A 72089-nucleotide genomic window follows, 5' to 3' on the forward strand; every position below is an offset into this window, starting at 1 on the left:
CCAGTTCCCTCCGACACGGCCGCCGCCGCCGCCGCCGCCACCCCCGAAAAAGATTTCACGGAGAATAATGTATATTTTACTGGGGGAAAAAAAGAAAGAAAAAAGTGTACAGCGATCGATCCACTACATATACCAATTAGTAAATACCACACGAGCTCTCGATATTATGTTCTTTATCCTTTCCCTCCCGTTCCTCCCCCACAGTGCGTTAGTCGGGTCACAGAGAGAAAACGTCGTTACATACTATTAGCCACCTATTATTATTATTATGTTTAATAAAAAAAAAAACCAGCTTTGAAGATTCTATGACGACGCGTTTAACGTTGTGTTGTACTACCTAATGTTGTTTTTTTGCTATATACTTCGCTTTTTCTTTTTTTTACCAATTCGTGTCGTCGGTGTGTAAAAAAACAGCGGGCGGCGCTGGACCACACGCCGGTCGTGTCCGAAGATGAAAATATAATATTTATGTACTTAATATAGAAATCTCATGCGCGCCGTTTCCGTACACTGTTATGCGACAATAAAAAACAAAAAGTTTGTAAAATGGGTATACGAAGACGCCACATTGTCTACTACAGTTAAGTGTATGCAATTTGTCGAAAAGAACAATAACTTTTAATACAAATTATTCTATCTTTATTATAACTAGTTAATTTTTACACTCAATACATTTGTAGTGGTAATTAAAAATGTTCAGAAATCTATTATTTACAATTGCATAGTTCAAAAACGTGTCGCCGGATTTCCAATAGTACCCTGTAGCCTGTACACCTTTTATTCCATAGAGAAAAATAAAAAGCGAACTTAAACATGATAATATGTATTTATATTGTGTTATTGTCGATATCAATAACAATTCTTCTCTCGAGTCTGGATTATGTGTACTTCATAATTTAACTTTTTTCAAATTAATTTTGTAGAGGATTTGAGTTCATTATTTTTTTTTTTTAGATATATATGTATTATATTATAATATTTTTTGGTAGCACTTAATACCTGACTTATTATTATTTAACATTCTTGTGATAGTTTTCAACATAAAACGCATAGTTTACAATTTACTTCAGATTAAATTTACATTTAGAGTTTACAACATCTTATCACGAATTCATTAGAATGTATTTTTGAAAAATGTATGTACGGTACCATATTGTCTTATTTCGCCTCCCAAGGCACTACATAGATATATTGGTTGATTAAAAATTGAGCGAGCCGAAATGTAGCGAGGGCAATGCCTTAGGGCATTGTAACGCTTTAGCGTTCAATAGATAGTGTTGTAGTTAATGCAGATGGGTCGAGGTTCCTAGTTCATCAAGTATGAGTGTGTAAGAGAAGAGTTGCCGATTTTAACTCTTGTAATAATGACTGTTATTCTTCCCGAGGAGTTCGACGGGGGTTCTATTTGGTAACGTATTTTTTCATTGTTCTAAGTTTATTAGTTGATGTTGTTCTGTCCCAAACAGTTTATACTCTGTAAAAAAGAGGACACAATTTTAAAAAATATGTTTGTTAAAATTATACTAACATTTCAACATATTATTTTGCATAGAATGTTTTTTTGAATACTTTCTCTTTAAGTTGTTTTGATTTTAATAGTGTAATAAAATATTATGTTTGTCCATCAGAATACATCTCGTAATAATAACATGTACATTTTTATTAATTTGTTTGTTTTGTATTTATTGAATTAATATTAAAAATAGTTTAGCTAGCAATAGAATATATGCAAATCACCCAAGTACATAGAGGAATATGGAAAGAGAAAGAGTATTAGGGTGGATGGTCCAAAATTTGAGATTAGGGATCAGATGGGACGGGAAAAGCCAAGAATAAAGGTTGCCATCTACATAGCATGGTCGTACACTGTGAATTTTGGGGGTAGTAATACAAATGAAGTGATCAAATCACTGTCCAACACTTTTGTGGGTAGTACAACCAGGTTCGAGTATAGTCATTACAAATGGGAGAAGGTAATTTTACTGAAGCTAGTAAGAAATGGGTTTGTTAGTAGATCTGATACCTGTAACAAGAGAAAAAAGCCCCTTAGCCGCCTCTTCTGGATCCTCGCCAGAAAATCTAATAAATTACAACGACAGGTGCAAGTACAGTGAAAAATCTCCATTTTAAAGTATACCTATTATAAAAACTGAGATCTATATAGATTTCTATCAAAGCGTTTTTAAGTGTATTGAATTATTTATTCGTTAGATTTACTACAGGGTTAATAGCTCACTTGGTTTTTTCATTGATTTACAGTTTGTCCAAGAAACTGTAGTAGAAAATGTTAAAAACGCATAACACACATTTATCAATTCTAATAAATGTGTGTTATGCGTTTTTACACAATTCAGCTGTAAACAATTGTGTTTACAGCTGAATTTTTTTCTTTCCTTTTTTTCTTTATCTATTTACAAGCCCCCTATCTTCATAGGGTTTGCGCCAAAGGACAGTGTCGGAGGTCCACGACGCTGCCGTCGCCTATCAAAAATAAATGTAGGTAATACGCGATGCATGTCCTGCGACGCAACAGGCGACGTTGTTGGCTTTTTTCGAAGTCGTGCGTACAATTATTGTACGCTTTTGCCGATCCTCATTCTACAAGCCGAAGCTTATGTTATGTGTGCGCATTACTATCAGAGACCTATCACCAGTCGGTCACGACCCATATGCTGCCCGTTGAAAAGTGTCGCGGCACTCTTATCAATCGGTCGATTGGCTTTGGCCGAAACGGAGAAAATGCTGCCGGCAGTTTAATTAGCGTATTCTCGCCAAACACCCGTGTACTCAATACTTATACACAAGCGACACACGCGATGGTTATCGGACCGACCGTTACACGTTTGTCGTAATCAACGGCAACAACAGCGCGAGGACCGGCAGCTGGTAAGGTAGCCCAAGCGCAGTGAGAGGAGGACGCGTCGTGACCGCGCGCGTTTGTCTGTTCGCCGTCCTCGTATACTTAGGGATCTAAACACACGCGGTCGTTACGAAGCGCTTAAAACGAATAATAAATATGCCAATGTGATAGTATATATATAGCTCGGTGCGACGGTGGTGTCGCTTTTGAAACAGTCTAGTCTCATCAACGCACACGACGATAGCAATATAATTATTATAATAATGCAAACCGCGAGGGTCCTAAAAAACCTTTGACCGTCCAATGATTTTAGCACGTCGTAATAGCTGGTTATACTGTCACCGGAATCCTATAGTCGTGTTTCCCATATTAACAATCGGTCATTAATTATAACGTACAATAGCCAAATAACTTGAATGCGCACAACTATAGCGTCCACAAAATGCACAAAATATTAAAATATGAACTTGAGATCTGAGAAGAAAGATAAAAACTGAGACGAAGAGCGTGGAAATAATCGGAAAACAATTTAGCAGTTAATCTCATAAAAACAATGTTTTCAAAACATTGATATTTGTACATTTCTGTGTGAGACAACATAACTACTAGCGATTAGAGCTTAGTTTTAACCGAGCACGACTTCAAAAATACTTCCAAAGAAATACTTGTGTTTCCTCTTTTAAAGTGATCGAAACCAAAAGGGTATCAGGGTGTTGATCATACAGTGTTTAACAATGAGACCTTTTTCTATCTGTGTTTGTCTTATCACTTATCATACATTTTTAAAAGATATGCTAAAGATAACTAATGAACACCACCCATATGAATATATTGAAAATAATATGTTCATATGGATCTCTTGTAAAATGTTATAAAAACAACATATCATTTTGATTCTCATCAATTGTATTTGCAAATGAAAACCGTATCTTAGCTCGCCAATTCACTTGATCTGGTAAATAGGATTAAGATTAATCATTAAATGTGAAAATCACAAGTTGGCGATTTATCAAAAAACTCTTTATTGGAGTTTTATACACACCTTTGTTTCATTTTTCATCATTTTGTTTTTAGAAACAAAGCGAAGTGATAATATATACATCAAAACAATCACGCTGTATATGCCCATATGCATGTACTATATTATTATTATTATTCATTACATATTATAAAAGATATATGTATGTACCGCTATGCTGCATATATTATGTTAGATGCAAATACGTTATATTGTTTAATTAAACGCTTCAATCGGTATTCAATAGTGAATTAAAATAGAGTTATGTAACATGATGAATACTTATAAAATACGTAGGTATATTTTAGGAGTCAATGTCGTTAACTATAAAGCTGTTTTTAACAATGAAATGCAAATATCATCAGCTAAAGCCTACCCCTCTTCAACATATTGTAAATTTTTAACTGAAAATGAAAAAAGAACGTGAAATACTGAACAGTTTTATACAGCTTTCCTGTATTTACTATATAATATAAGACATTAATTATTATAATTAAGTTGAATTATTAAGTTAAGCTGAGTCTACTTTTTTCTTTTTATCGCTCTTCCGCCGCATTTGGAAAAGTTCAGTTTTTACCGTTGTTCGTTGGTAATATTGTACAACCAATTTGTTTCAATTTGAAAAACTCCCAAAGGCCGGGGAGAAACGAGGTATTCTAAAGATTCTAGTGAATAATATTCAAGACGTTTATTTTTTATGGAGTTGACATCCTCTTCGCCGTTCTGAGAAAACAATAATATATTATTTTATTGTTATATTTAACAGTACTGACGTTATTATGTTATTATAATTTCATTTTTCGATTGTCAATTTAGTTTGCCGTTCATGGCCATGCATAGTGGACCGGCAATGAAAAAAAAAAAACAGTAGATACACGTTGGTACATAGTACACAAATACATACATATGTACACTAGCCGTGGCCTGTAATTTGTTTTAATGTGTCGGAATGAAAAACTCAATGCGTTCACGTACGATCTCCTCCCACAACCGGTGTTAAGTGTTTTCAGGCTCCAGGGGCTTGTCAAAAAAAAAAACACGAGCTCTCTTTTTTTTTTTCTTATACATACACGACGCTTCTTATATTAGGCTTGCTTGGTTACGGCGGGTAATTGCGATCCAACCGAGAAATAAAAACCACAGCCCGGTAGCTTTTTATGGTCCTCGTTTTCTCTCCGTCCATCCTCCTGGCCTAACTGTGTATATGGTGCATGTACAGGCATATATTATTATGTGGGAGTAATTAGGCCGTCGCTCGAAATTATACGTTTTCGGCCTTGTTTGTAATGCTTAGTTTGAACGAAAATGAAATAAATTTCTCGACCGGACGGTGCACCGAGTGGACAGCGGCGGCGGTTTCTATAAAATGTTATAAGATATAAACATAGACTAAAATGGCAGAATCGTAAATAATAAAAATAATACAAAAAAAAAAAAAACGGAAAAATCCTCAATCAACTCGTCGAGTGTCCGAGGCGTGGCCAAAACGACATGGTAACGGGACACGAATATATACTTGGGGGGGGGGGGGCATTGGCGACTATTGAGTACAAGCACGGTAAAATGCAATAGATGAAAATCAAATAAGTATATACATTATGTAGGTAGTGTTTTTTTAAAATTTAAATGTAATATTTATATTATGCTGAAAAATGGACCAGACCCGCTAGACTAACGACTAACCTTCAGCTTCGATGTACATTATTATTTAGCTTATTGATCCGAAAATCAGCAAGTACAGCGGACGGCACCATATTACAACAAATACTCCGCAAATGTCGGTTTAGTAGGAATTAAAAAAATTTAAGAAATTAATGTATATTACTTCGATCCGTAGCCGAGAAACAATTGGCGTTTAACGCAACAGAAAAAAATCAAATGATAACTTAATAATTATAATAAATAATAACGCTATATTATTATAATGACAGTTTTGCAGCCATTTGCCCGTGCGTTCTGACTCGTCGTCCCGTCCCCAGTCCTTGTGTTTATGAGATTACGTCTTACCTTACCGTTAACGGATATGGAAATTCAAAAGTTTTACAAATACCTGTTTAGATCAAGAGCCATCGTGTAATGGCGTACCTACACTCTGTCGTGGCGTTTAGAGATCTCTGGCGAACCTCTCTATACTATGTTATATATATATATATGTACTAATTTTATGTAAATACTTTTGTAGGGCTCGCCTCGGCATCGGCCTTGATTACTGCGCTATACATTACTTACATACGGCGGGTGTAGCGGCGAAAGTCCAAAGGTAAGGCAGGTAGAGGTGTACGACTTTGCCGGCGAGTTGTTTATGTCCGACACACACACACACACACATAATATACACTTGGGCCATGTGTTATAATAATAATAATAATAATTCGCAAGAGCCCGAAAGGCGCATACATCATACCCGAGAGCAGTAGATATTATAATGTCGGCGACGGCGAAAATAATAAACAAGTAGGTAGTTATAAAACTCGAAAATGAATATACTTACGTGCAAACGCGTGTCCGGCGACGTTAGACATTGTAAGTTTTACAAGTATTTATTGCTATAAGGTCCTACCGAGACTGTCCATTGCGGTCCTAAGGGCTACTGTATGGAAATCGACGCCTTACGGTCGCAATACAAATTACACGCATTCACCGTATGATAATGATAATAATACCGACTAGGAATAATGCACGATTGTGTGTGTATAACACATAACATGTTGTTGGCCAAGAGCTTTTTATTGCTGTTAATATTATACACTGTGTGTTATATAAATATATGAAGTAGCCAGTAGGTATGTTTCATCGAGTTGGCGTTGTCTCATTGACCGTTCGCGTCTTATTCTATTTAACGCAATTATTGGTGTATTATAATTAGTAAATCACCGTGTGTGCCTATTAATTTCAATTATTGAACTTAATACACCGGCTTGGTAAATTGTTTTATTAACCTACAAACCCGCCGATTGTTGTGTGTAAACAGAGACTGCGGTAAACTTCTGGTTGGGTCCGCATACGGTTCTTTAGTTTAGATAAGTAGTTATCGTCCTTCAATAAACATGTCGGGGTGGCCGAGCGGTCTATAGGCGGCTATCAATTATTGTTAGTGCACAATCCAAATGAAGATCAAGGATCTGGTGAAAGAGTCGGTTTTGATTTAGGCAGGCAGGGGTGTGCAATCCCATCAAACCATATTCATTCATATGAAGTATGAACAATAAAATAAATAAAAACTTTAATGCACCATCATATTTGACTATAATTCCTCACTTAGATCTTTTAAATAACAAGTACAGAAATACATATGATATAAAAAGAGTTCCATCAAAAAAATACATTTTATTCCACAGTTTAGCATCGATGCAAACTTGAGAAGGTATTTTTATTAAATTTTAATTTAACACGTGTAATTTTTATTTTTTCCGCCATTTTCATACATATTGTGATAAGTGATTAATATAATAGATGTACCAGCTGTGAATATATACCAAAAACTTTATCAAATTTGATAATAAAATAAAACACACACATGTGTGATAACAAAAATAAAATTAAAATAAAAAAATGTTTTCCGACTTCTAAGTTCTATAACAATGTTTTAAATTTTAAATTATTTTTATAAGTTTTTGGAATGTTATTTATGCAAAGTTGATAGAACCGTTGGGTTCAATCATGGTTTATATAAGAACCTTATCATATCGTCGTGTAAACGCTGTTCCGGTGGTAAATATTTATTCTTTGTCAAAAGCTTATTTGGATTACCGAAACAGTGTGAAACATAAAAGTTATTCGACCAACGTTAATGTCTTGCCAAAAAGTTGTAAAGTGGCGATATGCGGCGGTGGAATAATGGGTGCATCGGTCGCTTATCATCTAGCTCAACTGGGCTGGGGTCCACAAACGTTATTGGTTGAACAAGGAAAGTAAGTTTTTATCCAATTATTATTTATGTAAAAGTAGATTTGTTTTAAAATGTGTCGATTTTTGCAGGTTAGGAGGTGGGAAGAATTTGTATTCATCAGATCTGGTTGGAGTTTTTAAACCTACCTTGGGTCAAGTAAGATTATGTCAATCTAGCGTCGATCTTTACAAACAATTGGAATCCCAAGGTTTCAACACTGGTTGGAAGCAGTGTGGTAGTTTGTGTGTGGCTCGGACCAGAAATCGGATGAACGTGTTCAGAAGAATGAAATCGCAATCGGTGTAAGGTCTTAAGAAATTATTATGTTCTTTCTTTTTATCGTTTGTAATGTTTGTTTAATTAATTTTAGCTCTTGGGGAATTGATTGTGAATTGGTAGACCCAAGTAGAGCAAAACAGTTATGTCCAATAATTAAAATTGATGATATCAAAGGAGCTTTGTGGATACCTGGTGATGGAGTGGCAGACTCATATAAAACGTGTATTTCACTTCTAGAAGCCGCCAAACAAAAAGGTACCTCATGATTTTCTATACAAGTATAATTTGTGTTACCGTGTTTAATTATATCTATTAATTGTATTAATTAGTTTAGTTCAAATTAATAGGTGTTACAGTAATGGAAAATTGTAAACTATTAGAAGTAGTGTGTGATGGCAGTAAAGTAGTCGCAATCGATACCACAATGGGCTCGGTTGAATGTGATCATTATGTTAACTGTGGTGGATTTTGGGCCCGTAAAATAGGACAGCTTAGCAATCCTGTGGTCAAAGTGCCTCTGCACCCTGTGGAACATTATTATCTTCGTACCAAGCCCATACCAAACTTAGACCCATTAACTCCAGGTATATAATTCAAAACTGGTTTAATAAACAAACAGACTTACGCAAATAAATAAAAATATCTTCAAACTTATTTGTAATTATTTATTTTTTAAATACTGAAGTCGTTCGCGATCAGGATGGTTATATTTATTTTCGAGAAATGAACGGATGCATATTAGCTGGTGGATTCGAACCAGAAGGAAAGCCTACATTTGAAGACAGCGTATGTCCAGGTGACTAACAATGAAAAAAAAGTAGTTAAAGATGATACCATAGAATTATTTATTTAAATTCTGTATTTAATCAAATACAAATAAATCATTTTTTTTTCTCAGAAACTATGGAAGAGAGACAACTACTTGCAGATTGGGATCATTTTCATGTGCTGTTCGAGCAAATGTTGCATAGAGTGCCATCGTTAGCAAATGCTACGCTTGACAACCTGGTCAATGTTGCAGAAACGTTTTCTCCAGATTGCAAATGGATTGCAGGCCGAGCACCTGAAGTATAATCAACTTTTAATAGCTATTTCATTGATTATTTTTTTCAGTTTTGTTATTTTCATGACAGTTATTTTATTATTTAAACAAAATTGTATTACTTGCTGATCTTGTTTAATCATTCGTGTAGTTCACTTGAACGTGTTTAAATGTTTTATTAGTAATATTTTGGACTTTTTTACCTGAACAAATTTTATTTTACCGTGTTAGTTGATAACAACAATAAATAATAAAAGCTTTTCTATTATAATATTAGTTATTACATATTAGAATTGTTTAAAACATGTTTTGTTTTTTAATTTTAGATTCAAAACTATTATGTAGCTGCTGGTATGAAAACAGTTGGCATTTCAGCAGCTGGTGGAGTTGGACAAGGGACCGCTCAGTGTATTGTTAACGGTTATTCAGAATTTGATATGTACGAAATAGATATGAGTCGATTTTTAGGTCTACATAATAACAGACGATTTTTAAGAGACCGTGTTAAAGAAGTACCAGGTATTTTCAGAAAATATAATATTGTCGCCCTAGTGCTGAAACCAAAATGTGCAAAATGATAATTTTTTTTAAATTAGCTGGGCATTTTTTTGTTGGCCTGTTACACATGTCAGACTCTTTTTTTATAAGCTCTAATAAGATGGAAATAAATCATAATATGAACTGTTCACATGTGGTTTTAGTAATTTTGGGCAAAAATATTTAGATTTTTAATATTTTCTAAAAAAAAATTATAATTATGAGTACAAGTTGGAAATTATACATTTTCTTTGTATTATTTAATTTAATTTAAGATTAGTTGTTGTTAATAATAATTATTAACATTTTATTCTAATACTTACAGGTAGGCATTATTCAATTCCCTACCCATACCTGGAATTTGTTACTGGCCGTAACTTAAGGATGTCACCTATTTCTCCAAAATTAAAAGAAGCTGGAGCTGTATTCGAACAAGTGATGGGATATGAAAGGCCGACGTGGTTTGATTCAGAAATAGCTCATGGTTTGACAATTTTACCAGGCTAATATTTCTATTATTTACTCATATTTAATGGACATTGTAATGTTATTGTTTTTAGGTTATTTACTTGGCAATGTCGATCCCAACAAACTATATATGGCAAAGACTAATACTTTTGGTAAGCCTGATTGGTTCGACTTGGTAGAAGCAGAATATGAAGCTTGTAGAGAAAATGTTAGCCTGTTGGACTACTCTTCTTTCACGAAATTGGATATACAAGTGAGTTGTGTCATATTACTATGCGATAGCAACAGGCCAATAATTTTCACAACAAACATCAAAACAGGCTTGTTTTTAAATTAACTTTTCAGTTAATGAAGTTCTTATCTAAGCTATTAGACTATGTGTACGATTTTCGTATGCTACTATATAGCTATCATTAATTGTAGAAAGACAAATCCTAAATATGACGATACTCTTTAAGGTTAAAGTTTACAAGATAGTTCAGCAGTTTAAGATTTCTTAATATTCTCAATGTTTCAGTATAGATATACGGACATGTTGTAAGCCCACCACCAAAGAATAATATTAGGTAGTGTTATCATCTTAGTCAAGCTCATCAAAATTGTTTAAAGATGAAATTAAAGTACAAATGTTTTCTGTTGTATAATGTATTTTAATATATACAAGACAAAAATATAATGAATATAATTTTATATAATAATTATATTGGTTTAAATCTATATTACTTTTTTCTCACGACATCAAAATCAGTATATGTAAAGTCATTTATTACTCTTTCGTTTTTAAATTCCGCTTTCTCGATTCGACTAGCTGGACTGCCAACCGTTTGTAGCCATTTTTTCATTTCATTGACTTTTTCTGGCGGACCTTCAATGGTGCCAACGACAGTACCTTCAGGTGTGTTTTTACACCACCCGCGTAATCCCAATGATATTCCTTGTTCTTGAGTGCATTTACGGAAAAAAACTCTTTGTACGGTTCCAAAAACTTCAAAATCAACACTTAGAAGACGCTTGGTCATGTTTGAGGTGAAATAAAATTTTGACGCTACTAAGTTTATAAATTATAACTATTATGATAGATATATAGTTTGATTGTTGATAATTATTCTTTATAAATAAGTAATAAGATACTTATTGGTAAAATAGGATTAGGTATAATGACTAGTTAAACCAAATTCTTTTTAAATCTTTTTGAAAAACGTAAAAGATGTAACTCTGGTGAATGGTCTCTGATAAGAGATAAGAATCATGTGATAAGCCATTATTTTGATAAAGCTAAAAAAAATTATTAATTAATTTAATAATTAAAAAGAATTAAAAATATTATTACACACAAGACCTGGGCATTTTTATATAACAAATAAATATTTGAAATATATTTATAATTACTGTTTCAAGTTATAAAATATTTATAATTTCAAATAGTCTTTTACTTTAACATACATTTTTATGTGACTGTTTAAAATAACCTATTAGTTTAAATGGTTTGTTAAACACAAATTTATTTTAATTATTTTTGCCATTATTATTTAAATAAAAACTTATTTGGAGTTGAAACTGAATATGTTTAATTAATTTTTATTAAGGTACGTTATTATTTTTAGTAATTATTTGAATTTAAATAATGCCCAGGTTTGTTGCATAATAATCACTATTAACTAACATATTTTTTAATTAAATAATTAACATTTTTTTATTTGTATATTATAAATCTATATTATTTAAAAAAAATGTCTAAAAGGTATACCTAATATTTTAAAGCATGCAAATTAATATATTGCTTTATACTTGAAAACTATTTATTTGTGTTACCTTATTTTTTATTACCTTTAATTTAATTGTATTTAGAAATAATAATTTTGATCTTCCAAATTCCCATTAAAAATAAAAGTATATTATTTCTATGATGTATTTAAACTGTTATATATTAAGTTGTAATAAGTTAAACAAACGATTATTATTCAGTTACTTATAAATATGGAAATAATTACTTTGATATTATATTTTAGTATATAACTATACACAACTGTCAAATTGTTTCAGTCAAAAGACCAGGAAGTTGTACAAGCCTTACAGTATCTTTGCTCAAACGATGTTGATGTTCCTATTGGAAGTATTATTCACACAGGAATGCAGAATGTCCGGGGTGGATATGAAAACGATTGCAGTCTTATAAGATTATCAGATAATCAGTAAGTACCATTTAATTTAAAAATCATATTTTTTTTTACTGTGAAAACAAAAATTATGTAAATCTGTTTTGTTAAAATGGAATCAACATACTTTTTAACCATACGTTTTTAGTTATATGATGATTGCTCCGACTATACAACAGACTCGTTGCAAAATCTGGATTCAGCGTCATTTACCGACAGATAATTCTGTCGTTTTAACAGACGTCACTTCTATGTTCACTGCAATATGTATAATGGGGCCGTTTACACGTCACTTATTATCTGAACTAACCGAGACTGACTTGAGTCCAAAATCATTTCCGTTCTTCACATACAAAGAACTTGACGTTGGCCTAGCAAACGGAATTAGAGCATTGAACATCACCCATACGGGAGAACTTGGTTATGTACTTTACATACCAAATGAGGTGAACAAATTGGCTAAATACAATAAAATTAATTAATCAAACAATAATTTGTCTATTAAATATTGTAATATTTTTATTAGAGTTTAGTCTCTGATAACTACTTGAGCTACTAAATCATTGTTGTGTTGTTATAGTTTGCATTGCATGTCTACAATTCGTTAATACAAGCTGGAAAAAAGTACAATTTAAGGCACGCCGGCTGTTATGCGATGAAAGCGTTGAGAGTGGAAAAGTTCTATGCGTTTTGGGGTCAAGATTTAGATACCTCTACCACTCCGTTGGAATGTGGTCGTTCTTGGAGAGTAAAGTTTGATGTATGTCGTTAACAATAAGCTACAACTATTTATATTCCATTAAAGTTGTACCTAAATAATTTTTCCACTTTTGCAGAAAGGAATCAATTTTATAGGGCGTGATGCGTTGCTCCGTCAACAAGAAGAAGGTATAAAACGAATTTATGTTCAGTTGTTATTGAACGAACACGATCCGGACATCGATCAATGGTCTTGGGGTGGTGAACCGATATACAGAAACAAGAAATATGTTGGTGCTACTACTACGACTAGTTATGGTTTTACATTCAAGAAACAAGTAATAACTTAACAATTTATAAAAAAAAAAGCTTGTGAAATTTTATAAAATGTTTACGTGTTTAGGTTTGTTTAGGATTTGTTCAAAATTTGGACGATCAAGGCCAGGCACAACCAATCACTAATGAGTATGTAATGGCAGGTGACTATGAAGTAGAAATTGCCGGTATAAGATATCCGGCAAAAGTGAATATAAACAGTCCAAATTTACCAACCAAGTATCCAGATAAGGAACGCGAGTCATATTTGGCCACCAGAGACAAAATGGTATCTGAACCACTGCTGCGACACAACTAAAAATCCACCCTAAAAATAATTGTGTTTCCTATTTTGTTCTACGTTTATCGAGTTTATAAGTATTTTTTCCTAAATTTATATTGTCTAATATCCTCTATGCTGTTATAGTTACAGTATTGTTATGAAACATACTTAAAACACTAATTTGTATCTAAACTAAATATTGCTAAGTACAAACTCTAGTCCCTCGGTGATCTTAGGTCTTCCTCTGTATGATAAAATAGTTTTTAATTGTTTTTCATTGGCCTTATTTTTTTTTTATAAAGTTGTTACTGACTGAAATAAATATTTATTTTACTTAAAAAATATGCCTTATTTTTAGCTTTGGTAAAGATGCAGTACAATATAAATTTTACAAAAGTAAATATTATAGTATTTCCTGTCTAGAAAAGAGTAAGTACGTTATTTTTAATTGACCTTGAAGAGATCTTGGGTAAATGGCCTGGAAAAGTTAATTATATTATTAATAGTTATATTTATTAGTTTATTATTTATTAATAAAGACAACAATTTACACTAAAATACAGTTATTACATTATGTATGCACTGTGAATTACTAATTTTTGTATTTTTTTTTTAATTTCAATTACAAACTAAGAATTATGGAATGAAATCTGATCTGCCTATTTTGACAATATTTGTTCATAATTAGCTGATTTTGTAGTTTGAAACATACATTTGTTTATTATTTTAAGTATTCTCCAAATGCAATATCTATACAATTCAAGTTGTATTAAGAATGAAAAACAAAAACACTCACACTTATTTTTAATTTGAATAGCATTTTCAACAAACAATGTAGTATTTATTCTTGTCAGGAATAGCAAAATATTAATGTTTTGACCTCTGTACTCCAATGATGGCTACATATTACTTACAAATTAACTTTCTGTTTTTTTTTAATTTATTTAATTATTATACAGGGTCCGGCAGTGAAACCGGATGATTTGAGGTGGGGCGGTACGTCGTATGTCAATCATCGTTATCACCACGGTCTACGTTGTAACTCTTATACTTTATATTTATATTTATTAAAATTAAAATTTATTCATTCATTAAATAGTAATTAAGTATTGAAATCATCCTGTTTTACTGCCGGACCCTGTACTTAGTTCTAGGTAATAATTTTAAGAAAATTGATTTCTATGAAAACGAAATTGAAAAAAAAATGTTATTTTAAATAAAATTGTTTGAATTATAAAAATAAAGGTACCTCCGAAGTCTGAGCTGCAGTACAACTATTTTACAATCTCGTTTAATAGACTTAAACACATGAACTTATTAAAGACACATCTCGCGGTATATTAATTAATAATACATTATTTATTTAAACTTTAAACTATTCAAATTAAATTGAAAAAGTAAAAAATAATTTTATTACAAGAACAATTTACCAATCAACTGTAGCATATCTTATTTAAAATGTCAATTACTTTGATAATAACCGAAAATTAACTACAATTTTAAATAATGTTAAACATCTTTAATTTTTGACTAAAAAGAAAAGCGTGGGCCCTATTCAACAAAGTCCAAATTCATTGAGTTAAGTGCTATGAAATGAATGTGTCACACATAAATATTAAACTAAATTTAAATTACAAAAGAACTTACAATATAAAACATTATCTGATAAATTTATTAGGGACTTTGTTGAATAGGGCCCACGCTTTTCTTATTAGTCAAAAATTAAAGATGTTTAACATCATTTAAAATTTTAGTTAATTTTCCGTTGTTTTCAAAGTAATTGACATTTTAAATAAGATATGCTACAATTGATTGGTAAATTGTTCTTGTAATAAAATTATTTTTTACTTTTTAGTTCACTTTTTACTATTTTTTTTTTTTTTTTAGAAAAGCATGTTTTTAAAAAAGTTTTTTTTAATTTATTTTTTTACTTTTTAGTCCTATTAAAGGTATTTAATAACTGCTGAATAGATTACTAAATTGATTTTGGAAGATTTGGAAAAAAATGAAATTTTAGTGAAATGACCCCCACATTTGACCCAGTGTAGGGTGACCTGGATGTCCTAGTCCCAATATGATTACAGGATATTGTATTGTCATCTTAGATGAGTCAAGTTTCAGCCCTATACGATATCGGGAAGTGGGTTAAATTAGTTTTAGAAGATTTGAAAAAAACCGTGTTAGCGAGCTAAAGAAAAGCATATAAAAAATGACTCATACTAAAGTGACTAAAATGTACCATGACAAATTTCTATATCAAGAATAGTATTAAGTTTCAACTAAGGACAGTACCTATCTGAAATTCAAAACTCTTCGGCCTTCTTAATTTTATTTTACAAATTCCATCCATTTCTAGTACGCGTTTGTCGAAATGTATAACTTAAATCGGCCAAGTCCTATAGTGTTGTTTTTTTAAAACAAATGCCTGACTATATTTCTCGTCTAACGTGGTCAACATTGTTTTATTTTCTCGTAACATAAAAAGGAAAACATCATTTTTTGTTTTTTGTATAATATTCTGCATTAGACCATTGATATTTGCGTGGGAAAAACATAAATATTTGTACCAGGTCTATATAGAATACCGATCAAGGATTATTATTATAGTATTGATATATTGTTATAATAATTTTCCCGCGTTTATACGTGTGCTATGTATGATATATTTTTATTATTTCTACTTGAAACTAACTATAAAATAAATGCACAAATGAAAGACTTTCATTCTCGTCGTCCGTCCATACGGCCTCCGTTTGTGTCGATTTAAATCTTAAGAAATTAATTCTGCATTAGTCTTAAACCACATCAATATAATTTTATAACATTTGTAAATTGTATTTGTTATAAAATATTTAATTATGTCTTGTCTTCAGACCATTTTGACGTGTTGCGTTGTTTTTAATATAATTGTCTACGCTTCGGTAAGTACCCGAGGAAAAAAACAGAAATTTTTCTTAAAGTATGTATTAGGTAATATACCTATAAAAACACGGTTCTATATACAACATTTCGGATGAGTTTTGTCCGAAAGATGAATCCGATACTATCCGTTAGATGTTTCCAACAAGACCCAAATCTGACTTCAAAATTGCATTAGTTTTTTGGGTTTTCCTTACATTAAATTTTGTTTTCTTCAAATACAACGTGCTAAGATATTTGGAAGGTAGATAATATGGATTCTTCGTGGAAAAATCAATCGGATTCATCTTTTGGACAAAATTCAGCCGACTTTTTGGAGAACCTATGGCAAATAAATTTATAGTGGGCAGAATTTTACAACTCCACTAAAATACCACAGATATAGTCTGTGAAAATACATTTAATTTTTATTTCTTTGTAACATATTTTAGTTGATGTTTTTTTTCTGTGATCGTATTAACTTTTTTAGACTGCTCCGTGTAAGATTAAATGTGGCTGTTGCGGATGTGGATGTTACACTCTTAAAAGTAACGGAGGTGGCGACATTTATTATGGATGTAACCATCTAACGCAAGCACCAATAACTCCATATTTTATTCAGAGTCCATATTATCAACAACGCGGAGGGTATGGATGCCAATGTGAATCACAATATGACCGTGGATATGGTCGTGGATGTGCATGCTGTTATTAATGACAGCTCTGGCGTAAACACATTGAATCGACTATATGCATTTTATACCTATCAATTTCCTGAACTGCATTCTGCGGTGGTCAAAATTCAGACTCACTTTTAATTTACTTTACAATGTTTTAATGCTAATACCTAATAAATATATAATTGTGCGTGTAAGTGCTACATTAAAAGCAAAATCCTGGGCTACAACAGAGTACACCATAAACTAATACTACTACTGTTAAATCAATATCGTGTAGTTCTTTAAAATAATATTTAATATAATACAAATCCGTATAAATACAGTTACGAAAAAACATTTAAACTAAAATGCATTTCTACAGAATTGCTTTACAGACATCGAGTTCAATTAGAATTTAAATAATAATGCAATAATGTTTTATTCATAGGCACGAATTTAAAATAAAACACATAATTTTTAAAACAATATCATCTCAGCTTGCCCCATCATCCCATCGAAGCTAAAAAAATAGTGTACAAGTTATAACAACAGGAAATAGAAATCGAATGGTCTAAATAATTATACGTACAATTAGTTGAAAAAACACGTTATTTTAGAATCAATATATTTTCAGATTCGCATCGGATCGTTGCAAGAACAAAACTATTTAAAAGACTAATTGGTTTTATACTTTTATCCATTGTTGCCTGTTGGACATAAAATACAATACTAATCAAGATATAGTTATATATTACATTATTAGTACTTTTTTCTGATTAACCTACAATACACAATATGTAAGCACAACAATCGCCCCGAATCGTAGTAAGCCCGTAGGCGTTTTGTTTTATGTGAAAACAAAAATAATTTAATTAAAACGCGCGCTCGCGTTTGAAAACACCGGCAGGCGGCATCCGATGAAACGTTACCGACACTGTTGCCGGCCTCGTGTACGGGACGTTGGCGGTTTCGCCGGTTTGTCCATGAAATAACCTAAAATACTTTTTGGGCAAACGTTCGGTGTTGTCGGTGAGCGCAGAGTAGGTGTAAAACGATTTCGTTAAAACCAACGGATAGTACCTGGTAGAAATAATTGTTGTTCAAAAAACAGCGTGGTCAGGCGTCAGCCGAGTGCCGACGTTTGCTCGGCGCACCGACGCGGCGTCGACGTGCCGTTCTACGTTGGCCGACGTACGCCGTAGACACGCGGTACGGTGTGACGCGTTGACCGCCGTTTATTCCATGGCATTGACGTATCACGCAACGATGTCTGGTATCCGCGGTCACCTTGCGTGTTCCACCGCGGTAAACCAACTTTTTTTTCCCCCCGTTGTGAAAGTTCATTAATGAGACGGGCCACCTTCCGTCTCTGTCTTTTTACCTTTCCCCCGCCCTCCGCGGCCGACAGCTGTCCCGCCCTCCGCCCCGCCGGGCCATACCGCGCTCGCTCGCTCATTCTCTTTCTGCGCGAACTCGTGAAGCGTGTGAGGAGTGCGCCGCCGAATCTGCTGATCTGGCCCTTTTCCCCATAACCGTGCCGTTTGGACACATCGTGTACGATACAGTTTACTCGCCGATTTTCGCGTTTTTTCTCTTGTTGGAAAAACGTGTGGACCGCAGTTTTATTTTGTTCTTTATTTTTTTTTTTTCGTTGAAAATTTTAACCTCAACCCGACGCATCATGAACACCGTTAACGTGCACTGTTGTCGGCGCTGCTAATACACCGCACGCATAGCCTAGCAAAATCACGTGACAACCCGTTTCAAAACCTTATCGTAATCCTGGCCGCTGTTTTTTGAACCCCGTACCCAAAATACGCGCGAGTCGTACAGACACAAATTACGATGACAAACCAACCGCCAGGAGCCGTGTCCCCTGCAAAGGAGCCCGTCAAGGTTTTCGAAGGAGTCGTCAAACAGGTACAAAACATTATGTACACACACTTGAGACACATCGGGTTCGGACCTTGGTGGGTTCATCGTTCTTCGATAGGGATAGATTCCTTATGACGGTTCGGTTAGCTCTTGTCAAACTACTTGTTGCAATGTAGGACGGTGAGCCTACAGTTATGTCTGCCTAAAGTGTAAAGGTATAAGGCAACACTCCGGCATATGTTTTTTTTTAAAATAAACTTGATGCATTATGATTGATGAAATATTACATTAAATACCTAGTGTATTTTATATACTACCAGTACCACAGTATTAGAAAAGGAACTTATTTTATAGTTTTTCAATTTGCTTAATATACCTATAATATGCATAGCGTTATGTATTTTTTTTACGTTCTAGTGTAATCACATCAAATCTTGCGTTCAAAGGGTTACTAATTAGTACATTCCCTATTTAGGTATATACCTTCGGTAAACAACACAATGTTAAAACCAGTTTTAAAATAAATTGCTTTCTTTTATTTCATATACATTTTCTTTTATTTCTATACCATTTATATTGTGATGAGTAGTAGAGAAATTATCTATGTTTACTTAAATTACATAAAAATTGGAATGTATCTCACCATATATATTTTAACTTTCAGATGCATCTATACATTTATTTGCGGTATTAGTAATTGCATTAGCTGTTAGGATTTTCTCTGTGGTGTTGTTGAGGATATTTTAACTGTAGACAAAAAACATAACCTACTTACTATTTGTCTTATTATTGTTTGTTTAATCAAAATTTAAAAACAATACTTTCTGGGTACAAATACCGATTTAGTATATTTTTGTTTTTACTCCTAGGTTTATAAAATATTTAAGTTTTAAATTGTTCGGTATAGTTACTATGTTGATTATTTTGTTCAGTATTGTTTGTATGTTAAAATTGAAACACAAACAATATGTTTAATGAAGACTAGTTGTAATTAATGTTTGTAGGCATATCATATATAATACTTTTTTAAAAGAATGATTTCTGAATTACAACCCTGTTGACATGATTATTATAAGAATTTCTGTTAATATTTATCTAATTATTATATGAATTTTGTATGTAAGGTGAACTCTGGTGATTCTATCACTATTCGCGAGGAAGTATACTCCGGATATCCAAGAGAAAAGCAAATAACATTAAATAATATTATTGCTCCAAAATTGGGTCGTCGGCCGTAAGTATTGTTATGATTTTAGATATTTTGTTATATATTTATTTTGTAAATGAATGAGAAATCTATAACACAATATATTTTAGAGCGAATAATGATCCTACATCCAAGGGCACCGATGATGAGCCTTTTGCTTGGGAAGCTCGTGAGTTTCTCAGGAAGAAGCTTGTTGGTAAAAAAGTGTTCTTTAAGATGGCTGGTCAAGTACCTGGAAGCGGAAAACCCCGATACTATGGCGATATTTACTATCCAACTTTGGGTAAGAAAATTGTTGTGCAATATCATAATTATGTTCTAAGACAACATGTAAAATTATAATTTTATTCTAGAAAATAACATTGTTAGTGAGCTTGTTGAAAATGGTTTGGTCACTCTTAAGAATGTAAAATCTAACAACCCAACACCTGATATCCAGACATTGGTTGATCTTCAAAACAAAGCAAAGGCTGCTAAAGCTGGCAAATGGGATACAAGCGTAAAGGTATTGACATTTTCTTTTACAAAACCATGTGTTTAAATTATGATTGAAAGGTTTTTTATGTATGAAATGTTATATAATATAGTTGTAATTTTATTTTTTAGAGTGTATCGAAGAAAAACAACACTATCGATGATGTGGAAGCTTTTTTGAAAAAGAATCAAAAGAAGCGCATTAAGGCCATAGTTGAGTCTGTTATTGATGGATCAACCATTAAATTGATGCTTTTACCCGAAGGATATATGATAACCTTGTATCTCTCTGGAATCAAGGTATATGTAACATCTGTTTTTTTTCAACTGAAGTTTAAATTATTGTTGCCTATTGAAATATTCAATACTTTAGGAATATTTAGTATTAATTTCATTTGAATGGTAGAATTTCATTCTAATTAAAATGATTAACATTTATTTAAATTCTATTTATAATATTTAGTGCCCTCCTGAAAATGATGAATTTGGAAATGAGGCGAAGTTTTTCGTTGAGGTTCGTTTGCTACAAAAAGATATTGAAGTTACCTTGGAGAGTGTTTTATCCAATAATAAGACTCCATCATTTTTCGGTACTATATACCATCCGGTAAGAAAAACCTCATGATATATATTTGTGTAATAATTGTATTTATGCTATGATTACTCCTTGAAAGGCTGGAGAAATCGCTGTAGAGTTAGTGAAGCAAGGATTTGCTACCTGTCAAAATAGAAGTATGAAGTATTTGGAAGGTAGTGCTGACAAATTGAGAGCAGCTGAGAGGCAAGCAAAAGAAAAAAAACTGAGGAAATGGCAGTCATACCAACATACTGGACCAGAGGTAAGAAATTATTATTTTCCTTCTCGATGTAATGGTAGATGTTAAATTACAAAAATGTCGTTAGATTCCCGAAAAAGAAATAGTTGGAACTGTAATTGAAATTATCCGGGAAGAAGCCTTATTAGTGAAAACATCAAACCACGATAAACCAAAAAAGATTTTCTTATCAAATATTAAACCAGCAAGACTTGGAGTTGAAGCACCCAGAGGGTAAAATACTTTTATTTAGTGTTGAAAATTAAAACCACTAATAAGTTTTGAAAATAAATGGGTAAAATATTGATTTCATAATTATTTTTTTAGTGAACTACAGTATGGTGAAGAAGCTCCTCCTCGTGCTCCACGAACACTGGCTAAACATTTCTATGAAATCCCATGGGCATACGAAGCACGTGAGTTCTTACGAACACGTTGTATTGGAAAGAAAGTAAATGTGTCTGTTGATTACATACAGCCTAAGTCTGACAAATTTGAAGAGAAAATATGTGCTACTGTGACCGTAAATGGAATGTAAGATATTTTTAAATTACTAAATTAAAATACCCTTGTGTTGTCAAAACTAATATATTTAAAAATACTTTCAAAATAAAGTTTAAAATATTACAATTTTGCAACTACCATACTGATACTTCACTTAAAAACTATCACTTATTTTTACCAATAAAGACTAACATGTTTGCTTTTTTTTTTACAAAAAAACCAAACTTGTTTTGGCGGGCTTTGTAAGGAAATATAATCATCTTTTTGTAGGGGGTATCAATACAACATTGCCTTATGTGTTGTCAAAACATGGATTGTATTGATTTTCTTCCCTTTAAAATAGAATTAACCAGTTGAGCTTAATACATCTATGTTGTTGTAAGAGAAATAAAAATTTCTCGTGCACCCAATTTTCATTGTATCATATTATTTATAAGTTTAAAACTGTAAGTTAAAATGAATAATATTATTAAAATGTTGATAAAATATAATTGTATGCAAACAGAAATCTTGCCGAGGAATTAGTAAAAGAAGGTCTGGCGACTGTAATGAACAACCCTCGAGATGACCAGATGTCTCAATGTTTTGATGATTTAAAGAAAGCAGAAGAAAACGCCAAACAATCGCATAAAGGCTTGCATTCAAAATCTCCTCCGCCCAAGCAACGGATTACTGATTGTTCTAGTGCAGGGGTAAGTAAAACTTATATTTTTCTTAAAAATATATTAGCTTATAAATTAAAATACTTAACTATGTCTAGGATTCTGCCCGTGCTAAAGCATTGTTGCCTAGCTTGCAACGTTTCCCGAGGTTTGAAGCTCTAGTTGAATATGTTGCCAGTGGCTCAAGAATGCGACTTTATGTCCGAAGAGAATACTCGCTTATTACTTTCCTGTTGGCGGGTTAGTATTAAAAATCATTATTGTTTAAAGCACATTTTAGCACCTATTTTAATCACCATTTCACATATATATATTCATACATTTCACTATATTTTCAAATTAGGTATTACATGTCCAAGTGGTGAACGCCCAAATCAAGGTGAACAACCGTCTGCAGCTGAAGAATACCATCAAGAAGCATTGGCTTTCACAAAAGAAAGAATTATGCATCGTGAAGTAGAAATCACTGTGGAATCTTGCAACAAAGGTGGTAGCATGATTGGTTGGTTATTTGTTGGCAACACCAATCTGTCTTTAGCACTTGTCAAAGAAGGACTTGCAAAAGTACACAGATCGGCTGAACGTTCCGAATACTTCAAACAGCTGCAACAGGCCGAGAAAGAAGCTAAAGACAAGAAGCTCAATGTAATTATTTGTTTATAGTTTGCTATGTTTCATTAAAATAGGATTAATCTGTATTCTATTACTTTACTTCAAAGAATTATTTTTAAATAGCTTCTTATTAATTTTTCTTGCTAACACATTTATATTTATATTTTAAATCTATGGTATTTAATATTTTTATTAGTTGTGGAAGAACTACGTGGAAGTACCAGAAGAAGCAAATAACAACAACAGCAAGCCAGTGACTGAGGATGTCGTCAAAGAGCGCAAAACCAATTACGTCGAAGTTCTTGTATCGGAAATCAGTCCCGAGTTGCATGTCTACGTGCAACCTGTCTCGGAAGGCCCTAAATTGGAAAGTCTTATGGACAACTTGCGAAAACAATTTGATTCGACCCCTCCAGCTGCTGGTTACTCGCCAAAAAGAGGTAATATATTTTACTTGCACTCAATTTGTATTATTTGTAAGACATTAACAGTTTGTATAATTAATAGGAGATATAATTGCTGCCCAGTTCAAAGAAGACCAACAGTGGTATCGTGCTAAAGTGGAAAAAGTAGCTGGACCAAATATACACATTTTGTATATTGATTACGGAAATAGAGATGTGGTTACTGCAAACGAATGTGCTCTATTGCCTCAGTCGTTCAAGAACGACCGGCCTTACGCCAGAGAATATGGATTCGCACTTGCTAAACTGCCGAAATTACCGGAATATCAAGAAGATTCCATATTGGTAGTACGAGAGGAGTTCATCAACAAAACAATCAATATCAACGAAGAATACACTTACGACAACTTAACTCATGTTACTGTTAAAGATGCTGACAAAAAAGAGGATCTTGTTAAGAAGTTGGTCGAAGAAGGGTTTTTGTTGGTTGATAGGCGTCGTGAAAGATATTTGCAGAAATTGGTAAGGAATAAAAAAATAATTAAATTTATTATTTAGAATTTTGAATATTTATTAATTTTCAGTTGACTGAGTACATCGAGGCTCAAGACAAGGCTAAGAAAGACCGGTTACATATGTGGGAGTATGGTGACATCACAGAGGATGATGCTAAAGAATTCGGTTATGCTAAATAATGGTCTTTCTTTACCTGCAACAAGACTAATCATCCACTGTCAGGCCTTTTACAACTGTACAAAAATGTGTTTTACAAACTTTATTAGCCATATATTATTATCTTATTAATAATTTTACATACAGACATCCAACTCTTTGATGGATAATATATAATATGACTATATTTTATATTGAATAATAGTTTTATAATTTCGTTTTGATTGTTACAAAAAAAAAAAAAAATTATAAAAATTTTTTTAAAAAATATCCAATGGTTTCTCCTAATCTACAGTTTTGTAGAAACAGTCTATTATATAGATTTTAGTTCTATAAAATAAATATTTGTAACTAATAGCTAAATATTTTATGATCTGTTTTTATGACTTATATTTTGGGGTATATAATTAAATTAATTTAATATGATAAATGTTGTTATAAAAACAGATGTTAACTTTTTTTTCAACTTATAACATTTGAAAATGTTTTATTTTATTTATATAACTTTTTGGAAGTATTCAAACCGCATACTCTGTATATTGAAACGAAATATCACAATTTCAACTGGTCTATGCGCTCTCTTGTGTGTGGAGCTTCTTTGTATTTAAAAAAAATTGTAAATGTTTATTATTACTTACAAGCTTTGCTGATACTTAATTTAAACACTTAAATATTTTGTAAAACACTATATTATGTCTGATGTGTAGTGTGAAGACTGTTCAGATGGATTATATTATCGATTTACATTAATAATTTGTGTGTTAATATTTTTTTGAGTACACAAGTAGTAATCATATTATAATTTGTTTTTCCTATTTCCAATTGTTTTTGTTCCTACAACTTTTAAATATTAAATATCCTTACTTGATTGAGAATTTAAGTATAAAATTTGATACTGAATGGTAAAAACGGCAAATTAAATTTTTTCTTTGTGTTTCATCATTATTAATAATTAAAGTAACATATTTATTTTAGTTCTTTATTCATTAATAACCTTAGCCATTGGGTTAACAATGGTAGAATAAAGTAACTAATTTTTTTTTTTTGTTAACATTTGAAGCTCACTAATGAGCGAAGGAACTGATTTTTGCATAACCGTTACCCAACGTATTGAATTATAATATACCTATTATACCCTACGTTGAAAATTAGGTGGGTATTAAATCGTTTAAATAATTCATGATTTGAAATTTATAAAATAACAATAGTACTTGAATAAGTTGAAAATATAATTATGAAAGTTAAGTCAATTTCATTTTCATACTAATTTGATTCTACAATTACGTACGCGTATGCAAACATTCAAATAATAAAACATTAGTAGCTGTTGGAATACATGGATTAATGGATAAAGTTCCAGCCTTATCTTTTCCAATATGAAAATTTAACTGGACAAGCGATAATCAGAATGTTATCAACCATAAATAAATATTATTGTTTATATTATAGCCTCTGCCGTAAACCTGTTAACTGCAGTTTGTTTTGTACCAACATGAGTAATATCTGTAACTCAAGTTTTGTTGAGTTTACTGTTATTACGTAAAATTATATAATCTACTTTTAAAGTTTACTTAATGTATCAAAGGTATTATAAGGTTCGCGGTGCGCGAACATTAATATTTATTAACTATAATTTAAAAAAAGCATTTCGTTAAAACATTTACTTGATAGAATAAAAGAGGAACTCGGTTAATTATAAAAATGTAGGTAATATTAGAATCGAGTCGAGTACTGAGTAATTTCTGCCTTTTAATATTTAAAAGTGCCCGGCAAAAATGAAGTGTTTCGCCCTAACCTAAAAAACAAATAATGATTACAAAATTGCTTTTTTGACTTTATACACGATTGTTATTTGTTTAGTATTTATATAATTATGATAAACTGATGTAAAAGTAGAGGGTGTAATTTTTAATGGGCTATTTTTGACGGTAAGTGTGAAAAATTAACAACGAAATAATGCCAACATGGTAAACAGCTGTTTTCTATCGGTGACGTCATGACACCAATGCGTTCGGACGGCCATTTCGTGTACACGACCGTCAAGCTCTTTCTTTCGCTCCGCACCGCTCGTGACACTCCTACGTGTGCTGCGACTTTGATCAGACAAATACTTCATTTCTTTTCCCAAGTACAATTTTACGATCTTTACAAAAATGGCCGAAGCTAAAGCACCAAAGGACCCTTACGGTTTCGCCAAGGACTTCTTGGCCGGCGGTATTTCCGCCGCCGTATCAAAAACTGCCGTCGCACCGATAGAACGTGTCAAGCTCATCCTTCAAGTGCAGGGCGCTTCTACGCAAATCGCCGCCGACAAACAATACAAAGGTACGGCAAAACATTTTATTTTGACAGTTATTTTGCATGTATATGTTTTTTTTTGTATGTTGACCCCCCGATTGACGGCAGCGGCGGCCGGCATCGATCGGTCCGGCAAATTGGGTTACCAAGTGTAGGCGGGGCCATTGCTGTGTAGCCTGCGATTTGCAAAATTCCCAGGCACGACCTATAATTTAGTCGCGATGACCTCAAATCTCAATCGCCGAGCTCGCCTTTTGATGACCTACTATAGAATTGCTATACGGCTATAACATGCATATACCTGAATTTTCCCCACAAAAGGGTTGAGGCCGTGTCGGCTTTGGATATCAGCCACAAACCTAACCTAATCGACGTGCCGTTGTCCGGGGTCTGGTGGGGATACCGGCGAACGATGATTTCATTTTCTTATTAGTACGCCATTTTGCACGGTTTTTTTTTTTTATAATTCGATTAAAATCTTACATGACTGCTATCACGAGACCTGCCGGCCACCCCGGTCGGCTTTTCCGAGTTTTTTTTACTGGTTCTCTACGATTTATTTCTCATGACCGATATCTACTTCCAAACCAAAAAAGTTGGGTTAGAAAATGTATTTATCACTTGCCGTTCAGAAAGATTCGTCTGATTTTTCCAACGACTGTGTTTGAACAACTTTATCATTAAAACGTTACTTGGGTTGTAAAAAACGAGTGCTACGACGTCATACACTGCACACGTGAAACATACATACTAGGTCGTGCTCTACGTAATGTTTTTCCTTCAAGTGTTTCAGGGTCAACATAATTTGTTGCGTTTAATTTTCGTTGTAAAGTTTAAATAGTAATGTTAACTAAGCGAAAAAGCATACAAAACAGTATAGAGAATGGGCAATGTCTTTTTTTTTAACCAATAAAATAATCAGTTATCAAAAACTATACAGTTAGTAAAAAATTATCGACCGTAGTATGTGCAATAATTGTATATAATTAATAAAAATCAATAGTTTTTTTCAAATTCGTTTTTCTAAGCGTTTATTTGGAATTTATTTATTCGATTTATGCTAAATATGCAAATTACACTAACAGTATGATAATTGATAAGACATTTCGTCTTTTTTTCTTTTCTATTAAACAAAAACCATGCGGTTATGGCTTAAAATTTGATTGCCGGTATCACTAATATTGTTTTAATTATAATTTAGAACTATGTGTATAACAAAATTAATATTTATATTATTTTTACTATTATCTTTTATTTTTTGATTGCATTTTATAACGAGGTATGTAACTGAAGGGCAGTAATTTAACCTTTACCACTACTTTCGTTATAAAATAACACATTTTCCGCAACTATTTTTAGACTGGCAACAATTAACTAGAAATTTCGGAATGTGTGTTTCTAAGTCAAAAAGATTTAAAACTCGTTTTCAACGAGTCTATTAATAGTCCAATTTAGTCTGTTCTTCGGCCAATATTGGATTACTGTGAAAACTATTAATAACAACTAGAAACGCGGTAAATGGTAACGCCTTTTTTAAACCTTTCAAGTGCAGCTGCTGTTCTTATAATCATTTTTTTGTATCAATATTTAGCAAATATCATATTTTGCTCTGCTGATGATATAACTATAAACCTCATTATTATTATCAGGATGCTTTTTATCTAAAAATTATTAAGTCCCGATTATGTTCATTTAAAGTTACCTAATAGAAGTGTCACGTGATTGTAGATAACGATTGAATGAAATTAGGTTATAGATACCAATTTGTACATTGCACTACTCACTGATTGATGTATTATACTTAATTTATGGAATATTATGGGTATCACATAATGAGAATATAACTAGTAGCTTCATATTTACAATACAATTTTATCTCCAATTCTTTATCGGTGGATTAACGACTAACGAGTTTGAGTAAAATATATTTATAAATAATATATATATTAATAAGCATTGGAACATATTCATTAAATTGATCATGAACATACATAATTCGATTACATATTGCTTTACAGATTTTTTTAATTACTGTTGCAAATGTCTTAAGATTTTTTTTTTAAATTTTTTGTTCTATTGAAGTTATACAGTATAATATAATTATTTTATCAAGTCGACTAAAAGCACACATGATATTTATTTGTGTTAATTACCTCACGAAAATGTATAATATGAAAATAAACAGCACTCTGTTTACAAATAATATTGTTACTAGATCTATCTACAGTCTAATTTTCCGCTCTTGAGTGAAAACTACCATAAAAGCAAATTTAAGAAAAACTCTTCTTTTCTGGAAGAAATGATTGATAATATTTTCTTGGTTTTTCTCTGTATATCAGTTAAAAAAAATAACTCTCATAAGTTTTCATTTGACTATATTGCAAAAAGTTTTAACGTGTCAATAATAAGTTCTTTTTACAACTTTTTAGTTTTAAATTTGTCTCTTGTTTCAATAAAACATTTTAGTTTTAATTTATAATAAGAGTTTAGGTAATTGCAAAACATTGTTAATGTATAACTGGGTGTCAATAAAAATTCTCAATAACATCCATAAAACCAATAGTTCAGACCAAATAAATTTTTTGTGAATAACTAATGTTTGGGTTCATAGTTTATACTTCTTTAGATTTTCTGTGTATACTTATAAGTTTGATAAATAGATTTATGCAGTATTGTTATTTAGTTATAAAGCATAGCTGGTATTAGGTGTAAAAATTATGATAAATAATTGTACTTATTTAAAATTCTTTTAGTTTAGGATAATTAAGAAATATTAGTTATCTTAATTTAGTTTTAAAATAATTGTATTGTTTAATTTTACTTATTATTTACTTTTTAAACTATTTTTAGGAATAATGGATTGTCTGGTCAGAATCCCAAAAGAACAAGGTTTCGCCAGTTTCTGGAGAGGCAATTTCGCCAATGTCATCAGGTATTTCCCAACCCAAGCGTTGAACTTTGCTTTCAAAGATGTCTATAAGCAATTGTTTATGGAAGGTGTCGACAAGAAAACTCAATTCTGGCGATACTTCGCTGGTAATCTGGCATCGGGTGGTGCTGCTGGTGCCACATCTTTGTGTTTTGTGTACCCACTGGATTATGCCCGTACTAGGTTTGTTAAAAAACTTTAATTTGTTTTTGTTCAATATATATCTTATACTTGTGCTAATGTTTGATACTAAATCCTTCTAGGTTAGGAGCTGATGTCGGTAAAGGCCCTGCTGAGAGGCAGTTCAAAGGTTTGGGAGATTGTTTAGTCAAGACGGTCAAATCTGACGGTCCTATTGGTTTGTACCGTGGATTCTTTGTTTCCGTCCAAGGTATCATCATTTACCGTGCTGCATACTTTGGATTCTTCGACACCGCCAAGGGTATGTTGCCAGATCCCAAGAACACTCCATTCTTAGTTTCATGGGGTATTGCCCAATTCGTCACCACTTTCGCCGGTATTATGTCTTATCCATTTGATACCGTCAGACGTCGTATGATGATGCAGTCTGGTCGTGCTCCTGCAGACAGAATGTACAAAAACACTGTAGATTGTTGGGCCAAACTGTACAAGAACGAGGGTACTTCTGCTTTCTTCAAGGGAGCTTTCTCCAATGTTCTCCGAGGTACTGGTGGAGCCTTAGTGTTGGTGTTCTACGATGAACTTAAACGTCTCATGTAAACATTTCAATTTCAACGAAATTATGTGCAGTATAGATGTAATTTTTATGGACACTGTTGTAGCATAAACATTCCTGTCAGGTGCAACATTTATTTTCATACCAACAGCTTCTCATTCCAACATTCATGTATTATTCTGTACCCCGTATTTGTTTGAACTTTTATCAGTGATGATCCAATTTTTAGGATACCTACCTACTTATGTTAACACTAACTATTTAGGTCCATATTCTGGTTTATTGTTAATATTGTATTATTAATTATGTTTAATAATAATAAACCATAGTTTAAAAAAAACAAATTTATTATTATCTGACCTTTGTTATTCTTTGCCTACAACATTAACACGCAAACATTCAATCTTTCGGTTGACTTATTTTGTTGATTAGTTTTGTTATTTATTATGTAAGTTCGTTATCATGATTTTTATTATATTACAATAATATAATGTGTAATTAGCATTAACATACACATAGTGTGAAGAATTTGCTTTTACACTTAGTAATAAAGATGTAACTCTAGTGGGAATGATTTGATTAAAAACGTTGGTACTTCTTCCTTTATTTTCAACTATTGTATTAATTGTGTAATGTATGAATATTAAACATGAAAAAACGGTATATTGAGGCATTGTTTTGGAATTAAAAAAACAAAAGTTTTAACTGCCCATTAAATGTTTATCTCGAGAAATGAGTATACATCAATATATTCTCCTTAAAAATAAATGTTTATGGTGTAAAATAAGTCGAAATAAGATGATGATGTGGTTGTTGAGAATCTTAACTTACCGTATGTTCTATTATTTTAAATTATATTTTAAAACTGAATTTACTGGAAACACGTTTTTACATAAACAATCAGTAGAAATATGTAATGTCAATATTTATTTTGATGAAAAATGGAGTTGCAGCAAAAATGTGGTAATGTAGAAAAATGAACATACTAATAAACTTCATCGTTAAAAAAGTAGTGCGTTTCTTTATTATAAATAAAATGAAATTAATTATAAATAGTATTTAAATACCATTAATAATTTTTTTTTTTTTGAGTCATTAATACTTGCAGATTAGAATGTTAAAATAAAATCCATGGACTAGAGTAATGTGAATCCCTATTTAACTTAGAGTACTGTATAATTTTAACTACTCTAATTATTTTTTTTAAGTTCAAATAAATGTATTAAATGAAATGGTATATTGAATAAATTTAACAATTAGGAAAATATTTTTGTCATTTTATGTTGATTTTACTAATATTCACGTTACTGTCGAATTTATGTTATTAATTATAATTGAATTAATTATCAATTGAAAACAATTAAAAAAAAAAAAAAATGTTGAAATCAATGAATAATATCATGCAACATTTGATTTTAACTTTGATACGGAGATGAAAAAGTATTTTTTTTTTTTAATTGTTTTTTTCTTAACCAGAACCACGATGTTTACTTACTAATTCTATACATAGATCAGAAATTGTACTAGAAAGATATTTTATTTGGGCGTACATTTTTAAAAGCTTACCCTCTTCTCCTTCAAATTTAAGAAAACACTAAAAAATTGTACAGATTTATGAACATTTTTTTACAATTATTATTGAATTATTATATTAAAAAATAAGGTGTATTTTTTTTAGTTTAACTTTTTATGTTTAGGAAATAATCTAAAATCTTCAATACAATAGGCTTTGATGTTTATTGTTTTTTGCAGATAAAAATGAAACGTGTTTTGATTTTATTCGTCGCTGTAATTGTTTTAGCAGAAGATAAACTAGGTATTTATTATTTATTGTATTTTCACACTTACCCCTTCAAGATGATTAAAAATCTAAAAAACAAATTTTAAAATCCCCTTTTTTACAGTTATATAAGAAGCAGCTTGTCATCACAAGTCAGTAATTTTTTTTATTATACAAATTCAACTTTGTGATTAAATATTTGCATTTACTTATTTCCATTAATTTATTATAGATAGACAAATCGCGGAGGTGAATTCTCCACTATATTTTTTACTTGTGTAATGTAACAGAGCCATGCACATTTATGGGCAGACACGCAACAGTATCACCCAGTATAAATGTTACTTGTGTAGATATAGTTTCTTTAACTTTTCATTAATGCTCACGGTTTTATGGTCATTTTTTTTTTTTAACCATGTGAGCGGTCTCGTTTTCTCCTCCCAATTGACATATACACGTCGAACGAAACGACTTCCTACTTAACGATTTAATAGATAATATTATTATATATATATATTGTATTAGTACACGGGTAATTAATTCTATAGGGCGACTTTAAACCTAATCGTTGAACGCACAATGTTTGTGTTGTCTTGGAGTCGTCATTATGTTTTTTTTACCGGCCAATTCGACGATCGTCGTCAACGCGTTGGATACCTTTTAAAGTAGTATAAGTCGGTCTTTGTGCAAGGCTAATACTTATTACATATTATATTGAATACTCCACGAGGGCGAGGCCTGGACGGGCTATACAATTGCCAGTAATAATAAATAAACTTGGATATATTTTGTGTGAAATCGAGAAATTGAAAGACACTGATTTTCATTTAATATATTAACTAAAATGTTGTAATTTTCCTTTTTGAAACATTTAAGTTTTTTTTTATTTTACAATATATTATAAAATAACTAAACATTTACCTTTTTTAGAATTTTCCAGTGCTATCTATACATTTTTGAAACTTAAACGGCGTGTAGCTAACTTCATAAGTTAAGAATAATTTTCTGAGAATGTTGACTGGTCGATAACAATTTTGGATAATTACTTTTTAATTTTGAAATGTAGGACTGGAGAAAGGATGGAGTGTTGAGTTATTTCTATCTGTGTACATTACTTAACTCATTACATCAACTACACCTGCAGTATTAAATTTTAAACATGAATAACATTAAAACCATTTATTCAAAATTCACTATTGACCAGTTAGCTAAACTTCAGAATTGCAACTATTTTAAGAGAGAATGTATATAAGTCGGTTCTCGCCAGCTGTCTCGAGTCGTTTATTTAATAAAAATTAACACATTTCAGTAGATATTTTAGCAACGGCGCTATGGTGGTAAGTGTATGCCGAGTGAATTATTAAAAATCTAATTATTGGGGTTTTTCTTTCTTAACACCTATAGGCGAATATAGTCGACCAGAGCGGTACACTTAGCGCAACACATGCGGTAAGAACATAAGACCTAGTCGCAAAGATATGGCAGTGTATGGGCGCATGTAAAACGCGCACAGCTAACTTATTATGGTGAAAATAACAGACCTGTGTATATATTTCCAAGTATATAAGTACTTGCACAAGACCGGTGACGGGTTAACGTATACGACGATTTGTTTTTGAAAAATCGATCAGGACATAAAAAAAAACAACGTCGGCGATGATAGCGTAAAATCCTCTAAACAATATTCCCTTATAATAATATTACTATGACGTATCTATCTTAAGACAATCTTAAGATCATGGGCCGTCGCGTACTACCGCACAGCTGAAAGAATATTGTGACACACACTGCAAAAGCAATTACTCTGGGTAAACAGCGATTTGAAAAGTTGTAGTAACAAATCGAGTTTCGTTTGCTTAGAGTTGTTTTCTACTCAAATCTTTAATTTAAACAGGACAAGATATTTTTTAATGTACGGTTTTAATACTAACCTAACCGCTACCACGTGGTATAGGTAGGGTTAAGCGGGGCGGATGTAAAAGCGTTTTTTTCAAATGTCAGTAAAAGTATTGAGTTGAAGTTAAAAGTAATTGTCGACGGTATCTTAAAATAGCCTCACTACATATGTTCTGTTGTATAACGGTATTATTAAAAACGATCCGATAACATGCGATATTACTAAAAAATATATTTGCATAAAAAAACAAACCAGTAAACTTGTGAAATACAAAATCATATTATTTTACAATATTATGTAGTTTGTGTTCCAAGTTGGTATAAGACGGGTTACGCACCATGGCTGTGGCGTACAGCTGCTTGGAGTATATACAATTAGTTTATACAATAATAATATAAGTTATGCGAAAATTGTTAATGTATGATAACATTATATGATATGTGAAAGTTTCAAATGAATAACGATATAAATTACAATGACACTGACGATTATCCATACTAGAAACATCGGCAGAAATACCATGATAGTCAGAAGTTTCAGCAACAGTGCATAAGAAGTCAATATAAGTAGCAAAGGTGCAATAGCCGTGAGTAAGAGAACCAGTATGACAATACTAGCAAAAAGTAGCACAATAGCTACCGCACTGACCACAGCTGGGTAACGCACCTTTGCGAATAGGCCTTTGCCTATTTCTCCGATGCCAGTCAGAAAGGTCGTTCCAACAACCTGTTAAATACATTTGAAGAATACAGCGATAGAGTTAAATTTCAAAAATTAATTTTAAATTTACAAGTTCTGGTTGGTGTGGTAGGTATATAACTGTTAAAAACAAAATAATATGTAAATTTCTATGAGAAGTTTATTACTTGGGTGTCGACCTGCAGGTTCGACGAATCCGGTTTTCCGCATTCAATAAGAGAAGTTCTGTCAAGGCTTTTGACTTCGGGCAACACCATGCCAAAGCCCGGGTAGGAAGTCATACCTACACTGCAGTGCAAATGGCGGCTGTCCATCGTCAAATTCCAACTGACTTGTTCTTCCTTATATAACTTTTTTAGAGAGGTATTTTATATTTGAATAGATTTCGGAGAAACTTTTAAGCGCAAAATATTAAAATTTCTATGAGAAGTTTATTACTTGGGTGTCGACCTGCAGGTTCGACGAATCCGGTTTTCCGCATTCAATAAGAGAAGTTCTGTCGAGGCTTTTGACTTCGGGTAACACCATGCCAAAACCCGGGTAGGAAGTCATATCTACACTGCAGTGCAAATGGCGGCTGTCCATCGTCAAATTCCTAATGACTTGATGTAGTGCTGACTGGCGCGTTGTTCCAATCAACACAACGACCATCAACACAAAAACCGTAGAATATAGTTTATACATTGTATTAGCTGTAAGAAATCCTTTGAAACAGGAAAAATTAGCAAAAACGGTTCGGAGAAATATGTTGTTTTACACTGAAATGGTGCGGTGAAACAAATGTAATATTAACATCAATAGTAACAGTTACGATATAAACAAGCCGTTTTTAATACATATGTACCTACATAAAGAGTATTTGCCAGCATATAAATAAGTATATAATATGTTTTTTAAATAACATATGTGTTACTTTTCTTTTTTGAGATGTTAGACTTATCTTCTATTTTCTGGAGCTTTATCGACCTTTAAAACTATATATTTATTTAGTTAACTATATAAGTGTTTAATTAAAATTTTAAATTAAGAATAATTTACTAAAAACATTGTTCGATAATCAATTTTGAATAATCATTTTAAAGTTCTTAAGTTTTTAAGATTAATCAACTCTTATCCTAAATTTGTAGTACATTATTCTCAATTTAAAAAAACCAGTACAGTGGGGTCGGGGCATAGTGGGGACGGAGCATAGTTGGGTTGGGGCATAGTGGTGACGGGGAAGTCACAGGTTTACAGGAATTTTTAAATCTGAAAGTGATAAAATCACTTTCAAAAAAACGCTTCGATGCAAATCGGTAGTTAGTATTTTCAAGCCAGTACAGTCCAAACCAAGCACAGTATAAACCAGCAAACTTAAAAAGTTTTAAATGAAGGTTCTATATTTACAAATGAGCATCAAAGCGTTAATTTGAAAGTGATTTTATCCTAGAGGACTAGTACAGTAGAGTATAGGCATAATGTAATCAAAGCAATGAGGAAACGGAGAGGTCACAGGTCTACAAGAATTATTATAAATAAAAGTGATAAAATTGAATAAAATCGCTTTCAAATAAACGCTTTGATGCTCATTTGTAAATATAGAACCTTCATTAAATATAGTGAACTTATTGTATAAAATATGAAATTTATACTAGATAATTAAAAAATTATTTTTCTTACTACTCTCTTGAGAATCATGTTGTATGAACACTGCCCTCGTAGATGGTACTTGGTACAAGATGGTATAAGCTGGTTCCAGTCTTATTTTTATGGCCTTATGGCGCTCTTCGTATTTGTTTTGTTGTTCCGCGTATGTGTTAGGCATAGCTTAAATGTTACAAAAATATGTTTAAGGTGAATCGGAATAGAACCCAGTTTATTTATTTTACGTTACGGCTTAAACATATAAATATACCTATTTTTTTTTTAATAGCAATGATATGTAGTCTAATGTATGTGTTCTAATTTAACCCTTTGACAGTCATAGGCGCAATTTCAATTTTTAATTTGGGGGGGGGGGGCTGGAAATTTTTTTTAAATATATATATAAGTAAATATATTTTTGTATTTCAAAATTGTATGCATAACCTAATTTTTTTTTTGGGGGGGGGGCTAAGCCCACCCTAGCCCCTCCGTATTTGCGCCTATGTTGACGGTCTATTTTAAAAGTTGTTGTCCTATGTACGGGAAAGTATTCTATTTGTATGGAGTTCATGGTACCCAGTCAGATGACCAAAAAGTAAATTGATCAAACCTATGAACACGCGTGTCGCCAAGACATGTAGTAAAACTGTAGTAAATTATACTTAATAAAAGAAATACGTCAAGAGCTACAATAATTATTACTTAAATATGTGTATTTTTTTCAATACTTTTTATCCATACCAAATTACTAAGCCATTGCTAAAATGTCGATATTTAAATTTATTACAGTAAAAAAAATTGTTGTTTAATAGTCAGAAAAAAAATTGAATTATGTAGATAAACTACAAATATGTTAAAATTAAATGGGAATATCAATAAATGTCATAGAAAATACAAATATATATATATCATAAAATTATGCTAGTCAAAACAATAGAAATAAGATAAACATGAATTATATAAAGTTCTCTTCTGGTTCTTTAGGTGCATCTAAATCACGATAATGAATTATCGGTCTATAATCAAAGCCTCCTCTGTAAAAAAAAAAACATAAAAGTTTAATTAAATTTTTTTTTTAACATTATAATAATTATGGGACTTGATTGTTTAGCCCTAATAAATACAAAAAAAATCTGTAATTTTTTAAATTTTTTTTTAAGTACTAAGTAGTAACAACTAACCTGCCACCTCTAAAACCTCCTCGTGCTGGAGGTCTAGAATAACCATACATGCCTCGACCGAATCCAGCACCTCCATATGGTGGATATCCAGGTAATTGGTATCTGAAATGTTTCAACATTTATATAACATTATATAAACAGTATGTATATAATAATTATTAAAAATTTAGTTTGACAAGTAGAACAATATGTTTATTCTTACGGATTGGTGGCTGGAGTGTATTGCTGTGGAGCATCACTCACGTCTTTCTTAGGTTGCTTATTTCCAGGGTGTTCTGGCAACTGAGGCCTTTTAGTGTCACGTAAATAGTTGTTAAAATACTTGACCTAAACAAATAATTAAAGATTTCTTAAGATTTTTATAATTTGGTTCAAATGAATTTATTACTATTAAATGTATTGATATGATATATTTATCAGAATGTTAAATTTTGTTAAAATATCATTTTTAACACAGCTGTCTTAAGTGAATAATAAAGTGGTAAAAATATTGTAGAGAGTAAAGGTTTTTTTTAAATGTAAAAAACAAATGCCTTACTTCTTTTTTAACATCATCTAGTTTGTCTATGTGCTTGTTAAAAATATGTTTGCGCACGAAATCTGGGCCTTTGAATTTTTTTCCTGACAAGGGGCATAACCACTTATCTTTAGATATTTCTTGAGTATTAGCAGTTACAAACTTTTCAATCTCTTCTTCTTCGCGCTTAGCTCCAAGTTGAATTAATTCTTTTTCGCTTATTTCAATAGGCGTTAAATTGGTCAAAGAGCTTACTTTAGATTGAAAATTTTGGCAATAATCAGTAATTTCTTGTTGAGTTGGCTGTGTAAAAAAGAATAGTATTATATTGCAAGTCTTATTGAATTTTATTTGTGATTAATTTAACTCACAGGATTACTTGGAAGTGTACAGCGAGCGTGCATTATACCACACCTATTTGGCATCTCGTCTTCATTTATATACTCACTGTGATTATAATAATCCACTGAATGAACAATACGTAAGTAGAGTAACATTTTATCTAAAGCCTATAACAGAAATTGAGCAATTTAAAAAAAAATTAACAAAAATAATTTATTCAATTTATTTTATTTTATACAAAAATAGTATAATTTAATTTCAATTAAAAAATACCTTGAACAATTGCATATCTTTATCAGTATTATCTTCGGGTTCACAAGCAGCGTTTTCTCCTAATAGTTCTTCTTCTTCTGCAGACGCTTCTTCAATTAAGAAATCCGTTATGTTTTGTAAAACAGGATTACGAGAAACAACACCATAAGTATTTTCAGTCGGTTTATCATCTTCCTTTTGCCAAAGGCCGGAACGATTATCGAAGTTGTTAATGATATTTGCACATAGTTTCATATCATTACGAGCTACTTGTCGATGACTGGTTATTCCATTTACTGATCGAATTCGTTTGCTCAAATCTCTGTTGACAATAGCACCCAACTCACAGTCACGTAACTGCAGTATAAAAATTACGATTATTAAAAATAAAAATAATATATCAAATTTTACACAATCATTTCTATTTGGCATTTAGTCTACACGCCAACCACTAATATGTAAATAATAAAAAATGTAGCTCACTCTAACTGCATTAAGATTCCAACAGATTTCTTTAATATTAACATCTCTATCGAAAGTCACCCATCCGCGTCTAAACCATCGGCGTTCAGGTAATGGATCAGCTATAGACAATCTCATGAAACCTTGATAACGTTTGCAAATCTTAAACAAATTTAATCAAATTTAATATATTCTATGACATAATTATTGAGTGTTATATATATATGCAGACATACAGCTTCTAATTCATTTTTTGTAATGGTAGGAGCTAAATTCCTTAGAAATACTGATGTAGTACGATGTAATGCTTTTGGTTTAGCTACGTCATCCTGTGAAAAGAGAAACAATTCATTTAATAATAGTTTATCACATTGTAGTTGAGTTTATATTAAATCATACTATTGTATTTCATACATTTTGGTCATTATCATTTGTTATGTCCATTACTTCTTCTGATTTCTCTCCATCTTTGTCTTTTTGATCTATTTAAATAGTATTATTTTTTATGTTTATAAAACAGTTATAGTAATAAGGTATTATTAGTCATAACTACAGTCTAAAGTATTATATTTCAAGGATACAGGGAAAAAACAGGCAAAACAGACATTTTTAAAATGGCCATATTGTTGTTATAAAATTTGTTCCGATACAAAACGAACTTGATTTAAAACTCAAATAACAATTTTTTAGATTAAAATAAAAGTGACTTTTGTGGTTTTTTCTCCATACCCTTTATCTAGCAATACATCTACTAATAATTATTTTCTGATGATATGATATACATATTATATTATCTACAAAGAAGCATGACAAATAATTATGATTAAGCAACATAATTTGTATAATTGTGCGTTGCTTAAATTTTGTTAATGATAAGACGCATTTGGGTATTACGTTTCTTACTCAGGTTCTTCAGTTATAAAAATATGTATTTACAATTTTAACATAAACTCAAAAATTACCTTCATTAGGGTTTGTTTGTTTATCGTTATCATCATTATCCTCTTTGTCACTGTCAACTTCACCATCTGAGGTTCCGCCATCACTAGAATAATACAGAGTAACTTGCTTGGTGATAAATTAAAAGTATATAAATATATTTCTTACTCTGGCTTTTTTTCTGATTTCTTTGAAGAGTCAGATTCGAGTTTTGGTTTAGGTGGTGCTACAGGATCTAAAACTGTCAAGTCAAAATCTGTGCCTCCTTCAAGTTTAATTACTACAGAGTCCAAAAGAAGTACAAGCGGATCAGGATTATCTGCATCCACAACGATACCATCAATCTTGTTCTTTGCTAAAAATTCTTTGAAAACTTCTAAACGCTTCTGTTAAATACACAAAAGTTATAAATATGCTTAATAGTAAATATTTTTAATTTTTAATTAACATAAGTAAGCAATTGAATTGTCAATCTACTAACTTTAATTGCAATAGTCTGCTCTTCCTTACGCTTGACACTATCATCGGGGTGATACTTTATTTTAAACCTATAAATTATACAATGGTAAATATAAATTTATCTCAAAATATTTCAACCTGTTCTTACCATTCTTCATCTTTATGAGCAACGAAAAATTCATTAAGTTGGTTTCTTTTAAATTGTAATTTATACTCGTTGTACTTGGCTAAAGCTTCTTCGTCTGTAATGTTATCATCTTGAGTAATCAAAAAGGCTTTTAACGACATCATGGGTGGCTGAGTATCTCCCGATGATTGATCTACTGCCGGTGGGGCATGGTTAAGGGTATGTGCTCCTGGATCTCTCATCGGTATAGTTCTAAAATAAAATTAGTTCAAGCTCTTAATTTTACAAAATACAAATATAAATTAAATATTGGGTTATATTGGCGTTGGATAGCCTTAAATGGAGTATAATCCATTTGTATTAATAACTATTACCTCGTAACAGGAGGCATATGATGTGCTGGCTGATCCCATGGACCTCCATAGCCATACGCTGGTGGATCGTAGCCAATTCGTCTATCATCCCTGAAATTAAAATAGAAATCTTTATTGTTGAAAGTTAACCACATAACAAGAACATTTTTTTCAGGTTTTAAAAAAAACTGATTATGAAATTAAACTGTTCATTGTAACGTTTGAAACAAATGTTAAAATTTTAATCAATTCGTACAAAAATTATAATGTATTATTACATATGTTATAATATATAGCTATTATATACTATAATTATAACATTAGTTAATTATTAAAAAGCAAAATTATGTTTAGCTTACCAGTCTGGTCTCATTCGCTTAACTGGAGGCGACAAGTCTCTTTGGGTACCAGGACTATAACGGTCTCGCATGGGTCCTCTAAAGTCACCTCTACCTCGATTTCGAGTTCCCCAAGTTTCTCTACAAAGTAAATGAAAAGATAACATTAACAACCTAAGTTTGTGCATATATTTTAATGATTTTGGTAAATTTAACATGATATGGTAAAAACAATAAAAACTTATGAAGTGATACTAGGTAAATAAATAAAAACAATTTTTTTATTAAGTAAATTGATTGACAAATTAAATTGCATTTAATTATTACATTATGTTTATTTTAATGACATAATTTTCTATAATAAAATTTAACTGAAACTAAATACTAATGACCGTTCTACTCTTGAGTTCACTTTAAATTTAAGTACATTATAAGCTAAGCTTTATTAAAATGTGAAGTGAAACTGGTAAGAATGCCCATAAGTATTATAAAATAGTATGCATCACAATTGTTAAAATATTAAAAAAATTACTTATGAAAATTATGGATACTGATAATGAATATGAATTAAATTATTTATTTAAAAATTGATCAATCTATATACTTAATTAAATTAATTATTAAATACCTAGTAAATGAATACAATAGGTATTATAATAATAATTGTATGTACCTGAAGTCTTTCATGAAGCGGCTAAACAAAATAATTACACAGTTATTAAGATTTTAGTAATCACTTTAAACTACAACAAAAATTCCATTGATTTACAATATAATATTTGTTTAAATTGTTGAATTTAAACAATTTTTATTCAGGTTTAGATCTCTTTTATATTTGGATTTGCATGAACTTTAAATATATTGATTAGTACAAAATGCTTTACATTTTTACATTAATACTTAACGCTAAGCATATCTAAAATTTTAAAATATACATAATACATTTGGTAATGATTTAAACTATAATATAGATCAGTTTATACTATAAAATTTGGTCCAAACAAACAATCTTACCTGTCATTCCAATCATCCCGTACTCGACGTTCATCTCTACGATTATCATTACCCCTTACTGACTCTGTACGTTCGCCACGAAATTTATCTCTCCGCTTCCTATCATATTCATCATCACTGTCTGCCATCACTAACGTTTTCTCGTTAACCTATAGGTAACAATAAACATTAATAAAATTTATTAAAATGTAATTAAGTAAATAAGGCTAAAATAATTTTAAAACGTCGAAAATTCATAATTTACATAAATTAAACATACTGTTAATTATCAGTATTTCGTTACTTATTTCTTACTCAAATAGTAGAAATTAGAATAACGTTTGGAAATTTATCAATTTATATTACTTAATTAACGTATCGTTGATTAGCCTACTTTTAAAATCCGCCGAATGGCGAGGAGTTGTCGGAAAATAACTAGTAGATATTACTATGGCCTATGGGGACATGGGTTGGTAAGAGATTCAACATAATTCACAAACTGAAAACTAGACATGGGAAGCGACAAACAAACTTGAATACAGTGTAGACAACACAACGGCTAAAAACTTTAAATCATAATCCATTTTCATTAAACAAAATTATAATAGTTTATTTATTCAATTTTAATTCACTTAACATTATTAATTTTTTAAATTTCAAACATATTTTTAATTATAATGATTTTACGTAAAAAACACAATTAAAAAAAAATGAAAGAGAAAAGGTTCAAAATTACCATGTTCCCTATCAGTACATTTTTTATATTATTGTAAACATAACTTTTTCGCTTATCATCGAATAAAGTATGATAAAAGGCCCAGTCATACTTGCTGATAATAAGATAATAACAATATCATTTATCAACTTTTATAGTAGTTTTCTACATAAATAACAAAAACCTGTACCTAACATCGTAGGTAGTATTTTAGCAGAATTTCGTGATTCGTAAAAAAAAAAAACGTTAAAAACACAATTTCTTTAACATACCTATATTGTAGTTATATTTTTTTCCATAAAAAAGTATCTAAAACCGTTCTAACAAGTTTCGTTTTATAATGACAAAATATAATTCGATTTAAGTGAAAACTCAATAATGTATAGTTTCGAGGGTGAATTTCGTAGAAAACCAGAACAAAATTATGCTGGAGCTAGTATACATGAACCTGTTAGTAACTTGATTCAAAGAGCTCGTTATGAAAGAGAAAAAAGAGAAGTAAGATCTACAAGGAATACCTTTAGATATCTAGTTAAGAATTGTAAAATAATAAATTATTGTTGTTTGTAGGAAGCAAGACGTGAACAACACCGTATAATTAAAGTACAATCATGTGTTAGGAGTTTTTTAGCAAGGAAAAAAATTAAACAACACTACAGGAAATTATTTGATAACACTGTTTTAGAACTGAAGAAAAAGCAACCATCTCAGCAATTATTGAGTGATCTCGTAACAAATTTAATTTTCTTTCATAATAGAGAAACTGACTCGCAAAGACTCGTAAGTTGATAATTATTGTATTATTTCTAACTTTACCATATATATTTTAACACTTATTACCTATACTATTATTAAATAAAATAACTTTATTTATTAAGTAATCTGCGTGCAACTTTTTTTTTTGCCATAAAACACGTTTTTTGAAAAATGTTTCTTACCTCTAAAGTAGTCTGAAAATGGTAATTTTTTTTTGAAAAAGCGAGATGGCTGAAAAAAATCAGAATTGAACTCATTTTCAAAATTTATTTTTTGAATGCTGTAGATTTGCACATTTTTTTTCACTAAGTAATTTTTGACACCACAATGAGTACATCTCATAGAAAAAAATAGTATATGTTAAAAATAATCCCCTGAAGGTAATTAAACTTATTCTATAAATTAGGTGATATGATTGAAATTTAGTAAAACAAATTAATTGTCAAATATGGCCTGTATTTTGCCCTTTAACCCTTAATTGATACATGAAGTATATCTATTCGGTGACTTAGCCTAAAGGCTACTAGCACCTAACCTAACGAAACTACAACCCCCACGACTCCAGCTCAGAGGCTCCAGAAGACGTTGGGGCCTCAGTCCCGGGCACAGACCGAGGTCTGCTGGGCCCCGGGCCTACAGTATGAGTTTCGCCATTCTAAACGCGTTTACCGCGATAGACGCCTGGTGGGCGGAAGGTTTTTGTCCTTAGGCGACTGGTCAGACCCAAACTTCCCATAACTGGTACAGTGATAAAAAGCGTGATAAGGTTTACGTTGTCTAACGGTGCGTGAGACTACACCATACTTACACCAGTTACGGGTTAACAAATAGTTTATAGTCACCGGCTTAAGAGCCTTTTTCACATTAATAATTTCCTAATGTATATTTCAGTTATGGCTGTCTCAGCATGTCTTACGGAATAGTGCAACACTTTTGCGTTCAAGTTTAGATAAAAATTCTTCTTGGTATTGGCATATAAAATGGATTCTATCACTTAATATTAATTTGTTGAATTCTTCTGGTTTGGAATCATTTGCAACACCCTTAAGAATTATTGAAGAGCTGACTTCAGTAGATTCTTATAAAAAGTTGCTTGGTACAGATGATGCTATACTTGCACTGCGCGATGTGAGTATATTTATGTAAAAATGTGTTCAACACATCTCATTCAACCATTTCAATTTATAAAAATAAATAACAATTATTATTTGTGTTAATTAGCTGTTCCAGTATTTGGTTACAAAATGCTATTTTGATAGTTTGCGTAAAATTCTTGACACAAAAATTCCTTCAATGTTTGATGATGAAGATACACCAGCTCCACCATTAGCAAAAAGTATTTTAGAATTTGTTAAAAGACCATTTTCAGTACGCTCTCCAACATTTATAGATGAATACACGTAAGTTACATTTTATTAGGCATATGTAGTTAATTTCAATCAAAGCTATTAGTGTTTATACATACTTATGATATTTTAAATTTTAGTTCAATTATTATGGATCATTTTGTGCGGACATTTCTTAAAGGACCAATATCAGATATAAACCATAAATTTATTTTACCAAACTTATCGTTAGAACAAAACCAGCCCGATTATATTGGACCAGACTTTAGACAACTAGTCATGTCACTTACTCATTCTCCTATCCAATTTCAACCCAATACAAATTTATTTTATTCTTTATTAATACTTGAACCTTCAGTTGAACAATATTCATTCAGTAAGTTCTTTTATAATTTATTATTTTAATGATGAAATATTTCCAAGTATGAATAACATATTATGTACGTAGTTATGAAATGTAAAACAACTGGTCGGGAAGTAAATGCAGTTAACGACTATTTGGATATCTTGTCTTCATTAACTAGTCGATTAGCAGAGCCACCAGTTATTGAATATTTAAATAAAACATGGAGACACAGAAGTGCTAACCAAGATAGTTCAGAAGATGAATCGGACGAAGAAGAAAAACCATTTAGTGGTTATTTAGAGAATGAACTTGAGGCAATAACCCAACATGTTTTATTTTTTTAAAAGCGTTGTAGACCTTTCATTTTTATTTGTAAGCAGTCAAAATAACTTGTTAAATTTATCAAAGTTGCTTGTGAAGAGTGTTATTATAATAACAATATGTTTAGATTTTTTTACACATTTTCTGCATAATCTATTTTATATGTATTACCATTGATAATAAATAATAGATTATTATTAATAATATTATTTTTAATCAATGGTATTACTAATAATCTAAATAAAATAACTGGTACAAAAATTTATCAAATTTCATTTCTGTAAGTAACAATATATTTGTACTTGTTTCTCAGAAATCAGTTTAAAAAAAATAACATTTCATACTTTTTAAAATTTGTAATCAATATAAATTTTGTCTTTTCTAAAAAATCTTGAAATACGACTATTATATAGGTTCAACAACGCTCTTAATTTTAAATTTATTTCTCGTTTTAAATTAATTTATTTTTATCAGACAGGTTTTGAAATTGTGTTCAGACCTATTAAACGCATCATTTAGAGTACAGAGAATAATTAATGCAGTAGACGAATCATGCTCTTCGTCATCTATAAATTTCTTACTCGAACCTATTTGCAAATTATGCCACTATTTGCTGATGTCTCACAAACTTGCTGTTCATAAATATAGGTAATCAAAATGTTTTCAAAAATGAATTACATGATTGTTATAGACTTAGATATTAATTAAACAATAAACTCAATATTTAACACAATTTCAATGTATATTGTTCAGCCCGACTATGGAAGGATTTAATTTGTATTACTAAAAATATATTCTTGTACAGGCTGTTATATACATTAGCACTTAAGGCAGAATTTTTACAACATTTATGGATAACCATTTTGAGAACTGAACAACAATCACTTTTTGGACCTAGTTCAGTTACTACTAGTTTAGTAACGGTGATATCGAGAGGTACAAATTTGGCTCCTGGTGATTTTGATCGTATTGTGCCATTGTTAGCAACATTTTGCTCGCTCTTTAGCTCTCTAATATCTACGTTACACGATGCAGAATTTAATAAAGCTGTTGGGAATAGTTCTGGTAATTAGTTACATTTTATTAATTGTATTCTGTATATACATTGTATGAACGGCAATTTATTTGGCTTATTTTTAAAAAAAATTTTAGAAGATAACATTGGAAATCCGTTGAAGTTTACTGCAGCTGACCTTATTTCAATTACATCTATTTTAAAAGATGTTGCTTTAGGCCTAATAGAATTAGCATATCCTGATACGAGACCATCAATTTTATCTTTTAAGACTAACAATCAAAATGCTCAAACTTCGATCTGGTCACATTTATTGAAGGTAAATAACTAAAATTATTGATTAAAATAAAATTATAATACGAAAAAGTTCAAAAAACCATGTGTTATAACAGGTAACAGTTGTTATATTGCGACAACTTCATTCAAGAGATCTTCGGTGTAGATTTTGCCCAGAAGGTCATTGGGTATCAAATCGTTTGACAATGAACTCTGCTTATGATAAACCGTCTAATATGCACTTTGTACAGTATTCTAGAAGATCTAGACATAATTATAGGCCATTTAGAGGAATTCCCGTAATATCAATGGACAACTTAGGTATTGTAGTTTATATAAATAATTATATTGAATTAAAAGTCTATAATTTGTATTCAAATTTATACTACGTATCTTAATTTTAGATGAAGGTCCACCCCTAACAACACGTCAAGTGCGAATTCTGACAGTTTTAAGAGAAATACCATTTGTTTTACCCTTTGAAGAAAGAGTTGTAGTGTTCCAAGGATTATTGATGAATGATAAAGTGCAATATCAAAATACAGATGGACATTTTATGGCTGGTCCTAACATTCACATTACTATTAGACGAAATTATTTGTATGAAGACGCTTTTGAAAAATTATCTATTGAAAATGGTAACATTCCTATTATCAACTTACTAAACATTTAGGCACTTTTTTATTAAATCTATTTTTTTCATTTATTAACTCTAAGAACCAGAAATACGACAAACGTTACGAGTACATATGAAAAGTGCCGCTGGGTTAGATGAAGCTGGTGTAGATGGAGGCGGCTTACTGAGAGAATTTTTATCTGAGCTTCTTAAAACAGCTTTTGATCCTAATCGTGGATTTTTCCGAATGACAAATGATAATATGCTGTATCCAAATCCATATGTTCATTTAATTCAACAAAACTTTGCTGCCCATTACTTTTTTATTGGCAGAATGCTAGGAAAAGTGTGTATTATTAATTTGTTCACAATATAGTAATAATCCAACTGATATTTTATTTTTATAGGCACTATATGAAAATTTATTAGTTGAACTGCCTTTAGCCGAGTTTTTCTTGTCAAAAATTATTGGCCGTCAAACTGAAGTCGATGTACACCATTTAGCATCATTAGATCCACTTATGTATAGAAATTTGTTATCATTGAAAAACTACGATGGTGACGTTGTGGATCTCGGTTTGGATTTCACAATTGTTATTGATGAATTTGGTCAAACACGAGTTGAAGAATTAAAACCAAATGGTGCCAATATAACAGTAACCAATCAAAACCGAATTGAGTACATTCACTTAATGGCTGATTACAAACTGAACACTCAAATAAGGAAACAATGCTACTTTTTCAAACAAGTAATAAATTATAAATACAAATTATCTATTACTTTGCAATAGTTAATTCTGTGGTGTAATAGCAAAAGGAAAATTGCTGACTACTAACAAACCAGTAGACCCGTAAACCTATTAAGCTTTCTGATTTTTATATTTTAACATTATTTAATTTTTTTGTTGAATATTATTGTAATGACATTTAATTATTTTTAAGGGTTTGGCAAATGTAATTCCATTGGACTGGCTGCACATGTTTAGTAATCATGAAGTACAAGTTTTAATATCTGGTGCTGAAGTTCCAGTAGATATAGATGACTTAAAGCAGCATACAAATTACGTAGGTGGTTATACACCTGAAGATCCTGTCATACAATTATTTTGGTCTGTCGTAAACGATTTCACAGATGAACAGAAAACGAAACTTTTAAAGTTTGTAACTAGTTGTTCTCGACCTCCACTCCTGGGATTCAAAGTAAGTATATTTCTTTTGAGTATTAAGAAATCATCTTACGTACAGATAACATTCTTTTCAAATGAAACAGAATTCTTCTTACATTTTGTCTGAAATAAATAACTTTCTATCGGTCGCATAGGGGGAAACTTATGTAGAAATGTCATTTAAAAGAGCTCTTATTTCAAGTTGTGTAGCTGTTGTATACATGTTAAGTCTTACATTATCGCAATTGAAATAGTTTTTTATCGTACTCGCGTGTCTATATTAATTATCTAAGTCGTTTGCGACACATATTTGGAAACTATTTGACCCCCATGAATATATGGTTTTTTACACAACATATTATTTTAAAATTAAAATATGGACTAACTTGAACTTGGAAATATCAAAAAAATATTATGAAGAAGTTTGGGGCAGACTTTCAAGTGATGATGGTTTAGGTTGAAACTGATATCAAAGTTTAAAATCTAAAGCTAATACTTAAGGTGATTTAAACAGGCTGTTTTTAAGGGGTTGTATATGAACCAATAAGTGATTTTAATGAATTTCAACTATTCTTAAAGTATAACACATAATTTATTAAACAATATTATACTGAATATATTAACATTTATCCTTTGTATTTACTAAATTGAAAATTCCGTTCAAGTATTTTGGTTTTATTCTGGCCCCTAATGTGTATACACTATTATTAGGTACATTAAGGTATTTTAAACATAATTTATTGTTCAACTATCTAAGTATAATGTTTATTATTTTTTTTTTTTTTAGGAGTTATATCCACCATTTTGCATCCAAAAAGTGAGTTCTTCTGATCGCTTACCAACTGCCAGTACTTGTATGAATTTATTAAAAATGCCAGTATTTAAAGACTATGATACATTAAAAAAAAAACTTTTATATGCAATACAATCAGGTGCAGGTTTTGAACTTAGTTAATGGCAGTTGTAATATATTTGTTAAAACTCATATTACAATAAAATTTAAGTAAAGTGTATACAAAGTGTATTAGACATTGTAGTTTTTAAACATAAAAATGCAAATAATATGTTCTGTGAAAGAAAATTATAGTTGTATTAATAAATATATGTTAATGATTAAAGTTTTTCTAATTTTACCATTTCTGTCAAACTATGTTTGACTTAGTATATGCATAGACTCAAGTTCATTTATGTTTTTAAAATTGATATTATTTTCAATTTTGGAACTTGTATCAGTAATTTTTATTGTTTTTCAAAAACCAAATTAACTAGTTTAGTGTGAATACATTTTTTTTTGTTGTAATTCTAATAATTAAAAATAAAATATAAAATATGTTATTAATAAAAATCTGGTTAAAATATTTGTATATGTATATGTATATAATATTATATAATATAGGTACTTTTTTTTCTTTAAATTGTTATTGATATATCCATATTATTTGTCATACAAAATATGCAAAACAAATTATTTCTTTAAAGAAAATTTGATCGACATGTTTCATGGCATTTATCAATTAATATCATCACCAAACTTCATTAAAAAACCACCAGTCTTACCATGTTATATTTCTATTCAAACATACTACCTGACTGGAAAATAAAATTTTAGTGAGGTGGTTCTTTGAAATCTGAAACTATTATATAAACTCCACTATTCACGCGATTTTTGGTCACACTTAAATAAAATGTGACTTATATTAATTTCTTACCTGAGTCAAAGTTTGACTAAATGTGACTACGGTCGTTTTGACCCTAGCACGACGGCCGCACAGAAAATAATTTTAGCTCTGTAAATTTTACCATTGATAATAAATATTTTAGATTGGTCACAGCTTAAAATATTTTTTTTTCTATTAAATTGAAATTGCAGTTTTAAGCGCTGTTATGTCCCTTTAGTAATGTACATACATATAGTCAATAGTTGACCCATTAAATCATACACTAAAGAAATTGTCTTTTTATTTAGCCCTTCAACGCGCAACTTCTTAACAAATCTGATTGCCTTTGCCCGTATCCCTTCATCTCTCAATGGTTATTAAAGACATTGATAAATGACAATAAATAAAGGGAAACTTTAAAAAAATGACAAGGGTTATTATGAGCCGCAGAAAAAGCTGACTGATTGTTTTTGTGGCTCAGGAAATAAGAAATATGATAATTGTACATCTGCTTAAACAAACAGTCGGGCACCTATCAGTCATAGCCTAGGTTTCCCTTCTGGTTATTCTGTGTTTACTCCACAAGGCTCTGTGATAAACAACGGCCATAGATAAAATCAGTAATCACTGAGATAGTAAAATATACCAATTACCAAATAATATAAACGTGTGTGAAGTTAGCCATAAACGAGCCAGCAATATTTGATAACAGAAAGTGTCATGGCGTTGGTGTATGTTGTGTTGACAATTTTAATCACACAAATGGGCAATTTGACCATATATTCTGATTGCTGACAAAATTCTCTTGAGTTTGGTCTAGGTTTGAACGGATTTTGATGGAAATTATTATGAAGTTGACAAATATGACAATCCAGTCTATCTCCTTGATGATCAAATCAAGGAAAATAATTAGATGATTGATAGTTTTCATAGTATATTTAGATTTTGGAAATTTTAAATTAAAATAAATTATATTCGAAAAAAAATTGTTTTATCTTGCATCATTTTAATAGTTAAGTTGTATACTAGTTAAATGAATTACTAATGTATGTGAATAGATTATGTAAGTCTTTGTGTACAACATTTCAAACCTTATAAAATAACATATTTTGTAATCTATTCGTTTGGTTTTTAATGTATAATAACGATATGGGTTTTATTGGCATTGATTATGGATTTTTTTGGTTGGAAAAATAATATTAGTATGTTCATTGATGATGGTAACATTTCCAAATCTTTAGTAGCCAGGGCATAATATTATCTCAAATCTCAAAAATATGTAGTGAGTGTTTAGTGTCTGGTTATCGGTTTTAACGACGGACGACGGGGCTGATAATATTATTTAACAGCAAGTAAAATGCTACCTGTGTTGAAATCCCAAAGGAATATTGATCAAAACTTCAAGACTTAAAAACGTAATAAGTAACGACCCGATTAATGAAAATTAAAAATCTAACGACGATAGTAAAATTTAATTTTTTACTGCTTTTGTATCGAGTTAAAAATAGTTGTTCTCATTTGGAAAAATGAAGTCACTAATCTTTTAACGTATAAGGGATGAAGTTAAGAATTTTCACAGTATTGAAAAAATATAGTAAAATATGAACCAAAAAGAATACGAAATCACGGTTTTTCAAAATATTAATATTTTCCTAGAAATAAAGTGACTTGTTACTATTGTAGACAGACGATCAACTTTGTACTTACCAAAGTCCAAAAATAGAATATTATGCACATTCTTCAAAAAGGTTTTTTTTTAGAATAATTATCACACATTTATTTATAAAAATTATTGTTTCTGAACCGATGATTTCCCCGGCCGTAGGATATTACTAAAATAAACTTGAGTGTCACTGGGCTTCTATCATACCAATAGATTATTTCAAATCACCATTGACAATGATTAATATTTTTTTTTGAAGATTTCAAAATTGTAATAGATTTGTTATGTACAGCCTCAACCGAGCGTTGGCTTTCTTATAAGTCTGAAGATAGGTCTAACATATTATACCTACAACAAGTGTAAAATACACTTCGGAACTTTTAACGGTAAAAAGTAGAACATATGTTTTTTAAAAAAAACATTCTATATATTTATATATGCTGGCAAATACTACTAATATAGGTAACATGTGTATTAAAAACGGCTTGTTTATAACGTAACTGTTATTACATTTGTATCACCGCACCATTTCAGTGTAAAACAACATATTTCTCCGAACCGTTTTTGCTAATTTTTCCTGTTTCGAAGGATTTCTTACAGCTAATACAATATGTATGAACTGTATTTTACGGTTTTTGTGTTGATGATCGTTGTGTTGATTGGAACAATGAGCCAATCAGGACTACATAAAGTCATTTGGAATTTGACGATGGACAGCCGCCATTTACACTGCAGTGTAGATATGATTTCCTACCCGGGTTTTGGCATGGTGTTGCCCGAAGTCAAAAACCTTGACAGAACTTCACTTATTGAATTTGGAAAACCAAATTTGCCGATCCTGCAGGTCGACACACAGGTAATAAACTTCTCTTAGAAATTTAAATATTTTGCGCTTAAAAGTTTCTCCGAAATCTATTAAAATATAAAATACCTCTCTCAAAAAGTTATATAAGGAAGAACAAGTCAGTTGGAATTTGACGATGGACAGCCGCCATTTACACTGCAGTGTACATATGATTTCCTACCCGGGTTTTGGCATGGTGTTGCCCGAAGTCAAAAACCTTGACAGAACTTCACTTATTGAATTTGGAAAACCAAATTTGCCGATCCTGCAGGTCGAAACACAGGTAATAAACTTCTCATAGAAATTTAAATATTTTGCGCTTAAAAGTTTCTCCGAAATCTATTAAAATATAAAATACCTCTCTCAAAAAGTTATATAAGGAAGAACAAGTCAGTTGGAATTTGACGATGGACAGCCGCCATTTGCACTGCAGTGTACATATGATTTCCTACCCGGGTTTTGGCATGGTGTTGCCCAAAGTCAAAAACCTTGACAGAACTTCACTTATTGAATTTGGAAAACCAAATTTGCCGATCCTGCAGGTCGACACACAGGTAATAAACTTCTCATAGAAATTTACATATTATTTTGTTTTTAACAGTTATATACCTACCCCACCGACCAGAACTTGTAATTTTAAAATTAATTGTTGAATTTAACTCTATCGCTGTATTCTTTAAATCTATTTAACAGGTTGTTGGAACGACCTTTCTGACTGGCATCCGAGAAATGGGCAAAGGCCTATTCGCAAAGGTGTGTTACGGAGTTGTGGTCAGTGCAGTAGCTATTGTGCTGATTTTTGCTAGTATTGTCATACTGGTACTCTTACTCACGGCTATTGCACCTTTGATACTTATATTGACTTCTTATGCACTGTTCCTGAAACTACTGACTATCATGGTATTTCTGCCGCTGTTTCTAGTATGGATAATCGTCAGTGTCATTGTAATTTATATCGTTATTCATTTGAAACGTTCACATATCATATAATGTTATCATACATTAACAATTTTCACATAACTTATATTATTTTTGTATAAAATAATTGTATATACTCCAAGTAGCTGTACACCACAGCCATGGTGCGTAACCCGTCTTATACACATATACAACACTTATACAATCATAAAATGATTTTGTATTTCACAAGTTTACTGGTTTGTTTTTTTATGCAAATATATTTTGTAGAAATATCGCATGTTATTGGATCTTTTTTATTAATACCGTTATACAACAGAACATATGTAGTGAAGCTATTTTTAGATACCGTCGACAATTACTTTTAACTCAATACTTTTACTGACATTTGAAAAAAACGCTTTTACATTCGCCCGCTTAACCCTACCTGTACCACGTGGTGGCGGTTAGGTTAGTATTAAAACCGTACATTAAAAAACATCTTGCCCTGTTTATATTAAAGATTTGAATAGAAAACAACTCTATGCAAACGAAACTCGATTTGTTACAACAACTTTTTAAATCGTTGTTTACCCAAAGTACTTGCTTTTGCAGTGTGGGTCACAATATTCTTTCAGCTGTGCGGTAGTACGCGACGGCCCATGATCTTAAGATTGTCCTAAGATACGTCATAGTAATATTATTATAAGGAAATATTGTTTAGAGGATTATACGCTATCATCGCCGACACGACGACGTCGTGGTGTTTTTTTATGTGCTGATCGATTTTTTAAAAACAAATCGTTGTATACGTTAACACGTCACCGGTCTTGTGCAAGTACTTATATACTTGGAACTATATACACAGGTCTACATATAAGTCTGCGCGGTGTCTGGCTGACAAAATATATTATGTATTATTGGATCACGTGTGCCGCGGTGTGCTCACCCGCCGTCAATCGTCGCTCAAGTCAATTATTTTTCAAGACGGTATACTTACAAGTCAATCCGTCAAACCGGAGGTCTCCGGTTTCGGTAAACGTTACTATATTGCCAACACGTGTTGTGATTCACAACCGCCTTGGGTAAACCGAAAAGTAGTGAGACCGGTGCCCTTTGGTCGTTTTAGTCGGTGCTGTAGTTTATTGAGGTACTGGTGTTTATTTTTTTTAATTTAACTCAATTATTCCAAAATTAGTTGGCGACAGGCGAATTTTTTTTCATTTTTTCCCCTCAAATCGTCTACATAATAAGTAGTGTGACCGGTCGGAGTCCTATTTTGGTTTTGGCGCCCAATTTCCAAAATCAAACGCAATAATCATAATAATTATCACTGTAGTGCACCGGTCGGATGACCGCGTACAAAACACCGTAAACGACCAACGTTTGTAACGGAAAACTAGGAGTAGGTTTTAATAAGTTGAACACTTTTTAGTTAATTGTAATATATATATATATAATAATTATAAGAAAAGTATTATAGAGTAATTGGTTAATATTACAATAAGTAATCCAATACGTTAGCAATATAATAATGTTTAATAAATTTGAAGTTAATATAATAATAACTACGTAGTGCAATCACTACTATTGGTAATCGACTACTGACTACTCGACGACATTAGAAATTCGCCGTTTTACTATCCCATCCTGTATATTAATTTCATGTTATTTTCTAAAGAAAAATTGATTTTCTTACATTTAAATTGAAATAAATCGTATACTGGTACTGTGATGGAGAAAACAATAAATTTTACCTACATATATTACTTATTAGTTAAATATTACTAACGTGTATAGCTACTAGTGGTCGGCTGTTACCTGCTGTTATAATAGTATAGCAGCAGTATCATGATGTTAAATGGTCACGAGATTTGATCTAGTCATAAAATAAAGTACTATCATTCATGACTTTTAAATACTATTAAAATGTATCTTAACTTGAACACAGTAATAAAATAATGAAATATTTTATACAAAATTATAAACTAAAAAATTAAAACTAGCACGAAGCAGATTACATATCTCATAGAAGATAATTTAAACAATCAAGCGTGAATCACTTTAAATGAATAACAGTATAACAATATGCAAAACAATAGTTTTCCTTTAAAAAAATTGTGTAATAAAAAATACATTTTGGGGCGGTAAACTGCATAAAAACCAACACTTAATCTGAATCCAAAAAACAACAGTCCTCTTCATAATTTGCAGGTAGTTGGACCTCATATACTCATAGTTGACCTTCGGTAGGGTAATATAACGCAGGCGATAAAATAACGAGATAACGACAGTGGTTTTTTTGTATCAGAATCATTAAGTGTGTCTTAATAAGTACATGGATAGGTTCTTTTCCCGATAAATCGATTGTCTACTATAATCAGCTACACGATTTAGTCGTCTGTGATATCATGTAATAAACACAAATTATGGTAACGACCAAAGGGCCCTAACCAAACCTAACACGGATAGACGTTACCAACTGATAGTTTTTAGTTTCTGTTCGTTTCTCACATCTGGTACACCGGGTTTTTAGTTAAAAAAAAAAATTGAATTTGTGCAAACTTAAAGTCAAAAGTGGTACTTGAGCACAAAACTTAATAGTATCATTCTGCATAGATATACATAAAATTGTTTTAATGATTTGATAAATTTTTTTTAAAGATTTTAGGTGTTTTTGTTAAAATATACGCAATCTGCGAAAACACAGTTTTCCGGCAATTAAAAAAAATCTGTAGTGCCGAATTTTTCACCCGTTTAATATGTTATGGATACATATGAGTTCCAACTACTGACAAATTTTTAACTCAAAGGTCTTAAAATTACGGCTAAAAACCCCGAAAAACAAAAAAACTTGTACCCCCCTAGGGGGGTGGGAAATGGGTATAGTTTAAGTTTGACACAACTGACGAGTGTGGGCATATCAAATAATTATTTCTTATACATTTAAATTCGATCCGACTCTTTTTTTTGAAATTATAGCCAGTAAAAGTTCTAACTTAAAAACTCGTACGGTTTTTTTTTGGTTTTTTCAACTTTCGTCTGTAAAGAATTAAACTTTTTCAACTTTTACCCCCCCCCCTCCCCCAAAGTACCAACAAGCTGACATTTGTGATTTATAGAGTTGCTACTCGAAGGAATTGGTCCAGTATTAAAAAAGTTACAGTGTATACAGATAAAAAAAAACACTCATCAGAGTAAAACCAATACCTTCTCGCCTTCTCGAAAAATACAACAATATGCATATGGTAGGTACAGACTTATTTAGACCAAAAAATACTTGTGTTCAGTGAAATATTTTCGCATTCAAAACATTTGTACAAATAAGAACAATCCTATCGACAACAGCAGCAGAAAACACAAAAACAATTTCGTTTTACCAGCAAACGATTAGATTTTCAATTCAAACCTACCCATCGATAAAATATCTGTTTGACACATTTCTTAGCGTGGAATAATATGACGTTGGTTTATGAAACACAATTTACAATCGGTTAACGTGTGTATGTAAATTATTCAGTACATAAACTACTCAAAATCAGTTTTAAATATTACTGAAACTCAACTCTAAATTGCGTTCAAAACTGGGTTTAAATACTCAAAAGCCTAAAATATAGGTTAGATGCATCATCAAATATTTTCTGTACAAATCTCTAAAAGTAACTAGGGGGCCCATGTTCCATGCCTTAGACCCCAGTCCTTAGTATAGCTCTCATAGCAGCCAAAGACTTCATTAAAAATGTACTGTATTTTCAATAACCAGAAAGAAAATAGGGATTGCTGGTTAGTGGTAACCGATCGACGGTTACGAATGTAGGATTTAATCATTGGGTTACACGAAAAATCACGAGTAAAAAAACCAGTACAGTGGGGTCGGGGTATAGTGGGGACGGGGTATAGTTGAGTCGGGGCATAGTAGGGACGGGGAGGTCACAGGTTTACAGGAATTTTTTTCAACCTAACCTAACCTATCCGACCCCACTGTACTGGTTTTTTTTTATCTGTATACACTGTAACTTAAAAACTCGTACGGTTTTTTTTTTGTTTTTTCAAATTTCGTCTGTAAAGAAGTAAACTTTTTCAACTTTTACCCCCCCAAAGTAGCAACTAGATAAAATTTGTGATTTATAGAGCTGCTATTCGAAGGAATTGGTCCAGTATTAAAAAAGTTACAGTGTATACAGATAAAAAAAAAGCCCACATCAGAGTAAAACCAATCTCGCTTTGCATCGAAGCTAAAACAGTTAGTAGTAGTAGTAAAAAAACAGTTTTACAGACTCTATTTGGCTTGTTAAGGCTTTGTGTGAGTTAGCTATATCATTTATGAGTTAATAGACCTGTATTAACTGATCAGTACCAACCGACATTTTGGCTTTCCGTACTGTCAATCTACTACATTAGCGGCGACTGTTTGAGTTTACATTATAGTACACAAAAGAAAGATTTTATGATATATTGGGCCAGGCAAAATTAAGTACAACGATTATTCTTGTAATATTGAAGTAAATATATTTTTTCAAAACATATTATATAGTAGGTACACAATACATAATATCAAATATTACGTAATACACTACTATTTTTAGTCATCATCGTCAGTACCCCGTCTATCTTCGACAAAATCCGTTGCATCTTCGACAGAACCTGATCCAGCTTCGTCAGTACCCTCTTCATCTTCGCCAGTACTCTCTTCATCTTCGGCATAACCCTCTTCATCTTCGACAACAGCCTCATCTACAGTATCTTAAATTTAAGTTTACTTTAAGTTTTCCGTTTTTAAGGAGTTTTGTATAGGCAATATTTACAAAAAAAAAGGTTTCAAGGTATTATTTATGATTTAAAAAATTTTTCCTATGAGTATAAAAGCCATTTCAGTTAACATGTTTTATCAACATGTTATATTGTAAAAATAAACAAAACTAACCGGTTCAGGGGGGGATTATTTGTTCGACGAAGACACAAAAAATGCACAACATCAGTTTAAACGGATTAATGTTATAACCAAAATGGACTGTAACTAAATCTATTTAACTAATCGTATTTCCACTCAGATAATAAAATAAACAATTTTGGATTCTACATATTTTTGCCACTGAAAGGCAAATTTGTTCAAGGTATATAAATTGGCTTGTGTTATATTGGAAAGCGACATTACGTTGAAAATGATTTTCACAACATTTTGTGTACTCTTTGTAATTATTTTCATGATCCAACACGAGCCGCTGTTGTGCAAAGATGTCGAACAGGTCGAGCATGGGAAACTAGTAACACAGTGGAAGCAAGTGAGTTCATTTAAAAGTGGCTATAAGACCGAAAAGTTGGGACCCGATTTCTCTAGTTTATCCAATGAACAGCTAAGGGAAAACATATCTCTCAGATTCGACCTGCTTAAATGCGGTCATCAACAGATTCCAATTGTATTCGCCTTCGCTCGTGGATTCGGACACTTGGAATGCATTGAATCAAACGATGAATTGTTGTATAAAGTTTCCCAAAAACAGTGGGTTGCAAGGATTACTCATGTTTGGCAATCTTAACATTATCATTGTTGGCATATTTAGATTTATGTTGGTACGACTCACGTGGGAATTCCTGATGCAAATAAGTCGTATGATAAGCTCAAGGCCAAAACTAGCCGCTTATGATACAGACGGAGACATTGATTTTTTGATTGAAGATTTCCAAATGGTTTTACCGCGCGTTATTAATGCGTTACACTTAAACGACGACGATGTCTTCTGTGAACTCAACAGTATCATCTTGAAACATGGTGCAGATTATTTTAAACAAAACACAGACTATATGTCTGGAAAATTCCAACATGAACACAAAAGGTTATGCCGTGTTTTAAATATCCCACTATTAGAATATTCGACACACCCGGTTCAGCGCCAATCGAAAAAAGCAACAACTGTTATTGGTGAAATTCAACTGTACTATAAAGATACTCTTGAATTCGATTTATATCAATCTTACATAAAGTTTATCAATGACTATAGCGTTCGCATTTCCATGTTTTTGCAAAACTGCTGTACAACAACATGTTGAAAAGTGGGTTTTTAACTGCACAATTGCATTGGAAATCATTTTTAAAATTGTTTTTTTTTCAATAATTTACACCTATTTTGGTTATACTTTATTCGTTAATGTAAAACGTTCAAAACATGTATCTTTAATTCAATTTCAATTTAAATCATACTGTACTTGTAAAAAAAATGTTATAATTGTACTAATAAAATATGTTTTGATTTGATGAATCGTGTGAATGTTATTTCTTACATAAAATATTATTATGTATTTATCAATACATAATAATTGTACCCTTAGTGGTAGACGAAATGTAACCTTGTCTTTTTTTCCACTTTTTTAAGAGCTTAAAGCAGATTAACAACGGGGCTATAACATTATAGACAATTTTTCCAAAAATCCGAAGTCAAATTCATTTATACTTGTATTACTGTCCAGCGCACATCGAATGTAGACATCTACAATAACTTTTTTTTTTAGGGGGGGGGGGTTCTAATTTAAAATCGAAACAGCTTTTAAATAAATTTGACAAACAATTTGTTGGTTCAAATTTATCCGTTTACAAGCGTCGTTGTCAACACTAAGCTTCGTGTTTATATTTATAACAAACAAAAGTATTTTTGACTTCATTATAGTCTTGGCATAATTCTTTCTTTGCTATATTAATTGTTTAGATATTCTTCGATTTTTAGTTCTTGGACTGAACTCGAAACTATAACTGTATCTTCAACAATGTCAAACGCAATTGGAGCTGTAGACCACAAAATGAAGGACCAGGAGCCATTGAGAGAGGCGGGCAAACAGTTGGATTGGCTTGTAGAGAATTTATGCGTCGCATTGGGCATACAACCCAACAAAAACTTTAACAGGCAACAGCTTGTTAACGTTGTCGTTGGGTTAAAGGCCCAATGCGACGAAGCCAGGTATGTTCTGCAAAGCAATCGAGCCATAGATGATGTGCTTCAAGAACGAGACCAAATAAAAGACCAATTAAAAGGACTAGAATCGAATTTGGCCCATGTCAAGAACGGCAACAAAAAACTTGTGGACAAAAATCAAAGTCTTAAAATGACACTGGTGACTGTCAAGCGCCAACACATTGGTAAATGTTAAAATTAAAAAAACTGTAAAAATTTAATTTTGAACAATTTTTTTTCTGCTTCAAGTACGCGGCCAGCTAAAAATGAAAAGACTGCGCATGAAAAATGCTAAAGTCCAGAAAGAAAACGCAATGCTGAAAAAAGAACTGCAGGTGGTCAAGGCCGGTTTAACTGGCATCGTTGCAAAAGCTGCACAATGCCAATCAATCATGACCGACCACAGTGTACTTGCACTTAAACTTGAACGCGACATTGCGAACATGGTCAAGGACGGTAAGTACAATATATTCGACAAGGTTTATCAGGGAGGGTTTGGAAAATAAACCGTATTTCATTATTAGTATTTTTTTTTTTTTTGTATTAGATTTGGCCAAAGAAGAGGAGATTGCTGAACTTAAAGCCAACTTGAGAGCTAAGTCTCACGTGGTTAGAGCCGTTCAAGCTATATCCGAACACCACTTAGCAAAAGCAGCCGGTCGGATAGAAGAATTGGAAGCTGAACTAGCCATCGTAGGGCGAGTAAGTACAATATTTTCCAAAATTCAAGTTTTAAAAAAAACAAAGTTTAAAAAAGAGTTTTTTGAAAAAGGTAAATATAAATGATGTGCTTCAAGAACGAGACCAAATAAAAGATCAATTAAAAGGACTAGAATCGAATTTGGCCCATGTCAAGAACGGCAACAAAAAACTTGTGGACAAAAATCAAAGTCTTAAAATGACACTGGTGACTGTCAAGCGCAAACGCAATGGTAAATATTAAAATAAAAAAAACTGTAAAAATTTAATTTTGAACAATTTTTTTTCTGCTTCAAGTACGCGGCCAGCTAAAAATGAAAAGACTGCGCATGAAAAATGCTAAAGTCCAGAAAGAAAACGCAATGCTGAAAAAAGAACTGCAGGTGGTCAAGGCCGGTTTAACTGGCATCGTCGCAAAAGCTGCACAATGCCAATCAATCATGACCGACCACAGTGTACTTGCACTTAAACTTGAACGCGACATTGCGAACATGGTCAAGGGCGGTAAGTACAATATATTCGACAAGGTTTATCAGGGAGGGTTTGGAAAATAAACCGTATTTCATTATTAGTATTTTTTTTTTTTTTTGTATTAGATTTGGCCAAAGAAGAGGAGATCGCTGAACTTAAAGCCAACTTGAGAGCTAAGTCTCACGTGGTTAGAGCCGTTCAAGCTATATCCGAACACCATTTAGCCAAAGCAGCCGGTCGGATAGAAGAATTGCAACTAGCCCGAACGAGTAAGTACTTTAATTTCCAAAATTTGTCTAATACAACACACACCATTAATTTTGTAGCTTATTATAAAATTGTCGTTATAATAAAAGTGTTTAATATATTAAAATGCTAAATAAATAGAAATTCGCACAACAACATTGGAGGTTTTCGTCGAATAGTAGATAGGTATGTTTAAGCTACAGTTTTTATACCAAGTTTCTTATATAATATTTAAAACAAAATTATTATAATATTAATTATTTTTAATGTAATAGCGAGCGGTTGTTTATAAGAGTTTGAGAAAGGTAAACAAAAGAGTTGTTTTAATACATTATGTTTATGTCAGTTTAAAAGTCTTTGGAAAGATTTGGATAATAAACCGTATTTCATTATTAGTATTTTTTTTTTTTGTATTAGATATGGCCAAAGAAGAGGAGATGGCCGAGCTTAAAGCCAACTTGAGAGCAAGTCTCACGTGGTCAGAGCCGTTCAGGCTATATCCGAACACCACTTAGCCAAAGCAGCCGATCGGATAGAAGAATTGGAAGCTAAACTAGCCATCGTAGAGCGAGTAAGTACAATATTTTCCAAAATTTGTCTAATAACACACACCATTTATTTTGTAGCTTAATATTTTTGCTAATCAAGTTGCCGTATTATATACCTAAGATTTTATAATAATTACTATTTGTGGCCAATTTGTAACCCAATTAAATTAATTTCGAACTTCTGAAACAGGCGATGGAATTAGTTTTTCCAAGCCGTCAGTGAAAGAACGCCCAGAAGCATTGCCGTTTGCCAAATTTCAACATCTAAGGCTCCGGTGTCTCCACGTCTAGTTCATGCTGCACGAGTGGTGTTTGCTCAATTCTTTTTTTGGTTTTCTCTTTATTTTCTCTTTATTTTGGTTTGCTCTCATCGGATGATGTTGTTAAAGTATTTTGTGGAGTTTCAAACTCTTCATTTGGTTCTCAAGTTTTGAAGTTTTCTGTGCCTTCTGGTCTTGGATTGCCCCAGGAGCGTTTTCTATGTTTTTGTTGTGCTGCATTGTGCTATATATTGAAATTTCTTAGCAACTCAATCAAACAAGTAAGTAAAAATCATAATTGTAATTAAAAAACGTCTTGTTGACTTTCTTTTTTCTTTTTTTGTACAATAGAAACTTAAATTTTTGGCCTCAAACGTTTCACAAACCCGTATCTGATGATACCATTGTTGACCCTTTGCAGCCACTCAACTAGTCTAATCTACAAGCAAGCACCAACCCAACAAATCCAGTGAAACTCTTACCATATCTGGGAAATCAGTCGACCAGGGATTCGTATGAAAACGCATCATTGTACATTGCACAGCCAAACAACATGCAGTAAAAAAATTAGGTTTAATATAATAATTAATTCTTATAAACAATGTTACTTAATTGTGTTCAAACATCATTCTTGCATTACTTACTTAAATTACAAAAATATATTATGTTCTTATTGTTTCTATTTACACATATTGTTTTATATTGTAAATAAAAATTGTTTATAGAAAGTTTATTGAGCTTATAATTATTTTTTCTTATTAATGAATGATATTAAATCTATCTATTAGTATCTATTATTATTATACATATAACACATGCAACAAACACACGTTTTCTAGACATTAATAATAATAATAATAATAAAATAAATACAAATAGGAATTGTCATCAATGGGTGACTGCTTTCGTCAAGCTGTTCTTTTTCATATTTCTCTTAGCTTATACTCTTATTGCGCCTAGAGGTAGGTACAGATTGTCTATATAAAAATGGGAGGGAAAAACATATAATTTATAACTACCTACATACCGACCTAACATTTTTATAGGTATTTTCATTTAAAATGTCTTCTTGAAGTTGTTTTTTTTTTAACAATTTATCATAAACCCTATTTAATATGTTTGCACAGTAAATTACTAAAATATGTAAATAACTCTAAAGGCCTTAATACTAGGGAATCAATAGAAATGTTGAAAAATAGAAACAACTTGTTAAACTAGGACATAAATCCATTACAAAACATGTTATTAAAATTTATAAAACGTGTTGACGATGAGTCAAAATCAGTTAAGACCCTCACAGAGGGTTTTGCATGACATAAGAACTATAAATGACAACGATTAAGATGAATTGCGATTTATATCTATGAAAGAAGAAGAATTCGAAGAAAAACCGTCACTCTTTCACTGTGACCTACCCTTGTAAGAGTTTTTAAATGGCCTAAATTTCCCCAGACTGTAACTCTGATATGTGCGATAAATAAAAATATATTTAAAGAAAAACGATTTTCTATTATATAAGGTGTAGTATAATGTTTTACTACACTAAAAAAAGGCACGAAGAATCGGTTTTTTTTTTATTAAAATACCGTAATACATTATATTCAACAGATAAAAGTGTTTTTTATTATTATTGCTCGTGTTTGTGCAGTAAAATGTAACGTGTCTTTCTTTGACAAAACTAAGTAAATATTATTTTGGCAACAACTTTTACAAAGCTGACTGTTCTTGAGAGCGTACCTATTCAACCTAACCTCCCGAAGGTCCAGCCGAGGACAGCCAAAAAAATGCAATTTGTGTGGAAGCTCCGGCGCCACGGTGGAAACGAGTCAGGAGAGCAGTTAGCCGGCGAATGAGAGCTTTTGGTAGAGCTTTGTGCTGGTGTCGTTGAATAGATAACGATACGAAAACGATCACGGTTCCATGCACAACCCACAACAAGTAATATTAATAACATGATAAAGAAGAACAATTTATTACATACATTTTAAACAATATTAAATAGTTAAATACAATTAACACATTGACGGACATGACTGCTATATCAGTTATGTGCATGACCGTAATATGAGTGTCACTCTCTTATCTCAATAACTATCATAGTTATGACAAAAAATGTTAGAGCTTTTCTGTTACAAATTGTGATCTAAATACATTGTTAACATAAAAATATATCACTGCTATAGCAGTTCGAGTCCCTCGAAAACTTTTTTTCTTTTTATATGGTCGTGTGACTGCTATATATGACTGCTATAGCAGTTACATAAATAAATTACCTATGATGATGGGTTTTCATTTATTTCATGACACATAATCAATGAAATAAATTATAATTAACAACAAATGAGTAAAAATTGTAAACAAATAAGATTGTTAATCCACAAGAGGCCATACAAAATAATATTAATAAAAACTATTTTTAGAAAATTTGATAAACATTTGCCCGACCTTTTGTTAAGTCACAATTGGACACTGCATAATTCCCGACACGGTGAAGCCATAACAACAGTCACTGCAATAGCAGTTATTCCATTTTACGACTTCCGAAAATATAACTGTTATAGCAGTCATCAACGAATCACAACTTAAAAGATTATGACTGATATAGCAGTGAATGTCCGTCAACGTGTTAATCGGTTCGATCTGAACGACCGATACGGAACCGATAAGGTGTGATATGTTAAGAATTATTTGGCGGGCAAAAGGGAGCGTGGGGATACGCTTCCTTTTAATAATCTCTAACATATCACACATATCGGTTCCGTATCGGTCGTTCAGATCGAACCGATTAATTGTATTTAACTATTTAATATTGTTTAAAATGTATGTAATAAATTCTTTATCATGTTATTAATATTACTTGTCTCTGTTGCTCGCCGCCTGTTGTGGGCTGTGCATGGAAACGTGATCCGGTCGTCAAAGCTTTGTTGCCACGTTGGGTCAAACTCGAGATGTTTTGCTGACGCATTGTGACCTCCCCCCCCCCTTATATTTTGTAAGCACGTTTCTAATCTGTAATAAATGATTATACTATTGTTGTTATATGGACATTGTTGTTTTGTTGTTAAGTCATTCGAGGCAATTGCTTGTTAAAAGCGATTTAAAAATGTTTTTTCATCTCTACATGTTTAAGCAGACTGAAAATATCTCGATTAATTTTGGTTTTAGAGTAAAAGCACCTATTATAAAATTGAAAGAAAATAATTTTTTGGAGGGCAAGACGGTACGCTTTTTTCATTATTCCAAGTATAACGCTCAATACATAGTTTAAAAATAACGACTATTTTAACATTTTTAAATGACTGTAACTTTTCAAAAAAATCATTTTTTTAAAAAAACGCACCGTCTTGCCCTCAGGAATTTTGTCTTCTTTTAATTTTATAATGGACGCTTTTACTCTAAAACTAAAACTAAGCGAGTTATTTTCAGTCTGCTTAAACATGTTTTTACCACTGAAAATCACCGGTGCGACGCCCTCTTAAGGAAAAATCATAATATAAGAATACAACTTTAAACTTTAATAGAATATTAATTATCGTCTTTATTGCAACCATACAACTATTAAATTTAATCATTGTTCGAATGAAAATGTAGGTTTTTATATTTTATACCTGCTACAGAATATATATGTGATCGCACAAGACGTTAGCAAGTTATCACGTCTACAATTAAAAACAAAGTACATTTTAATGTAAATCATTTTTTGTTTTATAATATAAATCAATATGGAAATTTATGTTTATTCACAAAACATATGAACAATTCATTACTAAGTATTTACCACGCATTGTATCGTCAGAGACTCTTTCTTTGGTTGCTGAAAATAAAACTGAAACATTTTATACTTAATCAATATCGATACAACTATGTTGAAGTAATTCCATAACTTGCTAAAAGAATTTATTACCCGGTAGTCCTAGCATAATAGTCATTTCCACTGAAAAAAACATAAAATAAATGTATTATATTTAAACACATAAATATGAATATTTTATGAATTCTGAGCAAAATATGTTTGAATATAATTTTATGTCATATATTTTCATCTACTAGCATGATATATCATTATTATTCATTTATTTGCTATTAGTATAATCATAATTACCCATCATATATCCTTTAAGAATAATGTCTTTAATGATTGCCGGCACATCAGCTAGAATAAACAAATAATGAGTTTTGCTATAAACAAAGATAGAAAATACTTAAGCAATACTTTTGAAACAAATCCTGGACTTAAATCACAGTTTAATAATTTTTTTAGCATTTGTTTAAGTTCTTTTAAAGGAATTTTACTGATTATATGATAGAATTAACACACAATAAATGTTTAGCAACAAGAGAATTGTGCCCTTCTTGATTACCTATTTATGTTCTTTAAATCTAGTGGCTACCATTTTACCTAACATTCCTTAACTTATGTTAACAGTGAATTATAAGTGAGTTCTAATTAAATTATGGAAACTGCGCCTTTGAGTATAATTATAAATTTACTAATTTAAATAATTTAAGTATCAACGTTAGGTTTACAACTCTGGTAGCTTCACAGTTTACATAAACAAAGCATAATATATCGAAAACATTATATATCATTATTTAAATATATTTTACCTTCTACAAGCTTTATATGTTCGTCTGTAAAAAGTTATATACATAAAGCATGACTTAAACAATTACTTTTTATTGAAAAAATAGTTTACTCACTTGTCAGGATAACTTGCTTTACATATTCATCTGGAAAAAAAGTGTTGAGTTTTTTTTTTATAAATTTCTATAATCGCGTTAAGTACTTAAAAATATGAAATAATCACCTAATTCAGCTACCAAAACATTTACCAAGGCAAACGGTATTAAAATACATAAAAGTTTCATTGTTATCTGCAAAAATGTTAATTATTAAATCATTTTAGGTTAGACTAAGTAATCATTTAATTATCAGCTTCAATGCAGAGCTTAGATGCTACGACAATATTGTATTTTTATTTCACATGTATTATGTGACCGGATCCACGCAATTCGTAAAACCACTGACTTATTTACCCTTTGTGAAGAAGAGAAAAAGCTCTAAAAATGTAGAAATTTTTTTGATTTTCATTTAGAAGACCAACATTTTGATAACTTAATAAAGTGTATAACAAATGTACTTACTGTCTTAGAAGTTTGTTAATGAGTATACAACAAGTTAAACTATTGAAATACAAGAACTGTTTTTGAAATGTTTTTCTTGCGACTTTACAATGGGATTTTATGTCGATGGAAACAGTAAATCTTAATATAGTTTATTGAGTGCCTATGTGAATTTGTTTGCATAGCTGATTAAAAAAAAATTGTAATTATATTTACATTACCGTGACGCAAGCTCAGTCTATTTCATTCTTAGTGTAAGGTATTAACATCACTCGTAAAACAAATGTTTGCTTAGGTAATATTTTAACCAATGTAATAAATTTATTTTGCTTTTTTCTTGTCTAAGATTTTAACTTAAGGCTAGATTTTTTTCCGATGATATTTAAAACGTTTCTTACCTTGTAGACTGAAACTTATTCATAATATATAATAACTAATAATGGGAATTTACAGCTTGAGAGGTACTTGTTCTTATAAATGTTATTTATAAACAATAAATAACATTTTGTTATTTTAATATATATAGCCTAAATAATATCAGTTTTACGCTTATACTTTTAACGCACAATTGTCATCCTAATGACATGACAAATAGCAACCCTTCAATGCGAATCAGTGGTTAGTACTTTTCAAACCGACACAGTCTAAACTAAGCACACTAAAAACCAACACAGTAAGAAAGTTTGTTTGTTGTAAGCAACAAAGTGTATTTTTTACGTGAATTCCTTATTATTTTCCCATAAATTAATTATCCAGTTCTTTTTTGTCTACGAACACACTTAGACCATCATTCATTAATCCGAGAACCATATATTGTGTTACACTTATTAACATTTGTCTTGCTAGTTGATCTGCTCCGTAGGTATTTATAAACTGTTGTGCATTTACAACGTCAATATGATATAATTGATGTAATTTGCTTGTGTCATCTATGCACAAATATGAAAAAATATTTTAAAAACAGTTATAATAATGTATAATTTATAATTAAACTGTGCCACGAAATAAAACTCGCTAAGATCAGTGCCATATTTTAGATTTTAGGGTAATTTCATTTAAAGATATACATCAAACATGAATGAAATGTGTATTAAATATTCGTTCTTATTTACTTATTTCACTAAGATCAGTCTCGTAATTATATTAAACATAAATAAATCAGGAAAAACCCTCCGATTTTCATTAATCCACGTAGAATTTTAATACAGTAATTTCAAACAGGCTTGGCCTGTTCATCAATCAATTTACAGTCAACCACAAGTGTCGGTTTTAGATATTAAAATCCCACAAAAAAAAAATCATTAATATTATTCTGTAGAATGTATAATAAAATACCAAAAAAACATTTTGAAAGAATAATTGAGTTTTGCCACTGCCAGCGCTTCGAGATGCTCTGGTATCAACGTTTCCGGGAGCTCGTGCGGCAGGTTGTTGGTTTCACCACAATCAAGTAAAAAACTAAAAAGTAAAACATAAATAATTTTTATATTTAAACACATGTATCTTTAAAGGCTGTGTGGAGAAAAATGAGTAAGCTCGGTTACTTGAATTATGCAAACCATAATGAGAATGCTTTAAAAACAGTTAAACTTCTTTTATGTCTTCCCCTGCTTCTGGCCCGCAACATTGAAAGAGGATTTGCTCTTATAAAAGCATTCGTTCACCACCGTGGAGTGCACCTTGAACGTCTACTTCTATATTACCAAAGGTATTTCATTGTTTCAGATCAAATATCGCCATTAAGAAAAGCCTTTTTGTTAAACTGCAATAAAAAGATTTATTGAAATCAGATGTGTTTTAATGACATTATAATTATGCTGAAATAAATAAATAATAACTACAATACCTGGTTAAGACTTGAATCCAAAAATTATGTTTCACATGTTATTTAGGTACCTGATAAGGTCTGTTGGACCAGAGGTTGTTTCGGTAAATGGATTGCCAAGAAAGACCAACAACCCAGAGAGCAATTAATTCTTTACAGAACTTTTTAAAAACGTTTTAAATATAAAGTGCGTCTTCTCCAAATGTTTTACAATCATTGTCCTTAAATTATTTAACTTTTCAATAACATTCCTTCAAACTTATTTGGCCACAAAAATAAGGCTCAGATAATATTATTTTTAAACGTTTCTCCAATGTAACCGTTATAACATTTTTACAATGTTATCTCAGTACATTTTAGGAATATTGTTTATATGAAGCTATTAAAACATTAGACCTTCAAAGTTCTTATAAGGTTTTAAAACAAGATAGAAGTAAAATAATACATTTTTTTTAAATCTTCAGTAAAATAATTCTCATCACCATAAAATCTATATAGGTATTATATAGTAACGCTGTGGGCAATTTTATTTTAAAAATGTAATTACACACTGTAAAAAAAAAACAACATGAATCAAGTTAAAACTATATAATTTTGTATTTTATATTATAAATATAAGCATATAAAGATTTTACAATATTTTTTATTGTTAATCAGCAACACTTTTTAAAACATTTAAAAAATTTAAGTCAATATTTAAAAACATAACATATAATAAAAAATACTTTTAATTATAAAAAAAAGCGTATTTAAAGAGAAATATCATTGATAAATAATCAATGATAATTAATCAATGATACAAAAAAAGGCAATAAAAAATACTACTGAATAAATAGTTTCAACATAATACTGCAATGATATATGATGTTATGATGTATTATTTTTATTTTTGCCTTTTTCTTTTCGAAATTTTGCATGGTCAAACCAAACTTTTAACGGAGCATTTATATTCTGATCCGGTACACTGGCATATTGTATATTTCTCTTAATAGCATCTGTAACATAGTGTCAAAATTATAAATCAATATATAATAAATTACTACACATTAAATACACATATATATATAGCTATAACAATTTTTTGAGGTTTGATTAAAACGTATTTGTATGCGTGCTCAGTTGAAAAATTATCAAAAATAAATTACTACCCTTCTTCTCCTTTAAATAATTGAGAGGGAAAATTCGTAACAACAATTAATAGGAAAATTAGGCAACAATTATTATAGTGTCAAAAAGTCTGCAAAAATTAAATATTGTAAACAATAAAATTGCAAGAAATTAGCTGGGGGTTGTAGGTAATCTGAAATAGGCTATTTTTTTTTTTTTTTATTAAGTTGGATACTTAGAATATTTAGTTGGTTAAAGGATTTACCTAATTAATAATTAGACAAATAAATATAAAAGTTATAATTTAAAATTATGTTTGAATTATAGTTATATTTAACTACATCCTTACCAATAAGGACACGATATATTTTCAGACTTGAAAAACTCAAATTGTGTTTAAATCCAGTTAAGGAGTAATTAAGTAAAATGGAATCATCACACAAACGTCCAATGATTCGTCTCACACTGGTATTTACACTTGTACTGTCAACCAACAATGATAATTTAAACACCTGAAATAAAAACAATACTATTAATACTAAAACGAGTTTTGAAAGCTTTACAAGTATATTGTGTAAATTTAAATACCCAAGTATAATCGCAGTAACATGGTCAAATTACTATTCATTTTAGTATCTATTCATAATAATATATATTTAAATAAATATAACAACTTATATTTTATGTGTTGTGCTCAAATAAATAATGGCAATTTTATGTTTTATGCCTAAGAGTTTTTAAAACAAGTGAATAGATACTTTTACAAATAAATGTACCTACAAACTAACATCATCAAATAATTTCTTTACACACATATTACCTAAGTAATAATAATTTAAAATTAATTACCAATTCATTTCTATAACGGGCACTTTCTTGTATTTTATTTTCAATAATCTTAAGGTCCTCATCATTTTGTACAGGGAATACATTCATGTCAACTAAATCTTGATTAGTAGTTGTTAGCATGTCATTTTTATTGGTATAATGAGCAATTAAAGCTTGTACATTTTTATTTGTATCATTCACAAT

The 72089-nt window shown here is 31.1% G+C and overlaps 7 protein-coding genes across 10 annotated transcripts in view; 4 read left to right on the forward strand and 3 right to left on the reverse strand.

The window, feature by feature from the left end:
- Nucleotides 1-7405: 7405 nt before the first annotated feature.
- On the forward strand, nucleotides 7406-13930 carry LOC126834684 (pyruvate dehydrogenase phosphatase regulatory subunit, mitochondrial). The gene is made up of 14 exons (XM_050566791.1): nucleotides 7406-7789; nucleotides 7857-8069; nucleotides 8138-8301; nucleotides 8394-8630; nucleotides 8732-8842; nucleotides 8945-9114; nucleotides 9415-9607; nucleotides 9951-10109; nucleotides 10186-10346; nucleotides 12137-12285; nucleotides 12398-12695; nucleotides 12830-13009; nucleotides 13086-13286; nucleotides 13352-13930. Exons 1-14 carry the CDS (start codon nucleotides 7539-7541, stop codon nucleotides 13580-13582), a joined length of 2718 nt encoding a protein of 905 aa, XP_050422748.1. The 5' UTR covers nucleotides 7406-7538; the 3' UTR covers nucleotides 13583-13930.
- A 4651-nt stretch (nucleotides 13931-18581) lies between these two features.
- On the forward strand, nucleotides 18582-25081 carry LOC126834163 (staphylococcal nuclease domain-containing protein 1-like). Its single transcript, XM_050565904.1, has 15 exons — nucleotides 18582-19023; nucleotides 20103-20212; nucleotides 20296-20468; nucleotides 20539-20690; nucleotides 20792-20959; nucleotides 21123-21266; nucleotides 21334-21498; nucleotides 21563-21708; nucleotides 21802-22008; nucleotides 22484-22670; nucleotides 22739-22880; nucleotides 22984-23285; nucleotides 23449-23692; nucleotides 23760-24178; nucleotides 24241-25081. The coding sequence occupies exons 1-15, from the start codon at nucleotides 18949-18951 to the stop codon at nucleotides 24349-24351; spliced, it is 2745 nt and encodes a 914-aa protein (XP_050421861.1). The 5' UTR covers nucleotides 18582-18948; the 3' UTR covers nucleotides 24352-25081.
- Nucleotides 25082-26367: 1286 nt separating this feature from the next.
- Nucleotides 26368-30606, forward strand: LOC126834221 (ADP,ATP carrier protein 1-like). Its single transcript, XM_050565993.1, has 3 exons — nucleotides 26368-26653; nucleotides 29477-29738; nucleotides 29819-30606. The coding sequence occupies exons 1-3, from the start codon at nucleotides 26482-26484 to the stop codon at nucleotides 30294-30296; spliced, it is 912 nt and encodes a 303-aa protein (XP_050421950.1). The 5' UTR covers nucleotides 26368-26481; the 3' UTR covers nucleotides 30297-30606.
- Nucleotides 30607-34299: 3693 nt separating this feature from the next.
- LOC126834768 (uncharacterized) lies at nucleotides 34300-35376 on the reverse strand. The gene is made up of 3 exons (XM_050566933.1): nucleotides 35067-35376; nucleotides 34796-34978; nucleotides 34300-34655 (listed from the first exon to the last, which is right to left on the reverse strand). Exons 1-3 carry the CDS (start codon nucleotides 35310-35312, stop codon nucleotides 34359-34361), a joined length of 726 nt encoding a protein of 241 aa, XP_050422890.1. The 5' UTR covers nucleotides 35313-35376; the 3' UTR covers nucleotides 34300-34358.
- Nucleotides 35377-37011: 1635 nt separating this feature from the next.
- LOC126834680 (serrate RNA effector molecule homolog) lies at nucleotides 37012-42727 on the reverse strand. 4 transcript variants are annotated; one of them, XM_050566783.1, is made up of 18 exons: nucleotides 42609-42727; nucleotides 42236-42384; nucleotides 41895-41915; nucleotides 41243-41362; nucleotides 40905-40994; nucleotides 40552-40782; nucleotides 40426-40492; nucleotides 40113-40330; nucleotides 39968-40050; nucleotides 39420-39487; nucleotides 39242-39334; nucleotides 39027-39167; nucleotides 38565-38900; nucleotides 38321-38458; nucleotides 37971-38252; nucleotides 37635-37759; nucleotides 37433-37534; nucleotides 37012-37285 (listed from the first exon to the last, which is right to left on the reverse strand). In XM_050566783.1, exons 2-18 carry the CDS (start codon nucleotides 42361-42363, stop codon nucleotides 37207-37209), a joined length of 2322 nt encoding a protein of 773 aa, XP_050422740.1. In that variant the 5' UTR covers nucleotides 42364-42384; nucleotides 42609-42727; the 3' UTR covers nucleotides 37012-37206. The 4 variants fall into 4 exon arrangements, with proteins under 4 accessions (XP_050422740.1, XP_050422741.1, XP_050422739.1 ...); XM_050566784.1 differs by having other exon boundaries at nucleotides 42530-42694; XM_050566782.1 differs by having other exon boundaries at nucleotides 42495-42694.
- Nucleotides 42728-43089: 362 nt separating this feature from the next.
- On the forward strand, nucleotides 43090-49941 carry LOC126834782 (ubiquitin-protein ligase E3C). Its single transcript, XM_050566950.1, has 15 exons — nucleotides 43090-43427; nucleotides 43500-43709; nucleotides 44577-44813; nucleotides 44907-45085; nucleotides 45172-45407; nucleotides 45480-45691; nucleotides 46177-46346; nucleotides 46504-46763; nucleotides 46851-47032; nucleotides 47106-47310; nucleotides 47394-47627; nucleotides 47707-47951; nucleotides 48013-48354; nucleotides 48548-48805; nucleotides 49559-49941. Exons 1-15 carry the CDS (start codon nucleotides 43308-43310, stop codon nucleotides 49724-49726), a joined length of 3258 nt encoding a protein of 1085 aa, XP_050422907.1. The 5' UTR covers nucleotides 43090-43307; the 3' UTR covers nucleotides 49727-49941.
- A 20876-nt stretch (nucleotides 49942-70817) lies between these two features.
- Nucleotides 70818-72089, reverse strand: part of LOC126834995 (uncharacterized) — a 2734-nt gene continuing 1462 nt past the window's right edge. Inside the window, exons 6-8 of the mRNA XM_050567260.1 lie at nucleotides 71907-72089; nucleotides 71407-71569; nucleotides 70818-70945 (exon numbers count right to left, since the gene is read on the reverse strand). The exon at nucleotides 71907-72089 is cut by the window's right edge and continues 65 nt beyond it. Of these exons, the coding sequence (XP_050423217.1) occupies nucleotides 70818-70945; nucleotides 71407-71569; nucleotides 71907-72089 (474 nt within the window). The remainder of the gene's footprint in view (nucleotides 70946-71406; nucleotides 71570-71906) is intronic.

Source organism: Adelges cooleyi, unplaced genomic scaffold (assembly GCF_023614345.1).
Source record: "Adelges cooleyi isolate 19-005CV unplaced genomic scaffold, UGA_ACOO_1.1 ACOO_flye_CR_arks_rails_tigmint_CR_PRNA_21, whole genome shotgun sequence".
Classification (NCBI taxonomy): Eukaryota; Metazoa; Arthropoda; class Insecta; order Hemiptera; family Adelgidae; genus Adelges; species Adelges cooleyi.

Bases quoted from the DNA above. Each gene is read 5' to 3' on its own strand.
- LOC126834684 (XM_050566791.1), top strand. From the start codon at position 7,539: ATGGTTTATATAAGAACCTTATCATATCGTCGTGTAAACGCTGTTCCG. The intron at 10,110-10,185 runs GTTTGACAATTT...TATTGTTTTTAG, and splicing joins TGATTCAGAAATAGCTCATG to GTTATTTACTTGGCAATGTC. The intron at 12,286-12,397 runs GTAAGTACCATT...ATACGTTTTTAG, and splicing joins ATAAGATTATCAGATAATCA to TTATATGATGATTGCTCCGA.
- LOC126834163 (XM_050565904.1), top strand. From the start codon at position 18,949: ATGACAAACCAACCGCCAGGAGCCGTGTCCCCTGCAAAGGAGCCCGTC. The intron at 20,469-20,538 runs GTAAGAAAATTG...ATTTTATTCTAG, and splicing joins TATTTACTATCCAACTTTGG to AAAATAACATTGTTAGTGAG. The intron at 24,179-24,240 runs GTAAGGAATAAA...ATTAATTTTCAG, and splicing joins AAAGATATTTGCAGAAATTG to TTGACTGAGTACATCGAGGC.
- LOC126834221 (XM_050565993.1), top strand. From the start codon at position 26,482: ATGGCCGAAGCTAAAGCACCAAAGGACCCTTACGGTTTCGCCAAGGAC. The intron at 26,654-29,476 runs GTACGGCAAAAC...AACTATTTTTAG, and splicing joins CGCCGACAAACAATACAAAG to GAATAATGGATTGTCTGGTC. The intron at 29,739-29,818 runs GTTTGTTAAAAA...AAATCCTTCTAG, and splicing joins CTGGATTATGCCCGTACTAG to GTTAGGAGCTGATGTCGGTA.
- LOC126834768 (XM_050566933.1), bottom strand. From the start codon at position 35,312: ATGTATAAACTATATTCTACGGTTTTTGTGTTGATGGTCGTTGTGTTG. The intron at 34,979-35,066 runs GTAATAAACTTC...TCTCTAAAAAAG, and splicing joins ACCTGCAGGTCGACACCCAA to TTATATAAGGAAGAACAAGT. The intron at 34,656-34,795 runs GTAATAAACTTC...TGTATTTAACAG, and splicing joins ACCTGCAGGTCGACACCCAA to GTTGTTGGAACGACCTTTCT.
- LOC126834680 (XM_050566783.1), bottom strand. From the start codon at position 42,363: ATGGCAGACAGTGATGATGAATATGATAGGAAGCGGAGAGATAAATTT. The intron at 40,331-40,425 runs GTTAGTAGATTG...TGTATTTAACAG, and splicing joins AGCAGACTATTGCAATTAAA to AAGCGTTTAGAAGTTTTCAA. The intron at 40,051-40,112 runs GTAAGAAATATA...GTATTATTCTAG, and splicing joins AAATCAGAAAAAAAGCCAGA to TGATGGCGGAACCTCAGATG.
- LOC126834782 (XM_050566950.1), top strand. From the start codon at position 43,308: ATGTATAGTTTCGAGGGTGAATTTCGTAGAAAACCAGAACAAAATTAT. The intron at 47,033-47,105 runs GTAAATAACTAA...GTGTTATAACAG, and splicing joins TCTGGTCACATTTATTGAAG to GTAACAGTTGTTATATTGCG. The intron at 47,628-47,706 runs GTAACATTCCTA...ATTAACTCTAAG, and splicing joins AAAATTATCTATTGAAAATG to AACCAGAAATACGACAAACG.